This window comes from Prionailurus viverrinus, chromosome E2 (assembly GCF_022837055.1).
Source record: "Prionailurus viverrinus isolate Anna chromosome E2, UM_Priviv_1.0, whole genome shotgun sequence".
NCBI classification, from domain to species: Eukaryota; Metazoa; Chordata; class Mammalia; order Carnivora; family Felidae; genus Prionailurus; species Prionailurus viverrinus.
In genome coordinates, this window is record NC_062575.1 from 39,849,548 (window position 1) to 39,919,781 (window position 70,234).

Sequence of the window (70,234 nt, forward strand, 5' to 3'; positions counted from 1 at the left end):
CAGGCGTGAGGTGGTATCTCATTGTGGTTTTGATATTTATGTCCCTGATGATGCATGATGTGGAGCAGTTTTTCACATGTCTGTTAGCCATCTGGATGTCTTCTTTGGACAAGTGTCTATTCCAGCATGATTTTCTTTCCTACCTAGATGGCCACCAAACCCCAACTCCCAGACTGCCATTTTTCTTAAATCTAATACATTAAGCTTTTGAAACACACACAAATTCCAGTGTAATTGGAAACCATGTGAAGAACAAATGTAGGAAATACTCTACATGCTAGGAGATTCTAAATTACAGACTATATAACTATGTATTTGTTTTCACTTGTAAAATCCACATTCTTTTAGTGTACAGTTCCACGTGTTTTGGCGAATGTGTGCTGTGGAACCATTAGCACGAGCAGAATACACCAGCATTTCCATCACCCCAAAATTACCCTCATTTTGCTCCTGTGTAGTAACCCCACACTTGACCTGAAACGATGCTGGTATGTTTTCCATCTTACAGTTTCGCCTTTTCAGAATGCCATTTAAACTGGAACATGCAGTATGGAACTTCTGAGTTTGGGATTCTTCTAACTTAACGCATTTGAGCTCCATCCTTGTTACTGGGTCTGTAGTGGTTTGTTCCTTATTAGGACTGAGTTCCTTTCATTTCGCTGTATGAATATACCGCACTTTGTTCATCCATTCAGCGCTTGAAGGACATTTGGACCGTTTCCAATTTTTGGTTTTTATGAATAAAGCTGTTATATGCATTTGTGAACAGGTTTGGTGTGAACAAAAGTCTTTATTTCCCCTGAGTAAGTACAAGTGAGGTTTCTGAGCCATATGGTGAGAGTATGTTCAGCTTCTTCAGACATTGTCCAACCATTTCTCAAATGGTTGTACCATTTTGCAGTGTGTGAGAGTCTCAGTTGATCTACATCCTCACCAGCACCTGGTATTATCACTTTTTGTTTTGGTTTGGTTTCTATAGCCATTCAAATAGGTGTGCAGTGGTATCTCATTATAATTTTAATTTGCATTTCCCTAATGTCTAATGATACTGATCGTTTCCTACGTGCTTACTTGCCATCCATATATCTTCTTTGGTAAATCACCTACTGGAATATTTTGACCATTTTTAAATTGAACAGTTTATTTCCTTTTTGTTCAGTTTTGGGAATTCTTTACATATTCTGAATAAATATCTGTTTGTCAGGTATGTGATTTGCAAATATATGCCCCTAGCCTGTGGCTTTTCTTTTTCTTTTAAAAGTGTATCTCACAGAACAAAAGCTTAATTTTGATAAAGTCCAATTTTTCCTTTTTTTTCCTTTCTGGATCATGCTTTTGGTGTCTATCTAAGGACTCTTTGCTTGACCCACGCCCAAAGGTTTTTCCCAATGTTTTCTTCTAAAACTATTATACTTGGAGTCTTACATTTAGGTCACCAATCCATCGTTAGTACATTTTTGTATAAAACATGAGATCTACCTGGAGGTTCATTTTTTTACATATGGACATCTAGTTATTCCAGCACCATTTGTTAACAACACTGTCCTTCCTCATCCTCTTTATGGAGTCTAAGCAGGGAGGTTTGATGAAGCATTTTTGAAGATGCTGCTGGAGTTTGTCTCAAGAAACAGGAGTAGAACAGGAGCATCATGGAAGAGATGATGAGTTTTCTGTTTCAAGAAAACTTCCATTGGCCAACGCAATCTCGAGAAAGAAGAACAAAGCCTGGGCATCACACTCCCGCATCTCAAACTATACAAAACTATAGTCATCAAAGGAGTATGGTATTGGCATAAAAACAGACACATAGGTAGGTGGAACAGAATCAAGAGTGCAGCAATAAACCCACACATATATGACCAATTAATTTACAACAAAGGAGCTGCGAACATGCAACGAGGAAAAGACAGTCTCTTTAATAAATGACGTAGGCAAACCAGACAGCCACATGCAAAAGAATGAAGCTGGACCACTACCTTACACTATGTATAAAAATTAACTCAAAATGCCTTAAGGACTTGAACATGAGACCTAAAACCACCAAAGTCCTAGAAGGACACAGGTGCTAAGTTCCTTGACATCGGTCTTACTGATGATTTTTTGTTTCTGACACGAAAAGCAAAGGCAACAAAAGCAAAAATAAACAAGCAGGACTTATTGTGGTGATCACAATATATACAAATATGGAATCACTCTATTGTATACCTGAAATTAAACTAATGTTCAATGTCAACAATATCTCAATTAAAAATAATATTAAAATTAAAAAGTAAATAAATAAAGAGGCACCTGGGTGGCTCAGTTGGTTGAGTGTCCAACTTGAGCTCAGGTCATGATCTCACGGCTCGTGGGCTCAAGTCCTGCATTGGGCTCTGGGCTGACAGCTCAGAGCCTGGAGCCTGATTCGGATTCTGTGTCTCCCTCTCTTTCTGCCTCTCTCTCTCTCTCTCTCTCTCAAAAATAAACATTAAGAAATAAATTAATTGTTTAACATAGTGCTGGAAGTTCTAGCATCAGCAATCAGACAACAAAAGGTCAAAGGCATCAAAATTGGCAAAGATGAAGTCAAGCTTTCGCTTTTTGCAGATGACATGATATTGTACATGGAAAATCCGATGGACTCCACCAAAAGTCTGCTAGAACTGATACATGAATTCAGCAAAGTTGCAGGATACAAAATCAATGTACAGAAATCAGTTGCATTCTTATACACTAACAATGAAGCAACAGAAAGACAAATAAAGAAACTGATCCCATTCACAATTGCACCAAGAAGCATAAAATACCTAGGAATAAATCTAACCAAAGATGTAAAGGATCTGTATGCTGAAAACTATAGAAAGTTTATGAAGGTAATTGAAGAAGATTTAAAGAAATGGAAAGACATTCCCTGCTCATGGATTGGAAGAATAAATATTGTCAAAATGTCAATACTACCCAAAGCTATCTACACATTCAATGCAATCCCAATCAAAATTGCACCAGCATTCTTCTCAAAACTAGAACAAGCAATCCTAAAATTCATATGGAACCACAAAAGGCCCCGAATAGCCAAAGTAATTTTGAAGAAGAAGACCAAAGCAGGAGGCATCACAATCCCAGACTTTAGCCTCTACTACAAAGCTGTCATCATCAAGACAGCATGGTATTGGCAAAAAAACAGACACATAGACCAATGGAATAGAATAGAAACCCCAGAACTAGACCCACAAACGTATGGCCAACTCATCTTTGACAAAGCAGGAAAGAACATCCAATGGAAAAAAAGACAGTCTCTTTAACAAATGGTGCTGGGAGAACTGGACAGCAACATGCAGAAGGTTGAAACTAGACCACTTTCTCACACCATTCACAAAAATAAACTCAAAATGGATAAAGGACCTGAATGTGAGACAGGAAACCATCAAAACCTTAGAGGAGAAAGCAGGAAAAGACCTCTCTGACCTCAGCCGTAGCAATCTCTTACTCGACACATCCCCAAAGGCAAGGGAATTAAAAGCAAAAGTGAATTATTGGGACCTTATGAAGATAAAAAGCTTCTGCACAGCAAAGGAAACAACCAACAAAACTAAAAGGCAACCAACGGAATGGGAAAAGATATTTGCAAATGACATATCGGACAAAGGGCTAGTATCCAAAATCTATAAAGAGCTCACCAAACTCCACACCCGAAAAACAAATAACCCAGTGAAGAAATGGGCAGAAAACATGAATAAACACTTCTCTAAAGAAGACATCCGGATGGCCAACAGGCACATGAAAAGATGTTCAGCGTCGCTCCTTATCAGGGAAATACAAATCAAAACCACACTCAGGTATCACCTCACGCCAGTCAGAGTGGCCAAAATGAACAAATCAGGAGACTATAGATGCTGGAGAGGATGTGGAGAAACGGGAACCCTCTTGCACTGTTGGTGGGAATGCAAATTGGTGCAGCTGCTCTGGAAAGCAGTGTGGAGGTTCCTCAGAAAATTAAAAATAGACCTACCCTATGACCCAGCAATAGCACTGCTAGGAATTTATCCAAGGGATACAGGAGTACTGATGCATAGGGGCACTTGTACCCCAATGTTCATAGCAGCACTCTCAACAATAGCCAAATTATGGAAAGAGCCTAAATGTCCATCAGCTGATGAATGGATAAAGAAATTGTGGTTTATATACACAATGGAGTACTACGTGGCAATGAGAAAAAATGAAATATGGCCTTTTGTAGCAACGTGGATGGAACTGGAGAGTGTGATGCTAAGTGAAATAAGCCATACAGAGAAAGACAGATACCATATGGTTTCACTCTTATGTGGATCCTGAGAAACTTAACAGGAACCCATGGGGGAGGGGAAGGAAAAAAAAAAAAAAAAGAGGTTAGAGTGGGAGACAGCCAAAGCATAAGAAACTGTTAAAAACTGAGAACAAACTGAGGGTTGATGGGGGGTGGGAGGGAGGAGAGGGTGGGTGATGGGTATTGAGGAGGGCACCTTTTGGGATGAGCGTTGTGTGTTGTATGGAAACCAATTTGACAATAAATTTCATATTAAAAAAAAGAAATTAATTAAAAACTAAAAAAATTTTTTTTCTTAGTTTTTAATTAAAACAAGAAATAGAGGGGCACCTGGGTGGCTCAGTCGGTTGAGTGGCCTACTTCGGCTCAGGTCATGATCTCGCAGTCCGTGAGTTCGAGCCCCATGTCGGGCTCTGTGCTGACAGCTCAGAGCCTGGAGCCTGTTTCAGATTCTGTGTCTCCCTCTCTCTGACCCTCCCCCATTCATGCGCTGTCTCTCTCTGTCTCAAAAATAAATAAACGTTAAAAATAAATTAAAAATAATAATAATAATAAAACAAGAAATAGAAAACTTCCCTAAGATGTGAAGAGTGGATGAATCAAAGCTCTTCAGTCACCTCAGCAGGAAAGGAGGAGAGAGCTGAGGGTTTGGGAAACAGGGGGTAAAGGGAGGGCAGAGCAGAGGCAGGACCTCTGGAGGCTGGGGTCTCAGGTGCTGGGAGTACCACCCATACATCCTTCCAGGAAGCAGACAGGGGGGCAAGAGCAGACATGCAAGCACATGAACTGGAGAGAAGACCGGTGAAGGATAAAGAAGAGGTTTCCAGGAAAGGTGGGGAGAGCCTGTGGGCTACTCTGCCCTGGGACACCTGGAAAGAGAGGGAGTGGGAAGAGCTGGGTAGAGAGTGTCAAACCGCAGAGCAGTTCCAGGAGAGCGTGGGCCAGGCCAGTGGGGAATCTCTGAGCCAAGGCCGCCTGTGGGGAACTGAGTGTATCCCCTCTAAAATTCCTATGTGGCCACCTAATCCCAGTGGGATGGGATTTGGCCCTCCGGGAGGTACACAGGCCACAAGGGCGGGGCCCTCAGGAATGGGCTTCCGGTCCTTATGAGAAGAGGCCAGAAAGCGAGTGAGCTTTCTCTCTCTCTCGTGTGAGGACACAAGGAAAAGACCATCTACAACTTAGAAGCCTCACCAGAGGCTAACTGTGCTGGTGCCCAATCTCAGACTTCCAGCCTCCAGGAGGGTCAGAAATCAATTTTTACTGTTTAAGCTCCCCTGTCTATAACCCGTTATGTCAGCCCCAACTAAGACATTGCCCAGGGTCCCACATCTCACAGGCACGGACCAGTACGAGCACCCCGCACACACAGACATTGGCTGGGAACAGCCCACAGGAAGTAGGGCCTTGGCATGGAAGAGTGAATTGAGAAAAGCAGTCCACCTTGACCCCTCAGCATCAGATCCCACAGTGTGAGAGCTCAGTCCCGCAAGACCACCCCTCCCACTGCAGACATCAGGCACAAGTACAGGCTGTCCCCTGTGCTCCTGACTGATTGGTTAGAGATCAGAGGTTTCAATGAACCCCTCCTTGGCTTCGTTTGATTTGCTATTATAAATAACATTTTTTCTAACATTCTTACACATTTACTTTGGTGGACACATGCCCTCATTTCTCTTGGATATACACTTAGGAGCAGCATTTCTAGGCCATGGGACAGCCTATGTTGAGCTCAGTAGACTCTGCCGATGGTTTTCCAAAGTGGTTATATCAATTTATACTCCCTCCAGAACACACTTGCTCTATATCTTTGCCGACACTTGACATCATCACCATATATAATTTTAGCAATTCTGGTGGGTATCAAGTTCAGATTTTAACATTCAGTGTGCTGACCGAACGGAAAGGGCCTGTGAACCTGCAGGCAGCTAGTATGAATCCTTTGCACCTAAGGGCTGTTTGTGCCCTGCACAGGTACCACCCTCCCACCCCCCCCCCCAACACACGTGGAAGTCAGGCTCCTCGTCTTCTTCTTTGACCACTCATGGGGAGCCCTACTTACTCCAGGGATCATTGCCCTGCACTGCTTTCCACCGTTTCACCCCATATCCACCAGTGGTAATATTCCTGAATTATTGCACGCACAGTCCATGGTGTGTACTAGGTTATGATTATGATTATCATCATCAATCACCACTATTTGGATATGCACAAATGCAAAAGGTACAAAGTCTGGAAGAAATAAAAAGATGTATAAGTGATCTGTTACTGCATAACAAGTTATCTCAAAATTGGGTGGCTTGAAATAATAAACGTTTAGTATCTCATGTAGTTTCTTCGGGTCAGGAGTTGGGGAGGGGCTTCCCTGGATGGTTATGCCTCAAGGTCATTCAGAAGGTTGCAGTTAAAGTGTCATTCTAGGCTGCAGCCACCTCAGGGCTTCCCAAGGACTGGACAATCTCTCACGTGGCTGGCAAACTGGTGCTGGTGTTGGCAGGAGGGCCTCAGTCTCTCACGTCACGGCTTCTCCACATGGCTGCTTGGCCATCCTCATGACTAGGGAGAGCGAGTGATCCAAGAGAGCAAGTCACACACTGTCATTTCCACAATATCTGCTGGTTACACAGGTGCATCTTTCCAATGTGGGAGGGAACCAAACGAGGGTATAAAATGTGAGTCCCCCTCCCATGGGTCCATGCCACCCATTTGCCCTTCCAGAGGCAACCACTCTGACCAGTTTCTCGTGAATTCTGCCAGCAATAATTTTCACACACACGCAGGAGGTCTCTCTCTCTCTCTCTCTCTCTCTCTCTCACACACACACACACACACACACACTTTTTTGCACCTTACTTTTTTTGCTCAACAGATCTTGGAAATTCTTCCACATCAGGACATACGGATCTGCCTTCTTCCCTTTGCCTGTGGTAAGCCCTGCCATTGTATGGATGTGCCATAATTTATTTAACTAGCCCCCTGTTGATGGATATTTGGGCCGGCCCATTATTTCCCCACCATAAGCAAAGCTGCTATGAATAAATATGAGCATATATCCTTCTGCAAACATACAATAATGTGTAAGAATAAATTTCTGGGAGTGGATCAGCTGGACAAAAGGATCTGTGCCTTTCTCAGTGTGATAGATGTTGCCACGTTGCCCACCATGCAAGTTGGATATAACGATTTGCATTCCCGGCAGCAAAGTTATGGATTTCATGAAGCTTTAAAGGGAAATGGCCAAAAATGTGGGGCATCTCAGGCAGCTCAGCAAGTAATTCAAGTGCAATATCAGCCATCCCCATCCTTTGAAGCCTTTCCTGGCTGCCCCAGCCCCACTTCTCAGCTGGAAAGCCTCCCCTGGCCCTCCCCCACACCACATGCTGGGCCTTTGTCTCTCTCTAGCTTGCAAGTTCCTTCCCTAAAATTCCCATTCTTGCTTTAAATGCAGCAGATGAAGAGTTCTTTGCCAGTCAGGCCCCAAAGGCTGACTTTTTGGTGCCAAAACTGTGCTCCAAGCTGTGTTATCCAACTACGACAGTTCTCACCTGCGATGACCTCTGTCCTCTGCACTGGGTGAACGGTTCTTGCTCCTCACGGATAGATGTTTTCACAGGTCTGCCCCCTGCTCAGCTCTGAGTCTCCCAAGGGCAAAGGCAGTGCTGTGTCCATCTCTGGCTCCACTGCTTGGCACAGTGTCCAATGACTGTTTGATGAGTGAATAAATGACCCAGAGGTAACTTTGTCAAACTAGTGCTGTCAGAGGCCTCTTGCTTTACCCTATTCTAGAAACTAGGTGTGTCTAGATCATTCTGAATGTTGTCTTTAGATGCAGCGTTTATTTTATCCACCTGAAGCATTTTTCAAGGGATTATGTTTCTCTTCTCATTTTTCTCGTTTTCGCCTTTGGCCTGGTCAGAGCCTCATGGGGACACGCAGGATGGGAAGCAGGCACAATAATGCCCCCAAACATAAGGATGTGCAGACTTGTCAAACCTGGGCAAACACACACACAGAAAGGGATAAATATTGACGCTGCAGAGGCAGGGGTGTGGGGGAGAGGAAGCCACCGCTCTTTTGTGGTTTCAAATCCAACACTTCAGCAATCCTAAATCCAGCAATCTGGAGAGATTTTCTTGTGAAATCAGTTTCCAAACCTCTCAAGATCACCTCCGTTAAAATCAATCTCCATAACCATTCAAATAGAAATCTTTCCCAAATGTCCCACATTTCCACGGCTTTGAGACTCTGCCTTGGGTGCATTATGTGTATTACTGATAAAGGAAGCAGCATGCAGAATCATGGGAATCAAACCAATTTGAAGTCGAGTTCATGACCTGCCCATTGTAAGTAGGACAACCACTGTTTCCTTTTTCTTCTTGTTTTCTCAACTTTTGGTTTTGAATATTTTCTTTTTTTTTTTTTTAATGTTTCTTTCTTTATTTTTGAGACAGGGGGAGAGCACAAGTTGGGAGGGGCAGAGATTGAGAGAGAGAGAGAGAGAGAGAGAGGGAGAGTGAGAGGGAGACAAAGAACCCAAAGCAGACTCCAGGTTCCCAGCTGTCAGCCCAGAGCCCGATGTGAGGCTCAAACCCACGAACTGTGAGATTATGACCTGAGCTGAACAGACTGAGCCACCCAGGTGCCCCACTGGTTTGAATATTTTCAAACCATAAGAAGAAAGGTATGATGAACATCTGTAAGTCAGGGGTCAGCAAACTCCAATCTGTGGCCTGTTTTTGCATGACCTGTGAGCTTTTATATTTTTAAGTAGCTAAAAAGAAAATCAAAAAGAGAAGGGTACCTGCATGGCTCAGTAGCTTGAGCATCCACCTCAGCTCGGGTCATGATCTCCAGTTCTTGAGTTCAAGCCCCACATGGGCTCTCTACTCTCAGCACAGCGCCCGCTTCAGATCCTCTGTCTCCCTCTCTCTCTCTGCCCCTCTCCAGCTTGTGCTTGCTAGCACTCTCTCTCTCAAAAATAAACATTAAAAAAGTTTTTTTTAAAGAAAATCAAAAGGAGAATAATGTTTCATAACCTGATAGGACAGCAAACGTTAGGGTCCCTAGGTCAAGTTTGCCCACGGGCCTGAGCACCGTCCAGGGCTGCTCTCACTGTGCAACAGCAGAGCTGAACGGCAGCCAGGGATCCTGGCTCACAGAGACTAAAATATTTACTATTTGACTGTACAGAAAAAGCCTGCCGACCTCTGACTTAGAGGCCTTACCTGTTAATACTTAGCCCCATTTGCTTCCCTCTCTTGCTGCAACATTTCTGTTGGTCTTGATACTTTGCCCTAAATGCTTTGTGTCTGCCTCACTTTCTTAGGCTCAAAGTGGGGAATGACAGGTCCAGCCTAAGGACAGATAAGATAATATGAAGTATGAAGTATTTAGCACACAGTGCTTGGCACTTAGACAAACTTGAGAAGAAGATCCAAGATAAATGCCTGGTGTTTTCCACTGAGGTGATTGCCGGAACTGCTAACTTGAAAATCATAAGCCTTGGCAGTTTCCTGAAAGCCTGGTTCCTGAAGTCTAGAAGCCAGCTTTCCCTCAGAAAGGGCTTCTTACCCGAGGAGCAAAAAAAGCCTCAGGGAGACCTCATTTTTTCCACAGCTTGTGGCTTGGCTGAGTCAACTTCTGCCTTTCCCTGAGTCACGAGTTTTTCCTCGTATTTGGAGGAGCACAGCCCTCCACCCAGGTCCTCTCCACCCACAGCTGGTCCCAGTTGGGAAGGGGTGGACGACTAGCTGGTCAGAGTCTGTGCCACCTCCAGGGGATTTCCCAGAGCTCCACCCAAATCCACACAATGTCAATGCTGGAAGGAAGGACAGACCAGGAGACTGAGGCCACAGTGGGCCCTGGACCAGCACTGTGACAAGGCTAGCTGGGGTCTCCCAGCCGCAAGACCTACGGGGTGTGCCTCCTCCCTCTGGTTTTGTAGAACCAGGGAAAGGCGTCCCTTCCTGGACATGTGCTCCATGCCAGGCGCAGTGCTGGGTGCCAGGGCGCTGTCTCAAACCAGAAAGCCCTGCCTTCAAAGGCTATCCAGCTCCCTTCCCATGGCTATCTCACGCCAGGCAGGGCCTATCTTCCCCAAGAGGCCCCTCTTGCTAGGATGTGGGGGACCTGGTGCTGAAGCACCCATGGAACCTGGCCTTGAAGGTTCTGCTCGAAGTCCCCCTCCAGCACGACTACCCCCTGGCAACCAGCAGTGCATACATTTGGGATGGCATTTTCCAGTGTCTCAAAGTCCCAACTGACCTCTCTGGTTATAAGTCAGCCTCTGGTGGGTGGGCCTTGTCTCCTCCTCTGTACTGTATGGAGGCCTGGCTATACCACCAGGACTCATCAATTCAAGTGCTTATTCAACCGGAGGCACATAAATGGGTAAAGCAGGGCAAGAGGGGAACCACAGAGAGAGGTGGGGACTGTAGTGAATGGGGTCATGTACGCAATCTAAAGGGGACAGTTCCACAGTGAGATGGGGGACCAGTGTTTTCAACTCCTCTGATTTAGAAGGTCAAAATCCTGATTTTTATATGAAATCTCTCAATAGGAAATGTTGGCAATGCATTTTATAATGTTTAAGTACGTTTATGAGGCCATAGCTTCTGTCAGATGCTCAGTAAACACTGTCCTTGCTGAGGAGGTAATAGCAGAGAAGGTGATAGAGGTGGGGATGTGGGCTCTCCAAGGCCACAATCGGTGGCCCCCTCACTTGCCTACAACCTCCACCCTCTTCTTTCTCCAGGCCTCTCTGTCCCTTCTCCTCCCCTGCCTCATCCCCTTCCTTTCTTAGTCCAAGTCCTGGCCTCACTCCTCTTGGGCTTGGAGAGGCACATTCTCACCTCACAGGCTCCGCCCACACCACCCAGGAGAGCAGGTCACCAGGTCACCGCCACTCAGCTCCTGCCTCCGAGCTCCAGCCTCCAGGCAGAGGTCCACTCTGGCTCCTGCTGCTGTCTCTTGCCTCGGTCCTGGCCCGCAGATCCTGCATGGGCCTGAGCCAGCTCCTCTCCCAAGTGCCCAGGGCCTGCCCTATTTGGCAAGACAAACTGCATCTGACCCACAGACATTTACTGTGTTTCTACTAAGTGCTGAATTCTGATCTCAGCCCTGGAGACAAAGGAATGAATGAGAGGAGTATAGTCCAGCCCATGAGGCTCAGCCTAGGTGAGGGAGACCAGCCATGAACACGTAAACAAGTGATCTAATAAGATGCCTTCAGGCTGGAGAAATACTTTACAAAGTAATAAACCTGGGTGAGGTAGTTGAGGGTGATGGAGTGGAGGCAGGAAGCTGCTCTGGGTGGCCAGGGAAGCCTCTGAGGACATGGCAGTTTGAGCTGAGACTTGAATGCCAAAAATGCAGCCATGGGAAGATCTGGAGGCAAGGGAAGCGCAAAGGCCCAGAAGTGGTCTAACAGCCTTGGCGGTGGGAACAGTCTTGGGGTTTTGAGGAACAGGAAGAAGCCAGTGTGAGATGGAAGTGCAGGGAGGGTACCAGAGGAAGTCTGAGATGGACCTCCTGGAGTGGTGAAGCTGGGAATTTCAGTCCAGGGTCCTAGAAGGCACGCGATGGCCTGGGTGGGGAGGTCCCTGCTGGAAATGTTGGAGCGGGTGGTGAGTACCTGGATCCCATTAAACTGGACTCAATCAATGTATGTTTGCAAGTTTCCACTATAAAAAAAGTTTAAAATTTAAAATAGATTAAATGCTGCTGATTTTTAATATTATGATTATTAATTTCCGGTGGCTGAGAGCAGATGACTGTGTCAGCTAGCAGCAGGGAAACCAGCCAGAGGCAGCACACGGCACAATAATTCCACCGCCTCCCTTCCTCCTCCCACTGTTCGGGGGCCCGCAGCGAAGACGCGTCCACAGCGGGATGCGAGCTGCTAGGGTGCGGAGCTGCGGTGTTGCGTTCGGCAGGGGAAACTGGTGGCAGGCGACTGGGGGATTTAGACTGGAGAACCAGCCCTGAGAGATTCCGAAAAGTAATTTCCTGCAGGTCGGGCCGATTCTAACTTGGGACACCCCGCCCGCGCACACTTCCTCCGCACTTGGGCTCTGAGCTTGGGGCGTCCAGGCTCCGCCCCCGCCCGCGCGCCCGGGCTCCGATTGGCGGAATCGCGGTGGGGGGCGTGTCTGACTGGAGTGGGCTGGCCGCAGCGCAGGCCGCGGGAGGGGCAGGGGCACCCAGACCCGGAGCGGAAAGCAGCGCGGGAGAGCGGGCTCGAAGACAGGCGCTGGGCAGGGTGCAGGCGCGCGGGGACCAGACGGAGGAGGTAAGTGCCCCCGGGCTGGCCGGGGCGCGCGGAGCAGACGAGCAGTGTGCCCGCCGCCTCCAGTCTCCCCGGGCCGCCCTGTCCAGGTGGCTGCGGGGCTCTGGGCGGGAGCGCAGCCAGGGCCATCTCGGACTCTGACCCGAGCAGAGGCGCGGAGAAGGGCGCTTACTGCTGGTTGGGGGTGCTGGACGCGGGGTGGAGACTCCAGGGGCTCCAGGGAGAGAGGGGTGAGCGCAGGTAAGAGAGTTGGGCAGTCAAAGCAAGATCCCCGGGAATGCACGACGGGTGAGCGGAGGAGATCCGGAGGCGCCCCCGATCTGCCCCCTGGGCGACAGGGATCTCTGCACGCCAGTTTTCCCGTGATGGTTCTGAGAGACCTGGCCTGACGCCATCGTCGTGGTCTCACTCCTTGGTCCCGGTTTTCGGGGTCTGCACAAGTGGACCAAGACAACTGCCCCAGTGGACTGGGGAGGTGGGGATGGGGGCGGTGGCAGTGTTTTCCAAGTGGCCTAGGTCCTCTCTGGCCTCTCACTGAGGAACAATCTGAACCCCGAAGCGTTGGAATTTGTGACTTTTGGCAGGAGTTGTCAAAGGAAATGGCTGGGCTTAATCTCCCATTTCACAGAGGAAGTCACCGAGGCAGGCCCATAGAGACAGTGCCAACCTGGAATGAACTGGAATCTCTTTCCCTCTCTCTCTCCCCGAACACGGAAGAGTTAGGCAGGGGAGTGGTGTCATCAGCCCTCTTTGCAGGTGTGAAAATGAAGGTTCTAAAGGTTCCAAGGTTCAGAGTCACTCTGAAACTTAATCTCCACAGTCCAAAGAAAATATCATTTGCAATTTGAGCAAAGCTGTTATCTCACCCCAGAGGGTCAAAAGCCAGCAAGGAGGGGACGATCCTTGCTGGGGTCATTCTTGGCACACAGGTTCCACTTAGTACTGGGGCGTTCCTGGGCACATAATTTCTACTGGGGTCTGTGCTGGCCAAGCGATGACTCTAAATTCAGCCTGTGTGCCTGCACCCGTCAGCCCCAAGACAGGAGGTGAGGCAGCCCAGCTGAGCTTAAGGGACCTGCCTACACCACCCCAAGGGATCCCTGGGTTGGAGCTGGAGTGTACACAGGGGATCAGGCATTTGGAGAGGAGCCCTGCGCTCTGGACTTCAGGATTTCTGGTTCTGTCTTCAGTCAACAACAACAGCCTTCGGCAGCTCAGGGTTATTTTTGGAGCTGAGCCGTTGGGCAGTAATTTTGATGATGGAGGTGATACTTTCCCCAGTGGGGCTTTTATGAGGATTAAGTGAGATAATACTTATAATGTGCTTACTGTTGTACTTGGTGAGCTGTAAGCTCTTAGTTAATGGTGCCTCTGGTTTATTTTCCTTATTACTATTTTTTTCATGGAGAAGGGCCTCGAGGAAGCACAGGACTGGACAAGGCTGAGGGGTGGCCCCCTCTGGAAGGAGAGGACATTTGGATCATGGCACTCTCCTCAGTGTACTTGGAGAAAAACTCAGACCCTCATTTTGGCCTCTGGACCTTCAGGACTGGCCTCTGCTGGTCCCTTTGACCTTACGTCTTACCTCTCTCTCCTTCCTCTACAGCCTCCATGGGTCAGATTCTTGAGCTGTTCCCAAGGCCCAGAACATTCTTTCCTTAGCCTTTGCATGACTGACTCTTTCACAGTATTAAGGTTGGTGCCAGGTTACTTCCTCACCAGACCTTGCCTCACCCCCACCCCCACCCCTGCTGTGCCAGGCAGATCCTCTGTCTTTTTCTTCATGGCACTTAGCACTCACAGTCAGAAATTACCTGTTGATTTACTTACTAGTCTGGCTGCCCCACCAGGAAGTCTGTTACTGAAGGGCCTGTCCCTAGTTCCTTGCTGTAACCTGGTGCAAAACACAGTAGGACTGTGTCTGGCACATGGTCAGACTTACAGTAAATATTTGGAAGGTGAAATCAAGTAGGTGTGGAAGCCCAATGGGCCTGGTTGGGGCTGGCGGGAAGAGGGGCTGGTGATGAATCAGCCTGGCCCTAGTCAGAAGCCAAAGGATAGTCCAAGGGCCAGTATCCTTATTCCCCCTCTCTGTGATCTTGGCCAGGTTCCTCCCTCTCTTATAAGCAGTGTCCCCAACTGTAACTCTAACAGAAGGGTGGAGCTGGTGTCCCTCCTAGGTCCTGTTTTCCAGGGTTCCCAGGGTGGGGCCCCAGACATCTCTCTCAAATCACAAAGGCTGTTTCTGAGTGGAAGAGAGGAGAGAACAAGTTCCCTCAGGATACAGCCCCGTGTCAGGTGCATCCCTGGAGGAGTTGTATTATGCATTTGACAGTATGGGGTAGTATAGATCAGGGGTCTGCAAACTTTTTCTATAAAGGGCCAAATGTAAATATTTTAGGCTTTGCAACCAGCCTCTGTTGTCATGTTCCAATGACTTTTATTTAGAAAAGCCGGCAATGGGTCAGACTTGAGGTAGGTTTGACAGACACCTCGTCCATCATGCACAGAACCCTGGCCATCCAGCAACACTTGGAGCATGGTTCCCCAGACCCCGGTGCTCACTGAGCACCTTCAGCCCAGCTCAGGTGGTGGGATCACTTGTGTTCAAGAGGGCCATCCCAGGAGCCTGGCACCCTCCCAAACCTTCCAAAAACAAACAAACAAACAAGCAAACAACAACAACAAAACCAGGTCTATTAATTTCCCTGCTGTCAGATACTGACCAGCCCTCCAGGAATGTCCCCCCTCTGTCAGCACCCTGGGTGCTGGGTACCACAGCAGAGGCTGCACAGGCACTATCCCAGTGCCAGAGGCTGTCTGGAGGCAGGCTAGTCCCAAGAGGAATGGGGTCAGCTCTCCCCTCCCCTGTCCTAAAGGAGAGAGATTCACTTCTTTGGTGAGAACGGTAAAAAGAAGGATTCCCCATCTGCTTGGGTGAAGGGCTGCCATATTTACCAAGAAAAATGTCCAGGCCATGTCAAACCAGGGTGTGACATTACAGTTGTGGGAAGGGAGGGCAGATATGGAGAGAACCCCAGGAGAATGTTGTCTGCCCAGCCCCTCACCCAACCTGGGACCCACTATAGGCTCATGGAGGAGAAGGGCATGTGAGCCTTCTGGATGCTCCAGTCAGTGTGTGGGATCAGCTCAGGGCCCAAATCCCTTTCACACACACCCCCACACTTCCTGGGCCACATTTCCTGCCAGCAGCTGAACAGGGGCCACGAGGGCCTGGAGAGGGTCTATAGATCAATGGCTGGGGACGAGCAGTATGGGAGTCTTGCATGGGGCATCCTGGTGCCCCTACAAGGGACAAGGAGACAGAGTTGTAGGCCCTCCCCTGCCTGAACCTCTCCCCTCCCTGGGTGCTGCCCTTCACTTCCTCCATGCCTCCCACCTGGGTAGTGCCAGGTCAGAGTGGGGACCTGGGCAGGCTGGCCCCTTAGAGCTCACCAAACCCCACAGAGCCAGGTGGGGGCCATCTGCTGTCTTCTGTCCTGGCACAAAGTCTGTCTGCTTCAGCTGCCAAACGTGTTAAGCCTCAGTCTGTGGTGGTAAGATTGGGTTTTCATCCAGTTCTGCCAGGCAGCCTGACACACAGGTGTGCTTGGAGGAAACAGGTAGCACTCTTTGCTCAGGGCTCCTGGCATCTCCTGTGTCCCTGGACCCTGACGCTGTGTGGTCAGGGGAGGCCCCGCCTGGTGACCCACTGCATGCGCTGCAGGCCAGAGCTCCCAGCCAGTAAGCTCAGAGCTCCTGAAGCAGACACTGTCCTGACCTCTTTTCTTTTTGAGGACCTTACATTTAGAGAAAGGAAAAGAAGCTCGTCTTCCCACTTCTCAGAACTGGCTGGTATTGTGATTTTATCACATTGCTGCTGCTTTTTCTAAATAAAAGAAAGAAAATATCATAGATAAAGGTACAGTCCGACTTGATCCCCCCCATTCCTGGTCACATCCAGGTCACCCTTCCCCAGGCCACTTTCTGCTGACTTTGGTTTGGGTTTATCTTTTTTTTTTTTAAACCTCGACATTTTTAAGTGTACAGTTCAGTGGAATTAAGTGTATTTCCATTGTTGTGAAACATCTCCAGGATTCTTTTCATCTTGCAAAACAAACTCTACACCCATTAAATAACAACTCTGGGCAACCACTTTTCTACTTTCTGTCTCTATGAATTTTACTACTTGGAAGTGCCTCGTGTAAGTGGAGCCATGCTGTATATTTGTGACTGGCTTATTTCACTGAGCATAAATGTCTCCAAGGTTCATCCATGTTATAGCAGGATTTCCTTCCTTTCTGTGGCAGAACAGTCTTCTGTTGCACATTTTGTCCACCCATTGATGGACATTTCTACCTCTTGACTATTGTGAATACCACTCGGAGACCCTGCTTTCAGTTGTTCTGCTATACACCCAGGAATGGGATTCCTGGATCATATGGTATTTCTATTTTTAATTTCTCGAAGAACCTCAATCCTCTTTTCCTTAGTGCTCCACCAACTTATATTTCCAGCAACAGTGTGCCAGGGTTTCAACTTCTCTGCATCCTTGCCAACACTTGTTATTGCCTGGGGTTTCGGGGCTTTTTTTTTTTTAATAGAAGCCACCCTCATGAGTGTGAAGTTCCATCCTGTCCCTCTTTATTCAGAGATCTAGATCTTGAACACTTTTGAAATGCTGTGTGATGTCTGCATATATAGTGTCACACACCAGTCAGCAGGTTGCTTTTTCCACTCACCGTTTGATGTTGACCCACATAGATTGGCTGAGTCATAGTTACAGCCAACAGTATTCCCTTGTATGAGCGGACCTGGCTATTGGACCCGTTCCCCTGCTGCTGTTCCCCTGCTGCTAGACATCTCTCTTGTCTCCACTGCAGGCACTACATTCACTGCATTTGGTGGTCTCTTTCTACTGAGCTCTGAGCTCTTCCTGTGCAGCCATCATCCAGCCCATCCCAGGGTCCCAGCATGCAGCCCAAGGGCTGGAGGGTGGCCTCTGGAATTTTGCCAGGCTATCCACAGCAGGGACCCAGTAATCAGTCCTGGCAGGAGAGCCCCAGGCTGTCACCAATAATCAGCTAGGTTTGCAACACACAGCCAAGATTAGCAACCTAAAAATAGTTGTTCTTTCGTAAGGTGGTGTGGGCAGTGCTTCTCAGGATGCCTTGTGGTCTGAAGGGGGCACGTGGTATGTGACTCAGGGGGCCGAGCACCCCTCTTGTGCAGTGTGTCCGACCCCCATACGGGGCCCTGCTCTAGCTTCCCACGAGCGGTCTGACATACAGAACTGCACTGTGGTGACCCAGAAATACCACATGTGTGATCAGCTTGGCCAGGGTCATGCTGTGTGTGCCTGTACACATGGTGCTGGCAGTGACATCAGCTGTTACCTGCTTCCTCTTCAGAAGTAAGAGCTAACTCATGCACGGTGGGTGTCTGGGAGCTTCGGAAAGGTCCCTTCGTTCACTAGCGACTTACAAAACACTTAGCACTGTTCCAAGCACTGGGGATACTGTAGCAAACAAGAAAAGGCTCCTACTCTCATGCAGCTTACAACTGAGTGAGGAAAATAGAAAACACATAAGCAAGTGATAGATAGACAAGAAAATATAAAGTCCTAATAAGTCCTGTAAAAACAAAACAAAACAAAACAGGGTAACATCTTCGAGAAAGGGTCAGCAAACTTTTTCTGTAAAGGGCCAGAGAGTAAATATTTTAGGCCTTACGGCCTATAGTCTCTGTCACCACTAGTCATCCCTGCCTTTGCAGCATGAAAGCAGCCACAGACAATTGTAAATGAATGAGAGTGACCATGTTCCAATAAAACTTTATGTACAAAAACAGGCCATGGGCCAGACTTGGCCCTCAGGCCATAGTTTGCCAACCTTGTCCTGGGTCTGGGGAGAAGCTACCTGAGCTGGGGTTGTCAGAGACCCTTTCTGAAGGGAGATAAGAGCTGAGAGGTCTCAGGAGGGAGCCACAGGAGGGAGCCAGCATGGAAGAGCCTATCTCAGGCAGGCATGATAGCGCCTTGCTGCAGATTCAACGGGGTAGCTGTGTGGTGAGAAGCAGGCAGCCTCTGGCTCAGTGTGAGAGAGAAAAATGGTGGAGCTTGCTTATGGGCTGAATGTTGGAGGTACAGAAAAGAGGAAATTCAAGGATGAGTCCTAGATTTGGGTGAATGGTTCTGTTTATGGAAAAGAAGAAAAGCTGGAGGAAAAAGCTGGGTTTGTGTTGGGCATGTTGAATTCGAGGACCTTTTCTTAGATGAGCGGGTGAGAAATCACGTGAGCAGTGGACACCCACAGCTCAGAGAGAAACCAGGACCGGAGGCTTGACCTGGGGAGTCAGTAGTGTTTGGGTGGTCTTCAAAGCCATGAGTCTGGAGGATCAGGGGAGTATGGGTAGACAGAGCACAGGGGGCCTGCATGAGACCTGGGCCACTGACATTTTGTGCTTGGCAGGGGAGGACAGAGTGGGCCTCACACTCCACGGAGGAAGGCACTGTCTCCCGGGGTACAAGCTCTGGGCCCCCTACTTACTCACAGAGCCTCACTTTCCCTCCTGTCAATGTGGGATTCTACCTCCTAGGATTGGTGTGAGGATTAAATAAGATGTTCATGCTTGACGTGCAGAAAGCACTCAGCACATGGTACCTGTGATGATGGCAGTGGTGACCACTGAGCTCACAGGCTGTGTGAGTGGGTTGCAGGTCTGTGATGGTTTGGCTTGATGGATGGGGGAGTCAGTGGTGGGTTAGGTATGCAGACCCCCATGGCCTGGCACTTGGTGTCCTGGCACATGCACCTGTGCCCTTCCACCTGGGGCAGGCCCAACGTGCCAGGTCCTCGGTGCCCCTGGAAGCCCCTGATGGGAGTTGGGGCTCAACTGGGGCGGTCAGCGCTGAGACGCATTCTACCCTGTATCCCAAGGCTCCCCAGGGAATCGAGCCCCTACTGCCCACAGTGGTAGCCTGGTGCAGCCACACGTCCCAGCCCCAGCCGACTTCCTCATGCCCCTCACGGGGGAATCCCCCTTCATCTCTCCATAGCTAAGAGTTGGCTTCTGGGACACCGAGTTTGGTTGGTTGGGTGGCTGTCTAGGCCCTCTGGGTCGCAGTAGGGTAATGAGTGGCTTGTCTGGCTGGGTGGGTTCAGTGAGTTGGCGGGGTGGGCAGTGTGGTCCCACCACCACTCCCCCCCCCCCCCCCCCCATCTCCCGCTCCCTGCTTACCCCCCGGCTGTGCCGGGCAAACTGATGCCTCCCTCACCTGCTGCTCCTCCCACAGCCAGGCTGCCAGAGAAGATGGTGGATTACCTGGCCAACACGGAGATCAACAGCCAGCGCATCGCCGCGGTCGAGAGCTGCTTCGGGGCATCCGGGCAGCCCCTGGCCCTGCCAGGCCGGGTGCTGCTGGGCGAGGGCGTGCTGACCAAGGAGTGCCGCAAGAAGGCCAAACCGCGCATCTTCTTCCTCTTCAATGACATCCTGGTGTACGGCAGCATCGTGCTCAACAAGCGCAAGTACCGCAGCCAGCACATCATTCCGCTGGAGGAGGTGACGCTGGAGCCGCTGCCCGAGACCCTGCAGGCCAAGAACCGCTGGATGATCAAGACGGCCAAGAAGTCCTTCGTGGTGTCGGCCGCCTCCACCACGGAGCGCCAGGAGTGGATCAGCCACATCGAGGAGTGCGTGCGGCGGCAGCTGCTGGCCACGGGCCGCCAGCCCAGCACGGAGCACGCGGCGCCCTGGATCCCCGACAAGGCCACGGACATCTGCATGCGCTGCACGCAGACGCGCTTCTCGGCCCTCACGCGGCGCCACCACTGCCGCAAGTGCGGCTTCGTGGTCTGTGCCGAGTGCTCCCGAGAGCGCTTCCTCCTGCCGCGCCTGTCGCCCAAGCCCCTGCGCGTCTGCAGCCTCTGCTACCGCGAGCTGGCCGCCCAGAAGCGGAAGGAGGAGGAGGAGGAGGAGCAGAGCGTGGGGTCCCCCCAGCAGCCGGCCTACCTGGCCGGGGCCATCTGCGGAGCATCCAGCGGGGACGATGATGACTCTGACGAGGACAAGGAGGGCAGTGGGGACGGCGACTGGCCCAGCCACGTGGAGTTCTACGCCTCCGGTGTCTCCTGGTCGTCCTTCCACAGCTGACCCGAATCTGCAGCTGTGCGGGAGGGCCTCCCGGGTCCCTTCTGCATCCAGTCAAACTCCATTGCCCGTGCTCCTGAGAGAACAGAGTTCCCAGACTGCCCAGCAGCCCCCAGGACCCTGCCCCGTGGGTGGCAGGCGCAGTGGGAATGGCTTTCTCTCTCGGCCCCCAGTGCCTTTGGGCTGGACGTTGGCAGCCTTCTGCTCCACTTCAGGTAATTCTCTTTCCAGTTAGCAAACCCAAACACTTCGGCCTCTTGGGAACAAATTTATTTCTCAGCCCTATGAGCTGTAGCCCCAGATGACCCCTTGAACTAGACAACCCCGGGTACCTGTCAGGACCAGAGGGAAGGTAGGACTGGAGCGAGGTCCCCTGTTCTCTGAGGACGTGCACCACAGCACCTGGCCCTGGGACAAGCACACCCCCAGGGAAGACTGGGAGCCCTAGAAACCACGGTCTGCCCGTGCACCTTGCTGAGGCCCACTGGCCTGGGTGGCTGGCCCTTGTCAGGCCAGGCATGTGGGCTCACCTTGAGCCAGGCAAGAGAGCCATGCTCCGAGTACCCACCAGGCTTGGTGCAGCCTGACTCCTGGGGTCCAGGGCAGTCTGCCCAGGCCTCTGGCCCCATCTCACCTCTGTCCAGCTGTCCAAGAGTCTGATGCCCTCAGTCCAGCCCTCCTCTCTCCCTGTGGCTGGGGAAGGCAGCATTTTCTGTTAGGACTCTTCACTGCAAGTGACAGAAACCCTACCCAGACTGATTTAACAATAAAAAGAATGTTTGTGGACTTGTGTGGTCAAAAAGTTCAGGAGGATTTTGCTTCAGACATGGCTCGTGAGGGGCTGAAACCATGCTGGTGGCAAATGTCAACAATTGTGTACCACGCTGGGTGTTCCTGGGAACACTGGCAGCATAGTGGGGTCAGACATTCACACCACGTGGATGTGTTTGTTCTTGGCTGGTTCCCAAGGAAACCTTGCCATCCATCTGGGTACTCTAACCATGGCCCAGCACCTGTAGCCCTGCTCACTTGGTGTGAGTCATCTAAGTGGATGGACAGCGAGTAAACATGGAGCCACTTGTCCAGCTCTGCCTGGGCCTTCCAGGCTCAAAGCTCTCCCATGCAGCCTCCTGCCTGGCCTACTCCTGGGGGTCGTGTCACTGAGTGGGAGAACCCCAAGTGCAGCGACTGGCCTTGCTCAGAGCGAGTGTGTTGGGACTGGAGCTTGAAGGCCAGCCTCCTGATGCCTGGCCTGCAGCTGGCCATAGGGTCATGGGTCCTTTGATGGTCTCCTGCATTTGTTTCTGCCCTGTGGCAGAAGAGGGGAAGATCACTGTCAGCTAGAAGTAGTGACTCTGGGGGAAGGAAAGCATCCCCTAGCCCTCATGGCACAGTGGGCTCTGGCCAGGATCGGAGGTCTCAACCCCATTATCTGGGCTCCAGGCCCTAGGTGAAGAATTGCCCTCTGCCAGTTCTCAAATCCTCACGTGCAAATAGAATCCTGAGGGTCTGGTTAGAATGCCACCTCTGATTTGTCAGGTCGCTGGATCCCAGGGACGGCAAGCCTCCAGTCCAGTGAAGGAGGATAGAAGAGGTAAAGTGTGAGGCACCGGGGCCTGCCTATGGCCTTTCTGTGCAGGCAGAGGGAGCAGGTGGGAGAGGGTGAGAGGTACTTCTGAGAACGTGTTGGTTTTCAAGCCCTTGGTCTTCCTGAGCCACCCAAACTGGTCCAGGTTGGTTCTGCCTGGGCGGAGGGCTCAGGGCAGGACACATCACAGGATGAGAGACAACTTCCTGAAGACAGATCAGATACCCTCTCACAGCCAGGCCAGGCAGCCCCATCCCTTCACCCCAGAGCTGGTGCTGGGGCGGGGAGTGCCCAGCTCCAGCCACTGGCCTCTCCATCATAGCCGCACTCTCCTGGAGCCTCCCTTGCCTGGTAGAGGGGAGTAGAAGCAGCAGGGGCAGCATTCACTTGGACAGGAAGGATGCCTGCAATGGATCCTGGGCACTGCCAGCCTTCTCTACAGGTGCCTGACACGGGGGCACAGAGCACAAGACCCAGGCATGCAGGGCAGGTAACCAAGGTCCATGCCTTCCTCACCAGGGCTGGGCAAGTGGTGCCTTGTCCCTCAACCTGGGACCCTTAGACCTGCTCTCCTTGTACCTCCCCCCACCCAGGACTGGGAGAGGGTGGCTGCTTCCTTGAGCCCCAAGGTGTTAGGTACAGCCTGTAAGGACCCAAGGGCTCGAGTGGCCAGCAACCTTTGGAGGGCTTTCATTCATGCAGATTCATTGCTCTGTGCCATGCCAGGTGCTGAGGACACAGCTGTGAGTAACACAAGGTCCCCACTCTTAAGGTTTCTCCTCTGGCGGAGGAGACAGGCACAGAAGCTGGTGCTGTAGGTCCTAGTATGTGCTGTGATGGGACAGGGACTGAGGTATGACATAGTGGGCAGGTGGAGGGCAGCACGCCACAGAGGCAAGCTCCCTGTGATTGGTGAGAGAGTCAGCAATGCCATCTGGGAAGATGGTGTTCCAGTCAGAGGGAATGACAAGTGCAAAGGCCCTGAGGAGGAGAGGAGTCCATGTGTTCTGGATCAGCATGGCTGGATTGAGGCCAGAGAGGTGGCAGGACCAGCTCGGATGTGCCGAGAGCCACTGGAACCTTCAGCAGGGCAGCACGTCTGCTCTCGGCTTTCAAGAGCTTGCCCTGACAGCTGTGTGCAGATGGCTGAGGCAGAGAGAGGGGCTGTACAGCCCCCCAGACCCCTAGGATCCCTGAGACAAGGAACTAGGTTCCACTGAGGCTTCATCTGCCTGTGGTGTTGGGTGGCAGACAGCTGGCCTTGGCTGTCTCCATCTCTTCCTAAAGAGCCGGCCCCTCCCCTGTTCTACAAGATGTTCTGGATGACTGCAGATGGTGCATCAGGAAGCTAAATAAATGCCATGGGCTGAACTTTGCCCTGGGCCAGTGAGGTCCAGTGATGACCAGTGCCCCTGGCCACTAAAGCACAAAGGGGAATGTGTTGGGAGGAAGCAGGGCCTCTCAGAAAAGAAGATCTGGGCCCAAGAAGAGAAGGGGATGCCTCAAGAGACCCCATCTCTCACTCTTTTACGTCTGCTCCCCTCCAGAGACAACCTTGTCAGCCTGGCTTGGGTCAAGGGTCAGGCCAGGCCCTGCCTCCAGCCACCCCCGCCCCAGGCTGTTCTGAAAAGGGGCTTGCTGTCCACCAGGCTGCTGGGTTCTGCGTTCTCTCACCTGCCTCCCCAACAGGTGCGGTCCTGAAAAGCTCTGGAGTTGCCCCAAGCCAAGGCCACACAACTGACCCTCGCCCTTGGCTACCACTCCACCCCCACACATGCAGGAGGTCAGGAGTCCTCAGGCTGAATCGATGCCTCTGCTCTTCACAATGTTCCCTTTCCCCAGAATGAAGCTTGAGGTCTGGCTGCAGGACTGGGTCTGCTGGGCCTACGTCCCAGCCTTCCCTCTCTCCTGGGGCTTCACTTACAAGGCCTGGCAAGGGCACGGGAACCGGCTGTCCTGCCAGCCAAGTGCTCCCGTCTACCGCCTGGGAATCCTTCCTCCCAGCTGCGCGTGGACTCGGAGTGCCTGCCAGAGGCTGATCGTTCAGCCCGGGGAGGGGCCTCTCTTGCCCCTCCTCCTGGGAGATGGAGATGGGCCAGGGGAGGTTCTGAGGACCAGGCCCATGCCTATGAGGGGCACTGGAGCCCCCCACCACCTCAGCATTGCCTGAAGCGCCCTTGTGGCATCAGCCCTGACAGAAGTCGCTTCAGGTGGAAAGTGGAGTCTCAGCAGTGACCTCATGGCATTTGGGGACTGACTCTAAAGGAGTTTGACCTGCCCCTGGGCAGGGATGCGGCGCTCCCGAAGGACTCTGAGGATACTGAGGGAGGCCTCTGCGGGCAGTAAGTCAGTGACCCCTCCCTGGAAGTTTTGACTATTGGGATTTTTAGGTGCTGAGTCTTCTTAAATAGGGCCCACCTGCATGGGTACTGGGCACAATTGCCAGAAGCAGGGAGTCAGGCAGGGGTTTGACAAGACCGGAGGAATCTTATCCCTCCTTGATGATGGTGGGGGCAGTGGTACTGGTGCTGGTGGTGACAGCACGTGCCACTTTCTGAGAGCCATCTCTCAGTAAGCCATCTATCAGAATCAGTCTCAGGAAGGCAGAGCCAGGTTACATAAGGCCATCCTGAGTCTGAAGGGGATGTGGCCTGAGTCCTGAGAGAAGGATAGACAAAGCCAGGAGCCAGAGCTCCCAGAACAGCTGTGTGATCAGGGAGGGCTTCCTGGAGAAGGAGGTGTTTGGTTGAGCCTCAAGGAAGTCATGACTTTATCAGAAAGGATGGTAATCTCCATTAGGACTGGAACTCTGGGTCGTTTTATTAACTGCCCTCCTGTCCCTGGCACTGAACATTTGTTGGTTAAATAAATGAATCAAGTAAGAAATGGGGTTGAAGGTGGGGCAGAAGGGATGATAATGAAATGCTCATTGAGCCTCACCTCTGGAGCCTCCACTCAAGGTTCTGGATGAGAATTGTTGGCCATGGCTTCTTTCTGGAGGGTTGGGGACCAGCACTTCCCCCCAAACACTGACCTTTGCCCTGTCAGTGGGGGCAGGAAGTTCCTTTCCACACCTTTCCAGGCAGAGCTTTCTGCAGACGTGATGTTAAGACCAGTTTGCAGGGGGACATCATTCAGTCTGGCATCAGAGGATTTCAGCTGGCCGGGCCTCTCCCCTGCCTCAGCCTGTTCTTGAGGACTCAGCTAGAAAGAGGATGCAGGGGACATCAGGGCCACTGCTGGACTCGGCTACTGGGCAGACTAGGAGTGACTGCAAGGCTGACCCAGTTCTCAGCCAGGATCCTGGAGCTCGTAGGCCATTCTTGCAAACTGAGGCAGCCACTTCTGCTGGCCTGCCTCTGACCTGGCCTTGCAGGAAGTAACCCTCCTGAGGGCTGTGGGCAGGGGAGAGGCTGCCTCTGAGTCGGGCTTTTCACACCTGGCACCAGCAGGCTCTGGGCTGTCTTCCTGCCTGTTTCTGCACCCAGGCTCCCATGTCTGAGGGGAGGGAGCCCACGAAGGAGCCCACCCCCTCGACGCGTATGCTCTGCCTTAGCCCTGAGCAAGTTCAGAGACCTGTGCCGGGATTTCAGATGTTGGGGCTGGGTCCACAAGCCACAGGAGGAATTCTGTGTCACCAAACCCAACAAAGCCAGGCCCCAGGCTTCTCTTCTCTGACTTTGCCGACTCTGAACCCAGCATCTGCCTTTGTCCGTGAATTTGGGCCTCCCTGTGGACCCCAGTGCTGCTGCCACCTCTGCTCTGCAGCCTTCCTGGTTGTCCCAGGGCAGCATTGACTGTCCCATCCGCACTCCCAGAGCACCTACAGCCTCTGCTGTGGCTCCCACCCTCCACCTGTCACGAGGTGTCTGAGTAGGCCTGTGCCCACCAAAGCTGGCCTTGGAGTCCAGGCTGCTTGAGGGCAGGGGGACCACTCATTCACCATTCACCTACAGCCCTCACATTCTCGGCAGAGTTCTGCAGATGCCTTTCTTTGAAGGTGGCCTTGAGACTTTCCCTAGCTCATGGAGGATGATGGCAAGATGCTGGGGTCACTGGGGCCTCAGAGCCCCTGTGTCCCAAACTGATTCCACCGGCTTCCCCTAACCAGCTAATCCTGTCTCCACTGGTGCCCGCACCCAGGCCTTTGAGACAGACACTGGGGGGTCTCCTGACCCTTCCCTTTCCTGTCCCCCCACTCTTGTACCTTTCCAGGCAAGCCGGGCCCAAACTGAGGGAGGCTGTGGTGCACGGGGGGCACCGAAGGAGCTCCTTTAGGGCCCTGGGGGGAGTAGTTCAGGCAAGACCACAGAGGGGCATGGGCCAGACCCCACAAGATAGTCTTTAAACCAGCAGAGAGGGAGCCCTGTGCACACACGTGCACACACACACACCTTCCACCCCTCTCAGTCTCCCTCCTAGTTTCCCAGACTCCCCATGTCAAAGCCTCAGACTAGCTTTTGGAGCAGTGTGCAAGGGAGGAATAGGGAGTAAGGACGGTTGTGGGGAGGGTGTCCCACAAGGAGAGTGAAAACCCAGGGAGGCTCTCAGGAGCAGCTCATGTTTCCTTCACTGTTTGGGCAGGGAATCTGAGGCCCCAGGGGCAGGTGCACCCCTGACATGAGTCAGAGTCAGTGCCAGATGAGAGGCTGTGGCCAGAGCATTGTCCCATGTCCCTCCCAGAGTCCTGTCTCCTGCCAGCTCTCTTCACCACCACAGAGCCCAGCTCTGACTGAAATGTTCCAATGCAGAAAACAGAAAGGCAGGCGGGCAGGCAGGGAGGGAGAGAAGAGGGGTGGGGGAAGACCAAGCCAGATATTTCTGGGCAAAAACAAGGGGAAATTTCAATCCCTGGAGTGTCACTTCAGGGGGTCCGGCCAAATGTTTTGACCCCAAAGAACAGACTTTCCGGAGAATGGTTTCTGCCCACTGTGGCTCCAAGTTGGGAGGGAGAGGAGTCGGGTGCCCAAAGCCATGCTGGTGCTGCCCATTCTTTCTTTGCACAGCTGGGCTTAACAGGACCCCTGGGTGCCCACAGCAACACCCAGGGCTGTAGAAACCCAGGGTTCCAGGATTCTGGAACCACACACACACACACACACCCCACAAGTTTTCCTTTGTGTGTACAAAAGGAAACTTTATGCAGTTTGCAAATTGCCAACATTCTTAAAATGCCAAAATGCCTTCCTTTGTATTCCAACCAAGCCTCCTGGGGTCCCCACCCCCACCCAGGAAGTAGATGAACCCTCTCAGCCTTGGCCCAAGCCAGCCACTTGCTAATCTCTTTCCCCAGGCTTGGGCTGGAGCTGGTCTAAAAGAGTGGAGTCAAGGCAAAGGAGCTCAGTGAGAGGGAGTGTGGGTGGGGGCTGGGATGCAGTCATCACCCCCAAGACAGGCCCAGGCTCCCCACATCTTCTGTTCTGCACTTGTGTCCTCACCTTGAAACACTGGCCTGCTCACAGCTCCTTGCCCCCTGCTGCTGCAGTGGGTTCATGGGGTGGTGGGCACCCATGGCTCACCTGTGCACACGTTTCTCCTTCAGGTGCTCACACTCTGGTGTTCCCTGGAGTGAAGTAATACAATTGTATATATTGGTCTCTACTCCCAATTCCTGGCACAGAGCTCCTGAATACCTTGGAATTTCCCAGGTGACAGGAGTGCCTTATGTCCTAATGCAGTACTTAGTGGACAAGACCAAGCCATGATTAGAAGCTTGGAACTTTCGGTCCCACTCCTCATTCTCCAGGAAGGGGAGAAGGACCAGAAACTGAGTTAATGATCAGTCACGATGATGGTTCCATAAAACACCCGGAAGTATGGGTTCAGAGAGACTCTGGGCTGGTGAACACGTAGAACTGCTGGAAAGGAGGTGCGCTGGGGAAGGGGGAAGGTCCACACCCCTTACCACGTACTTGCCCTACACATCTCTTCACCTGGCTGGTCATCTGTGTCCTTTATCATATCCTTTATAGTAAACCAGTAAATGTTTTTCACCGAGTCCTGTGAGCTGTTTTGGCAAATTATCAAACCCAAGGAGGGGGGTCATGGGAACCCTGACCCAGTTGACACCCTGGGACTTGTGATCGGCGTCGGAAGTGGGGGCAGTCTTGTCTGTGGCATTTGCACTAACTCCAGGGGGACAAGGTCAGAACTGAATTGAATTGTAGGACACCCAGCTGGTTGTGGGGAATCGCTCAGTGTGGGGGAGAATCCCCACATGTGCTGTCAGAAGTGTTGTGAGTGTGATAGGGCCATGAGAATAAAGGCAGTCACAGGCGTGTTTCTCACACACCCCTGGGGAAGCCTTCTTCCTTACTTTTGGCCACGGGCTTTAGTACAGCTGAGCCATCCACATCCTGGCTCTAGGAGTGGGCACAGGACCCAGGTCTGGACAACCAGCACAATTGGGAAGCCTAAGGGGACATACTGAGGGCTGTGAGGGTCCATATCCATGTCTCCCACCTGCACAGAGAAGAGTGACCCTGAGTCACGTGGCAGGGAGTGGCAGCCCAGCTCTCAGGAGGGCCCAGGGAAAGGGAATGGGGCCCATATTCATCCCACAATGAGGCTGTGGCAAAGACAGTGTGCAGATTTCAATTCAATTAGGGAGAAACCCACCCAATGATGAACAGCTCCGAGATATGAAAACAGAGCATTCAAAAGCACAATGGACACAGTGATTGTTTCCTTTATTCAAGTCACAGACAAAGCGACATCTCACTCAGGCAGCCTCAATGTCTCACAAGCTGATTATCACATGAGTCAAAACTCTGAGGAACAAACATAATTCAGATGCAAACCTGATTTGGGGAAACAAAGCCCGTCCAGTCCCCGTCAAGTTAGGACAACAATGACGCAGAGACACTGAGCTCAGCAAGGATGTACTTTCTGAGAGTACCATCTCCTCCACTGTTCGGTCCAGGGTATGTTGAACATCGATCTCCTCTCCAAAGGTCAAGGAGTAAGCAGTTAGGAAAATCGATATGTCTTCAGAGCAGTACAAGGAGGAAATTAGCATGGGGCGGGACATGAAGTTCAGAAGTGGGGGCAGTTGGCCACCTGGGGTACCCGCTGGGACATTTGGGTTTTTTATCGAAGTCTAAGCGATATCCAGTAAAGTGCGCAGATTTTAAGTGTTCAGCTCAGACTACACACACACACACACACACACACACACACACGGGTGGCCCACACGAGCAGCACCAAGGTCAAGATACAGAGCATCTCCAGCACCCAGAAGCCTCCCTCAGATTCTTCCAAGAGTCCCTGCCTCCGAGGGATTGGTGTTCACGTAAGTTTTCCCCTGTTTTTTTTTTAAACTTCATATAGATAGAATCATAGTCTAAGTTTTTGTTGTTGTTGTTCAGACTTCTTTGCTCAAATTCTGTCTGTAGGACTCTCCATGTTGTGGTAAGCATCTGTCTGTACTTGGTGTTTTGCATTGTGGTGGAATATTCTATCTGGTGGGCCCTCCACAACCGTATGTCCTCTCTACTGTGGATGGGCGTTTGGGTTGTTTACAGTTCCAGGTCGTCACGAAAAAAGGGGCCATGCCCATTCCGTAGATGTCTTTGGTGGACGAAGCTCTCATTTCTGTCAAGGGTATGATTGGGGTGGCAGTGCTGGGCCACGGGACATACGTACGTGCAGCTTTAGCACATGCTGCCCGGCTGTCCCCTGCAGTGGTTGAGCTGGTTTGCACCCCCCAGATGTGGGCTGCAGATGCTCCACACCTCACCAGCCTCACCAGCACTGCATTCTGTAGGGCTCTCTCACTGCAGCGACTCTGGGGAGTCACCTGGAATGCAGCCTGACTCCGGAGCTCACCTCAGCGGGCTCGTGGGATGTGGCCTTTCCTTGTGCTCAAGAGAAGCCGGTGTGGGCGACTGAGGTGGTGCTGGTGTTGGGCCTGCACGTGAGATGGAAAATGAAACCCCAAGAAAGCCCATCAGTGTTATTTTTATTCATTCATTCAACAAGAGCCCCTTGAGTACCTATAGCACTGGGGATACAGCTGTGGAGCTGTATCCTTCCACTTGCAGAGCTCACACTCGTGTAGAGAGACAGACCACAAGCACAACTGGAAAATATATTATACTCTTTCATACCTCTGGGGTCTTTTCCAGCACTAGGAATATTCCCAACCAAGAGGGGTGCACTATGGAGGTACTCGGCCTGCCCCTTGTTAGTTCAGCTCTGTTGACGAGCCTTTTTTCATTTGGTTTCTGAAGAGATAATCTCAACACCCTTCTCCTTGAGGTAGATCCTGTAATAATGGAATATCTGAGAAGGGTTGAGTGTACAGATAACAACACAGAGAGGGGGACGGTGAGAGCTGGGTGGCTACAATTTCAGATCGAGTGGCCAGACAAGGCGTCACTGAAAAGGTGTACTTGGGTCAAGACCTGAAGGAAGTGAGGCAGATATTTGGGAGAAGAACATCCCGGGCAGAGGAAGCAACAAGTGCAAACGCCCTGGGGTGGAGATGTCCCCAGGCTGGTGGAGGAGCACGGAGGAGGCCTGTGTGGCTGGCAGAGCGAGAGAAGGGGAGAGCTGCTGGAGATGTCCAAAGCTGGGGAGACGGAGCAGGGCCCTGGAGGCATCGTAAGGACTTTGGCTTTGCATGGAGCGACATAACAGGAGTCATGGGAGGTGTTTCAGCAGAGAAGCACACCTGACTCACCTTTTAGCAGGACCACTGGCTGCCACGGACTGGACTCACGGGGGCCAGGAGGGCAACCTGGGAGCCGCTAAGGAGGTGGGAGGTGATGATGGCTGGCACCAGGCTCCGTGCAGAGATGCTAAGACATTAAATACTGATATATTTGCAGGTGGGACCAACAGAATCTGCCAGTGCATTGGATACAGGGTGTGAGAGAAAGAGGTCAGTGCAGCTGCAAGCGTGAAGCTCCTGGTTTGTGAGACAGAGAAGGCTGCGGGCCAGCCACCAACCAGTGGTGGTTGTCTGTCGTGGTTTCTGAGCGGAGAGTGTGGGTATCAGGAGCTCAGTTTCGGCATGTAAAGTTGGAGACTGAATGCAAAGTTTTACGGGAAGGACTAGAGCGCAGGCAAGAGTCCGGGCTGACAAACGCTGTTGCACACATGGACAACCCCACAGGACAGACCGGAGGCTAGAGCCGCGGAGGTGGAGGTGGAGATTGGGGAGCAGTCGGCCAGGCTGGAGGAGGGCCTGGAGAGCGCGGCAGCCGGCAGGGGGCCCAGCCGTGCCAGACGCTGCCCACGGGGGTCATCGGGTGGCATGAGGACCAAGAGCCAGCCTGTGTTCAGTAACGTGGATGTCACGTGAAGTGGTCGCCTACAATGTGGCTGCTGTGACAGGAGAACATTTAGTGGGGTGGTAGGAGCAGAGGCCCGCTGGAAAGCACCCGGAGAACAGAGCCAAACTGGTGAAGTCATCTGAAGAATTCCGTTGCAAAGGGGAAGAGAAACGCCGCAGTGGCTAGAGATGGAAGAGGTGCTTTATGTATGTGTATATATATATATATATATGTTCATGTTTATTCATTTTTGAGAGATAGAGCGCAAGTGGAGGAGGGGCAGAGAGAGAGAGGGGGAGACACAGAATCCGAAGCAGGCTCCAGGCTCCGAGCTGTTGGCACAGGGCCTGACGCGGGGCTCGAACCCACAAACTGTGAGATCATGACCTGAGCCGAATTTGGTCGCTTAACCGACTGAGCCACCCAGCCGCTCCCAGAGGTGCTTTTTAAACAGCTTTATCGGGATATAATTCACATCCCATAAAATCTCTCTGCCCTTTAAAGTTTGCCGTTCAGTGATTGCTAGTATATTCACAAGATTGTGCACCCGTTCCCACTATCTAATTCCAGGAGATTTTCACCACACCAGAGTGGAACCCCACACCCACGAGTGCTCACTGCCCGTTCTCCCCTCCCCCGGCCCCTAACAACCACCCATTTGCCTTCAGTCTCTATTCTGGACATTCCACACAAGTGGAATCGTACAATATGTGGTCTTTTGCAACTGGCTTCTCCCACTTCGCATCTTCCCACGTTCATCCCTGTTGTAGCATGTATCGGTATAAAATTCCTTTTTATTGCTGAATAACATCCCATCCCATGTTTCAGACAATGTACATACCGCATTTTGTGTATCCATTCATCAGCTGACAGACATCTAGGTTGTTAACCCTTTTTGATTCTTATGAAAAATGCTGCTAATGGACATTCACATACAGGTTTTTGTGTGGACATGTTTTCAGTTCTCTGGGGTATATACCTACGAGTAGAATTGCTGGGTCATATGGTAACTCTATGTTTAATATTTTGGGGAACTGCCAAACTGTTGTCCAAAGTGGCTGCACCATTTTATGTTCCCACCAGCAATATATAAATGTTCCAATTTCTTCCCGATCTCATCAACACTTGTTATTGCCTTTTTTATTTTAGTCATCAGAGTAGGGGAGAAGTGGCATCTCATTGTTGTTTTGATGACTAATGATGTTGAGCACCTTCTCATGTGCTTATTGGCTATCTGGATATCTTTTTTGGAGAAATGTCTATTCAAATCTTTTGCACATTTTTTAATTGGGTTGTTTGTCTCTTTGTTTTCGAGTTCCAAGAGCTCTTTATATATTCTAGATACTAGTCCCTTATCAGATACATGATTTGTAATTATTTTCTCCCATCCTGTGTTATTTTTTTTCACTTTCTTGATGGTGTCCTTTGAAATACAAAAGTTTTTAATCTTGATGAATTCCCATTTATCAATTTCTTTTTGTCATTTGTTGTTTTTGTGTCATGTCTAAGAAACCATTGACTCATACAAGATCATAAAGAGTTATTCCCATGTTTTTATTTAAGAAATGATCTATTTTGAGTTAATTTTTTATATGGTATCAGATGGGGGATTGCCCACCTTCATTTTTTATACAGTTGTCCCAGAACCATCTGTTGAAAAGACAGTTATTCCCCATGGAATTGTCCTGGTACCCTTGTTGAAATTTTTGTTGTTTTTTAGTATGGAAGAAATGCATGTGTACATGCTTATGGGCAAAACCCTGCACAGAGTGGGAAATGGTGATGAAGGGGAAGGAGAAGAAAGACTGGAGCAGCAGCCTCCAGAGGGAGAGGGGTGCCCAGAGGAGGGGCTGGCGCAAGTCAAGGGCAAGGAGATGTGTGGGCAATGAACGTTCTCTCCCCAACACTTCCCTTTGTGTAGTGAAACAGGCACCATGTCACACTGCAGAGAAGGCAGAGGGGGAGGGGTGGGAGCTGGGAGAAGAGGTTAGCAGGAGCGGAAGTGGGCCACCTCCCTGAGCTTAGCGATGATGAACCAAAAGTAAGACCAGTCTGTGTTCAGGTGTTCTTTAGGCAGGTGTGGGGGCAAGGGTTGGGAGGGGTGTGGGAAGAGTGGAGGGATCCAAGGCCTCTGAGGGCTGCCTGTACCAGGGTGGAAGGACAAGTCTGGTTCTTTTTTTTTTTTTTTTAAGTTTTATTTATTTATTTTGAGAGAAAGTGAGCAGACGGCAGAGGGCAAGAGAGAGAATCCAAAGAGAATCCAAAGCAGTGCAGAGCCTGATGTGGGGCTTGATCCCACACCCATGAGATCATGATCTGAGCCAACATTGAGAATTGCACGCTTAAGTGACTGAGCCACCCAGGTGCCCCTGGACAAGGCTGGTTGTTAGTGGCTGCAGCAAGCAGCCCTCTTGCTGAGGATGGTCAGGTTCATCCAGGGAGAAGGTCTTTAGCCACACACCAGACCAGCTTGTTATCCCAAGATACAGAGAGAAAATGCCCTTGCCCCTAAATCTAATTAGAGAGGGTGAGGAGGGAGTTACCAGCAAATCCTCAACCTTCCAGTGCCCCATCTGTCTCAGTGGCCTTGGGCTGCCACAACAAAGTAGCAAAGACTGGGTACTCATCAACAATGGGCTTGTACTTAATGTAAACAATGGACATTTATTGCTCACTGTCCAGAAGCTGGAAGCCCAAGATGACAGTGCCAGTGTGGCTGCATTCTGGTGAGAACTCTTGGCTTGCAGACAGCTGTCTTTCCACTGTTTCTTCACAGAGAGATAGTGAGTGAGGTCTCTGATGTCTCTTCTCATAAGGGCACTAATCCCATCATGGGTGTCCCGGCCATGGTCTCATCTAACCCTGATTACCTCCCAAAGGCCCCACCTCTAAATGCTATCACATTGGGGGTTAGGGCTCCAGCCTATGAATTTGGGGAGCACACAATTCAGCCCACAACACCATCCAACCTGCTCTTGACCTCTAACAAGGACCTCAAACAAGCCCAGATCCTGAACTTCAGAACAGAGAAGGGACAGAAAGAGGTTCCCGGCCCTTTGCAGGGAGATGTCCATGTCACTGGCGACCCAAGTGGCAAAGAAAAATCTTTCGTCGTTACATTTTCTATTATGTATTTTAGAGAGTTGTGATGCCTGATACAGTAGCCACTGGCCACATGTGGCTTGACATGTGGCTAGTCAGAAAGGAAATGTGCTATAAGTATAAAAACTATACACCAGGTTTCAAAGACTTAATATTTTAAAGGAAGGAAAATATCTCAATAATCATTTATATCAATTACAAGTTGATAATATTTGGTCTATTTGGTTAAGTTACATTATTAAGTGAATTTCATCTGTTTCTTCTTGCTTTTTAGAAATGTGGCTCACATTTGTGGCTTGTGTTAGATTCTGTTGGCGAGACACTAGAGAGAAGACCCCACATCCAAAATGGTTCCCGGCATGGCTGACCTTCCTGCCAGAGTCCGTGGGTACAAGTCCCACGTGCCTGGGGTGGAGCTCAAGGAGTTCATGTTACAGTGGGGCCATGCCTCTGAGGAGGTAGGGCCCCCGGAGCACGCTCGTGAAGACTCAGCCTCGAGTCCAGCCCAGGAGGCAGCCCCAGGGAGCTGGGGACCAGGCTGGTCTTTGTGTGGTTTAGGGACAGGTAAAGCACTCACACTTTGTAACACTAGAATGCCCGTGGGCACAAGATGCCCACAGCGCAGGGCCTCTTGTCTGCTGCACACTGCTTCTTCTGAACCATGCCCTCACCGCTTTGGAAGCCTGGAGGGTCACCAGCACCCATTAGAATTTGTCTTTTTCTTTATTCCCCCCAAGCATGGAAGGGTGAAACGGCTGTAAGGTAAACAATGTGTATGGAGAAGTTCTAGCGAATTTCATATACCCATCCCCATTTACTACTTATTAAAATTGGCTATTAGTATTCCATTATATTGCCCACATATGCAGTTTGACTATGTCCCTGTTGCTCAGCACTGGGGCTGGTTCCCTTTTCTCCTGTTGCCATAAACAGCAGTGCTATGAATATCTTTATCCTTTTTCCATTTGAATTATTTTATTGTAATGTTTTCCCTGAAGTGAAATTTGTTGGCTGGAAAGTGTATACAATTTTATGGTTCCTGTGACTTTTTTTCTTCAAATCACTCTCCCAAAAGACTGTATCACCAAGTATTTCCTCCAGCACTCTGTGTGTGTGTGTGTGTGTGTGTGTGTGTGTGTGTGTGTCTTCCTGCAGCCCTGCCAGTTCTGGGTTTGATCATTTGTATTTATTTTTACCAATTAATTGTTATGTAACAGAAGCTATTATCCTGGCATTTGCTTTGCAAATGAGAATGAGTGAAGTCCTTCCCTTAAAACTCATACAAATTAAGTAAGTAGCCATCACCTCTGTAGTTTAAAGAAACACTTTTCAGCTCCTTCTGTGTGCCAGCACTTTGGATACCCACAGCTCCCCTGAGGCTACAACCCAGCTGGCTGGCTCGAGCTTCACCTCCTGACCCACCGTTATCAAATAGTCCAAGAAGCCTCCTCCGGTTAATAAAGCCATTTACCTCCTCCCAACAAACTGAAAACGCATCAGTCAGCCCCCTTTCCCTGTGTGGTTTAGATGAATCCTGGCATTTCTTAATTGCCATATGTTGATTGTTCAGGATTGAGACACATTCTGGTTTCTATGCAAAAAGATTGCAGGAGACATGGCTGATGTTCTGTTCATGGCTTATTAAAACCTCAGGAAGACCCTAACCGCCCTCCCAAGGGGAACTCAATAACAGGCATCCTGGTGGAGCCACGTCCTGGCCGGTCAGGTAACCCAAGAAGGCTGGGAGGGAAACTGACAGAGGATGTGCATATTTGACCACTAGATGGCACCTCTCAATAACTAATGGGGAGAGAATTGCTTCCTTCCAAACCTCCAGCCCCATTCCTGACAGCCTCCCCACCATGCATTGCAACACACCCCAGTCGTGTTTACTTCCAAGCCAGACATCTCAAAAAAAATAAATAAAATAAAAAAACCAGAAAAATAAAAAAGTTCATTCTAGCTAAAAATACACCATCTGCCTGTGAAAAATCTTGCCCGGCGCTGTCATGTCAACACCCAAAGCAGGTTAATAACCGGCCCAGAACAGATGGTTTCTTTTTATAATTACTGGGTCCCCCCCACCACCAGCAAGGCTTCTTCCTCAGCTGCCTCCTTACCCTGCTGGCAGCCCCCTAGTGTTTCCTGGCCACCCCGCTGCCACCGCCCAGCCAGCTACTGCCCTGCCAGCCACAGGGGGCCAGCCCATTGCCAGCCCTCTGCTCAGGCTGTAGGACCCGGGGGCTTTCAACACCACCTGGGAAGACGGCCATCAGGAGGTCACCCCAGCCTTGTCAACCCCACTATCAAAGAAAAACTAATCAAGCCAAGATGTCAGTAATCACTCAACAAATAAAGTTTAAGACACTTATCATCCTATTTCTGGGTGAGGATACAGTGAGATGTGCACCCCCAAACCCTGTTGTGGGGAAAGCAGATTATTAACACTGACTATCTAGAAAGAATTTTGACAGAATATAACAGCTTTAAAAAATATTGCATACTGGGGTGCCTGGGTGGTTCAGTCTGTTGAGTGTCTGACTTTGGCTCAGGTCATGATATCACGGTCCATGAGTTCGAGCCCCGCGTCGGGCTGTGTGCTGAAAGCTCGGAGCCTGGAGCCTGCTTCAGATTCTGTGTCTCCCTCTCTCTCTGCCCCTCCCCTGCTAGTACTCTGTCTCCGTCTCTCTGTCTCAAAAATAAATAAAATTTAAAACGTAAAAAAATATATTGCATACTTAAAATTGTTTTTTTGGAGAGACAGAGAGAGAGTGTGGATGAACAAGCAGGGGAGGGGCAGAGAGAGAGAGAGAGAAAGAAAGAGAGAGAGAGAGAGAGAGAGAGAGAGAGAGAGAGAGAATCCCAAGCAGGCTCCACGCTCCGCGCAGAGCCAGATGCAGAGCTCAGTCCCACAACCCTAGGATCACAACCTGAGCCAAAATCAAGAGTTGGACACTCAACTGCCAGAGCCACTTAGGCGCCCCTATTGCATACTTTTTAATACACTAATTTCACTTTGAGGAATATATCTGAAAGACTATCGTAATGTAAAATATGAAACGAATGTTAACACAAAAATGTTCACTGCAGCAATGGAAACCATACCAGGGATATGGTTAAGTGTGATGGAATGTTATATAGCCATTACATATTTACAAGGAATTTTAAATTATATCACAAATGTTACTTAATGTTAATTGGTAAAAGTGTTCAAAGAGGCCTTAACAGTAAGAACGCAAATATGGTGGAAATATGCACAGATAGCATTAAAAGGTTTGCATGAAACACACCAAATTTGTTAAGGGTGATATTCTGAGGGGTGCCTGGGTGGCTCAGTCAGTTGAGTGTCTGAATTTTTTTTTTAATGTTTATTTATTTTTGCAGGAGAGAGAGACAGAGCGTGAGCAGGGGAGGGTCAGAGAGAGAGGGAGACACAGAATCTGAAGCAGCTCCAGGCTCTAAACCATCAGCACAGAGCCCAACACGAGGCTCAAACTCACAGGCTGTGAGATCATGACCTGAGCTGAAGTCGAACGCTTAACTGGCCACCTAGGCGCCCCATGAGCATCTGACTCTTAATTTTAGCTCAGGTCATGATCTCATGGGTTCCTGCGATTGAGCCCCGTATCAGGCTCTGTGCTGACACCTCAGAGCCTGCTTGGGACTCTCTCTCTCTCTCTCTCTCTCTCTCTCAAAATAAACAAACATTAAAAAACAAAGAGTGATAATCTAGGCGGTAAAACATCATCCTTTTCTGGATTTTTCTAAGCTTTCATCAGCAAACACTAACAAATAAAAGGAAATGAATGGTTTTCAAAGACTGTTTAAAAACAGAGTTAAGGAATACTCTGGGGAGAGGACTGGAATAGGGGTCCCTGCAAGAGGAAGGCTTGCTTTTACATTTGTACTGTCTGACGTCTTCTGTTTTGTACCAGGCTGGTGTTACCTATTGAAAAATAAATAAATGAAGATTTTTTCATAGAAGACACAGAAATAAGAATACTAACACCATAGGAGCCAAAAGGAAATCCTGAAGGGAAAGTGCTTTTACTTCCTATGGAAGACAGGACTCAAGGTCTGGTCTGCCCTCTTGGGCCCAAAGTCCAGTATGGGTCACTCCAGGACCCGGCTAGTCAAGGGTGACTTCATTCAGCAAGGCCTGCTCCATCTGACCCATAATTCGTCACCCAACACTTGGGCCAGTGTTTTTCCAAGGAATCAAGGCAGGCAGGCCAGAGGGGCACTTCAGTGGACATCAGTATAGGGCTTCTTACCTAGGACCCCTGTGTCCCCTGGGCCTGGGAGAGTCAGGCCCACCCAAAACATAAGTAATGCATGGGTGAGCCTTCCCCCAACTTCCCAATCACCCTCTATGAGTTAGAAGAACCATCCAAATGGCGCCCTACCTGCACCCCATTAACTCAAACAGCACATCAATGACCAGTGGCTTAATCAGTTCCAGGGGTGTGGCCTGTGCCAGGGCACCTAACTCGTATTAGCTGAGGCCAGCTAAAGAGCACCTTTTCTGTGAGATAAAGGCTCAATCCTTCCTTAATCAGCGTGGGTTCTAATTCACCCTGAAGTTTCCTTTACACCAATGGAAGAGCTGGAACACTGGTTCTCCTTAGCAGGAGGGCCTCCTCCGTACCCCCAGGGAGGCCCGTGCCGTTTCCCATCAGAAAGAGCCCCAAGTTGCTGTCCTGCCCAGGGCCTGGAGACCTAAGGGGCATTCTGCAGGTGCCAGGGGAGTAGGGGAGGCTCAGGGCAGGGTGCACACATAGCAGCACAGGGAGGCTGAAGCAGGAAACCTGGAAAACTGGGTCTCAGGCACTGGACTTGGGAGGCTTCTGTCATCCTTTAGAGCCACAAATCCAGCATTCTCTTGCACTCCAGGTGTACAACTCTGGGTGTTAGAAATGCTTTACACAAAATATGTGAGAAGAGGCCTGTTCAGAAAACATTTATTGCAATTTGATAACACCTAGTCAAGTTACGGTTCCGAAAACAAAGTGAATATAGTATTAAGGGAGAATTTAGGGTGGACGCATTTCCTAGATTCTATCAATTCAGAAAGAGCAACACTTTTTACTGAAAGTACTTAATTTGAAAAGCAAACCTCAAGAACTACCACGACTTTTCAGATGGGGAGAGTAAGCCCCTGGGACGGTGAGAGCCCAGGTATGCCACGTGGGAGAAGGGCTGGGGGCCTTGATGTTGTGGCTTCACTCAACATGCCGACCGCCCCTCCATGGAAGGGACACTTGGAAGTCACTGGCCAGGGAAGGGGCACGTGAGGGAAATGTGATTCCCTCATGGGCCAGCTCCCAGGTCCTGAGACCCAGGGCCCCAGGGTAGAAACAGGTCCCGTAACAGGTGCTTAGGACAGGCGTCCTCTAACAGGTGCTTAGGACAGGACTCCTTCACAGGTGGGGAGGTGGAACACAAGGGCCTTCCGCCACACTGCCTTGTGAGTAACAGTGGACCTGGAAAGCTGTCACTGATGTCGCTCTTCACCAGCCCTCCAGCCACAGGGTGGTCAGTGCATATTAGTGCACACGACCCCAAAACACGACGTCTTCGTAAATAATCTCCAGAGCATGATACCGCGCCGCAGTAACCTCTCCAGCAGCTTTCATTCCACGCAAGGTAACACACTGATGATGTGGGGCTTTCCCAAACCCCCTGTCCCCTTCTGTGGGTCTGAATCACGTACACGAGACCCCTGCGTCCCAGGAGGAACGACCTAGTCATCGTACTGAACTTCGGCCTGGAGCTCCTTGGTGACATAGTTCACCAGCATCGCCAGCAGCTGCTGCTGCAGGGCCTCACTGCCCATGACCAGCGTGGTCAGCTGCACGGCGTCCATCCACTCCAGGTGCCTGACGATGGCGGTGGCTTGATTAAAGAGCTTTTGCTGCTCAGCGGGTGGCAGCTCCATTAGGATCTGAGGAATTGGCTTAAACTGTCCGCTTGTCATCCATGCACCTAATAGACCCCCGACGGCCCCCCCTAGAAAACAAGGGAAGGCTTAATTAGTTGGGCCGTAATCGTAAATGACGGTCTCAGGTTTTTGCAGAGAGCACGTCCACCACCATGACGAGTAGGCACATTCAGGGAAGGCCAGAACGGGCTCGGCTCTGTGCCCGCTCTACCCCACAGTGCGGGGGGCAGAGGTTTATGTGGTCTTCAGTCCATTTGGGTCCATATAATTGACACCCAAGCATGCCCTTCCTTAAGCTCTGCACGAAGCGTCTCCCACCTCATAGCTGTGCTAACTACAATCTTTTCCAGGGGCCGAAGGCCCCATGCTTCCCACAAAAATCTCTCTCATCTGAAAGGAGAGAGCTGGGATCAAGTGCATTTTCAAGGAGAATTATCTCAGTGGTGAGGCAGAGTTTTCTCCATTGAGTGTCTAATATGCTCTTTGCCCCTGAACTTTGGAAATTTCTAGTGAAATCATGTGCTTAAAGGACCCTAGGGACAGATAAGGAGACCTTTACTCTTGAAACAACTATTTTTAATGCAACCCCTTCAGAGTTGTATGATGATAAATATCAGATTTAACTTACTCAACTATTTCTTTTTCAGCAGCCCCAAAAGGGCATAATCAGTGTTTTTAAATGTAAATTTATGATCAAATTTAAGGCGCACGATTTGGGGACTTGATGTCCTTATGTCAATGGAAAGTCCTGTCTAATCAAGTGGGATGCAGGTTTGTTACAGAAAGGCACCCTGGGGCAGAGGTCTCAAACCCTAGTGCCTTCAGGGGCCAGGCAGGGAGCTGAGAGGAATGAGGAAGGCTGGGTGAGCCTGTGGGTGACAGGGAGCTGTTTCCCTGTCTAAATGGGCCGTGGTTACCCCTTGCCAACCCATTGGTACTGCACAGAATGCTAGATTTGTATCTTCAAAAGGTCCCATGATTTTCAAATATCAATGATCAGGTATTTAAAATATGCAGCCCAGCTAGCTGGACATGACAACTCTCTTCCAACGAGTAGAGCAGAGCATGGAAATGGGAAACGGTAACTTCACAGTGGAGAAACCTGGCAAATACCACCTTAACCAGGTGAGCAAGGTGGGTGTCACCAGGGAGGCCCTGTGAGTGTCACGTGTCCCTGAAATGACACTATGAAATAGGCACACCACCTCCTTCCATGGTCCATAACCCCAGGCTAATCACGAGAAAGTCATCAGGCAGACCCAAACAGAGAGGCATTCTACAAATACCTGACCAATATTCCTCAAAGCTACCCAGGCTGTGAAAGACAAGCAAAGTCTGAGAAACTGTCACAGACCAGGGGAGACTAAGGAGACATGAGGATTAAATGCAGTGTGATATCTTGAGCTGGATTTGGGGACAGGAAAAGTTCATTAATGCAAAAACTGCCAAAATCCAAATAAAGTCTGGAGAATAGCTAATAGTCAGGTATCAGTGTTGGCTTCTTAGTTTTGACAAACGTATCATTGTAATCCAAGACGTTAACGTTAGGGGAACAGAAACTGGGTGAGGGATATACAGGAATTCTCTGCATGGTCCTGCCAACTTCTCTGTACGTCTACTACTGCTCCCAAATAAGAGGTTTATCTGAAAGAATACAGCCCCGGGCCAGGGAGGACCCATATGTAGGCTGGACCCTACACACACGCCGTAAACCTGCACCCTCTCAAGAAGCACACCCTCCCCTGAGACAGAGACCAGGCCAACATCGAGTCCTGGAGCCTCAGCACTGCCCCTGGGCAGGCTCCCCTTCTGCTCCTAAGGCAGGGAGGATTCTGAGGAGGGAAAATCAGTAATTTACAAGTTTTACTGAACTTTTCCCCATGACACCCGTGAAGTGCTTAGAGTCGACAAGAGTTGCACACATCTGCACTAAACCTTTATGAGAACATCAATATTTGATTTAGAGCAGCACTTAATGCAAAAAGTCGCCAGGAATATCGACCAGCAAATTACTAACTCTTTGGAGAAGAGAAAATTCCTTTGTTTTCTGGGTAAAATGATACTCCCGCCCACGAGCAGGGGCTGCAAGTAGCAAATCCCCCGGGTTCTCTTTGCAGACATCCTGTTCTCCACCAGCTTTTACATAATCCAAATAAAATATATGCTCCCACAATGGCATCTGAGAACAGCTATATGATAAACGATCCTATCAAGACCGCCCCTGAGTGCACTCGATGGGGTGGGACAAAGATACAGAATGTCGCTGAGGAAAGAGGCAATGGCCTGGTCTCCGCCCTCACTGGCTGCTTCTTGGATGGTGAGAAGCTGAAGTCAGGACTCACTAATTCAATTTGGAAAGGGAAATGTACATGTGGAAGGTCTAGGGCCACCCACATGCTGATTTACTCCCCAGTGTGATCTCAGCTTCATGAAATGTCCTCGGATATGCCCATCCTGCTATAGAAAGGCAGAACAGAGCAGGAAGCCATGCTGGGGAGCTGGGAAACAGAAGCCAACCTGGCAGACACAGTCACCTCTCCAGCCTATACTCGTGTACAGACAGGATTTCCACCAGACTCTGAGCTCTCCGATGTCCCCAGCACAGCCTCCCCAGCACAAGGCAGGCATTCAGTTAAGTATTCACTGAGCCCAATGCAGCAGACCATGTCTTTAGCCAATGCCCCTATGTTTCAGGGTCCATCTGAGGCACCTCAAGGGAGGCATAATCCAGCCCCTCCTCAAGTCAGGCCCACACAGCAGCCAGCTCACTAATGCCACCCTAGCCCACGGTTCAGGCCACACAGGAATTCTTCCTTCCTATTCCTAAGCCAAAGGAAGCAACCTCATCCTATCTCCAAGGAATGATGGGAAAATCAGCCAAACCTCCATTCATTGCCAGAAACTGGCTCTCAAATAGAAGCAGGTGGCAAAAGAAAGGGGCAGGGATGGCCACTCTAGCATAGTTTATTGCTGTTTCTGCATTAGATTGTTTGCTTTCAGAATGGGGCAGTCTCTCTGAATGGGCTTATGTAAAATGGCCAGACAGCATGTGCTCCTAGCAGGTGCTCAGCAAATCCCAGCCTCCTCCCTGGTTCCCTTCTGCAGTGATATGCAATGGTGACGGGGTTAGGAGACTATCCAAGGGACCCAGGACACCCCGATATCCTCGGACTCTAGGACACACTCCTGTGGGGAGAGGCATCCCCCAGGTCTGCATGACACATGCCATTTCCAAGAACACCCTGCACTTCTGACACATTCACACTCAGAAGCTGCGTTTTCAATAGGATACATTATGTACACAGAGATCATTTCACAGAAGCAACTTGACTGAACATCTCACACAGGACAGAGACCTTTATGAGGTCTCCGTGGTCTCAAAGGCCTTTTTCACAACACCCACCAGGCTGGCTGCCCCTGCAAGGGATTCACACTTACCAACAGCTAGTCCGGGTGGGCCTCCAACCAGGCCCCCGACGAAGGCCACGGCCCCTGTGACCAGGGCGCCCCTCCCAGAGTGCTTGACGGCCGCCTTCATTTTCCTCTCCTCGGAAATGGAGCAGAGCAGCTTCATGATGTCTCCTACCACGACGGGCATCTCGGCAAGCCTCAAAGGAAGCATTTCAGAGGGAGACTTTCAATGGGTGTCAGTGTATTTCCACCCAAATGTTACTCTCCCTAGAGTTTTGAGGAAGAGTCCTCATTTTTCAGTAGAGAACAGTAGCTCCACCATATGCACGACCGACAGCACTCCATCACGTGAAAAATTGTCACAGACAAAGCAGGGTAGCATTTAGTTAACAAGCAAACAGAATCAGCAGTGGTGAAAGGTCTTCTTTTCTCTCTGCTTAACTTCTGACTTAGGACAGATTAAGGAGCAACCCCAACTGCAGGCTCTACCGGTTCACCACAAGTGAGGCAAGACTGACCTCTCTTGCATCAGCGACTGTCCTGCTGGCTCAGGCATCCCCAGTGTGCAAAGCCTGGCAGGGTGCAGAAAGTCCTGGCCTCGAGTCGTCTTTTGTGTGACAGTGCAACTGAGCTCATGCCAAGCCAGTAAAGGGGAAAGCATTGGGCTGTGAGACCACACCGGCCTTGTGCCCACACTTGCCCGCTGCATGACCCTGAGCAGACCGTCACATTCAAACCACCTACAAGCTGGATTCTTGAAAGGTATAAGTAGAATGGATGCAAAGTGGCCAGTGTGAGTCTGGAATACTGCAGGCCCTCAGACATGATGGCTCTAAATGGACATTCTGGGGGTGCCTGGGTGGCTCAGTTGGTTAAGCGTCTGACTTGGGCTCAGGTCATGATCTCATGGTTTGTGAGTTCGAGCCCCACATCGGGCTCTGTGCTGACAGCTCAGAGCCTGGAGCCTGCTTCCGATTCTGTGTCTCCCTCTCTCTCTGCCCCTCCCCCACTTGTGCTGTGCCTCTCTCTCTCTCTCTCTCTCTTAAAAATAAATAAAATGTAAAAAATAAACAAATGGACATTCTGTTACTGACACACACCACTCCTAGACCCAATCTGGTTCTGCATGTGGGGTATCAAAGACAGAGACAGGATGACATGGTAATATGAAACAATCGGAGAATAAAATAAACCAAAGAATTCCAGGGGGTTGCATATGTTTGGACAGAGACAGATGGGCCTTTGGAACAATGACCTTAGAAAACTTCTCTGAGGTCAGGAAATTGTTTGCCATACTGGGGGAAACTGGCAGGCAGGCAGGGCAAGGGCAGGGTGGGCTCTGACCCAGGGTGGGCGTGAATGGAGAGCCACTACACTGATGGGCCACCTGCCTGGGCTGGGGGCTAAAATCAAAGCGGCCCGAGCTGGTGCTTCTCCTTCCTGCTTCAGCTGAACGCAAGACTCAGTGGGCACTTCCTTTCCATCACTCCCGTTTTCACTCAGAGCTGACACATTTGCTAAAGGAATGTTGCTAAAGACCCTGTTGCTCAATATATTTTGGTTACATCTTCTTTTTGACCCAAGGATAATCCAGAACCAGCCTCTAGTGTAAAATTACCCTCCCAACCCTGGGAGAGCAATTTGAGCCCTTAGAACGAAGTCTGTGGGCCTGCTGGATCACCACAGTCATGTTTCAGAACTTCTGTGCAGTCCCCAGAGAGGTAAGAAGTCTCCTGTGCTCTGGTCCCTGCAATATTCTTGAGATCAGTGATTCTCCTCAGTGCACAGGAACCACTGACGACCTTCCTAAGTACAGCCAGTAGGAGTGGGCTGAGATTGTGTATTTCAAACAAGCCTCCAGCTGGCCTTCTAACCCCACTTTGGACAGCAAGACCCTAAGAGAGCGTGACCCGGGACATCTGACATCTCTTACTTAGTCCTCAAGTTCAGAAACTGCAAACAAGCATCCCCCGAATGGGTCTGTTTGACCAAGTGGGGTATAGAGGCAATGAGGGGCAGGCCCTGAAGGGCCGCCCGAGGGACTGGAGGAGAAGTCAGGATGCCTGTTCCTGCTTTGGCTGCATGTGTCCTGGACCCATCAAGGCACCTCCCAGCTTCCAGGCACCTTTGCTCACTACTGGCAGCCTCTCACAGTGTACATGCTGCCTTCTCCTCCCTGGAAGGCAGCCCACTTGAGGGTCAAGACTTGTCCACTCACAAGTGTCACAAGAGTAAAATAGCATTACAAGAGCTAAGGGACTGCACACAGCAGAAGTCACTAAAGCATGAGGGGATGGAGGGTGGGACTTGATTCACCCAGTAGCCATGGTCCTGTGAAGCTATGAACACAAAATGAGTTTTATTTCAAATGCTCATTTATTTCAAATATTGATAACCAAAGGCATTTAATTTCATGGTCAAGCCTTTCAAAAAGCTAAAAACCCTCCTGTAGAACGTCTAATCATTGTATACTTTATATCTGATTTATATCTAGCTTTTTATCAGTCAATTATGCTGGGGAAAGGGAGACAAAGCTCCCGTCCTAGGAAAGCCCCTCTGGAAGCTGCAGTGAGCTTCCCATTTCCGGGCACATGAAGACCCCACGGGTGGTCTGCAAGGCTGGCCTCCTGGCCAGTGCACTCTGCCCAGACACCACTCCTAAAACAGGTTTTCTGCAGCATTATGATCTGCACTCTCGAAACCGTTTCTGCACAGCAAGAAAACGCATGTAAAGGAGGCAGGAAACAGCCACATCATGCTCTATTGTCCATCAAAAAAACCCTAGCTTCCGACCTGCTCTGATTGACTTTATATAAACCCACAGGGGCTCATAAGGCATCATTGTGCAAGTGCTGTTCTCAACCTCCACTTTGCCCAGGCAGACCAGCACAAGGCACAGGCCCAGGGCTCTGCAGAACTGGAGGACCAGCAGGTGTCACGGTGTGTGGGAGGGCAGGGGAAGAAGTGGCCCAACTCTGGCTGGGCTCAATAGCTCTACACCACAGAAAGCAGTGGCACTGTGGCTGCCTCAATCCAAGAGAAAGCTGGCTTAATTTCCTTGCAGGAATCATTTTAGAAGCTAGAGCATCAATAGACTCTTGTGGAAGAAAGGTTTGTAACCCCATCTCCTGAGTCCTTGCTAAAAAGCTCAGCCTCCTGACTTCTTCAGGCTTGCCAGATTGAGGGAGGAAGCAGTCCTGCTCCTTCTCCCACTCCAAGCTTGCCTTTGTCTGTAAGCAACAGGGACGCGAGGAAGGAGGGAGGAGGGAGGAAGAGTACTCTGATGGGGACAGACCTCAGAGGGTGGGAATGGGGCCTCCCCTCCCATATCACACCTATTTCAGAATCAGATTTGTCCACAAAACAGGTTCTGGTCACAGAAAGCCCATCTGCCAGCCACAGGGAAGGCAAATGCCAACTTGCAGCCCTGGTTTTCTCCACGCACCAGGCTGGTCTGCTGATTACAGCAAGGTTCTGGGAAAGAGGGAGATGAGCCCATCCCTGAGACTGCAGCGCGGCTTTTTGAGACGGACCAGATTGTGAGACAGGAGAGAGAGGAGGGCTTCAGCGCTAACACAGACCTCCATGCACCCTGTTTAAAAAACAAAAAACAAAAAATTAGAAAAGCAAGCCCCTAAGGACTCAAACAGAGATCTTGCTCACCTGCAATCTTCAGTACTTTCTACTCGTCTGTTGGAAGTCATCAACTTCCACTGTATGCACTGGCTCCTGTAAACCTGGTCTTCCCACCTCTGTATGCCCTGGGGCCAGGGTTACTCCTGGATCCCACCAGCATTGTCAGATTAGCTCACAGACTTTTTTTAATTTTTTTTTAACGTTTATTTATTTTTGAGACAGAGAGAGACAGAGCATGAACGGGGGAGGGTCAGAGAGAGGGAGACACAGAATCCGAAACAGGCTCCAGGCTCTGAGCTGTCAGCACAGAGCCTGACGTGGGGCTTGAACCCACGAAACGCGAGGTCGTGACCTGAGCCGAAGTCGGCCGCTTAACCGACTGAGCCACCCAGGCACCCCGCCATAGACTTTTTAAAAACTCAGCTGGTTGCCAGTATTAAGAGATCTGATTTCACATACATCTGATTTCAAATTTCTCCTAAAAAATAGAAAGAGCAGGGCGCCTGGGGGGCTGGGTGGGCAAGCGTCCAGCTCTTGACTTCGGCTGGGGTCATGATCTGGCGGTTCCTGAGTTCCAGCCCCCAATGGGGCTTCACACTGTCAGTGCGGAGCCTGCTTGGGATTCTCTGACGCGCCCTTTCCCTCTTCCCCTCCACCGCTCACGCTCTTTCTCTCTCAAAATAAATAAATAAACTTAAAAAAAAAAAAAGAAAGAAAAACAAACATCAAAAGAGCAAGCCGTCCTGGCCTATCTTCTTGTACCAAGGAGGTCAGAGCAAAGCAGGTACTGCCTTCTCTCTGTCACAGGCCTGGGCAGAGTGACCTTACCTACCTACCTACCTACCTGGCCCATGAACAGGCCGCTGTGCAGCCTCTCAAAGTCTGTTTCCTTTTTTCAAGGCTAAAGAAGCCACCTGTCCTCACCAAACTAATTCGCCCCTCCTAAATCATTGACATCCATTCGGGTCATCTCTAAACGGTCCCCATAGGGCGAGTCCAGGCGTGCTGACTCACCCGGTATCCTAACTAGGACTCCGTCCTGACCGCCCCCCCCCGCCCACGCACCTGGGACACTGAGGAGGGTGATACCCACCCACCGGGTTACTGAGGAGGACACATACACGTGGGTAACTGAGGAGGTCACACAAAAACCCGGGTCACTGCGTGGTGCACCGCTGCGTACGAGCCCCCCCCCCCCCCCCCCCCCCAGTCTGGCAGCCCGGGTTCTAAACCCAGCTCTGCTGCTACTGCTTACTTCTGATGTGACGTCAGCCTCTCCGTGCCTCAGTGTCTTCATATGGAAAATGAATACCCTAGCAACGTGACAGGCTAGGCCCGGCAGCCCGCAGGCCTCCCGGCCCCACCTCCTGGGCGCCCGGCCTCACCCCGCGCGACGCCGGCGCACGGAGGCCCTTCCCCCCGCTGGGAGGCGGCCGGCCGCCCGCGTCGCCGCCGGGAGCCCCAGACCCGCGCGACCCGAGTCCCGCGCCGCCGAGCGTCCCCCGGCACCCGCGGCGGCCCCGGCTCCGCCCTCCCGCCTTCCGGCTCTACCGCACGGGGGGCCTTCCGGCCGCCACTCACCCCGGCGCCGCGTAGCGCCGCGCTCCCGCAGCCGGCCGGGCCCAGGCTCGCCGCGGAGCCCGAGGGCGCAGGCGGCGCCCCTCCTCCTCCTCCTCCGGGCCCAGGCCTCCGTCAGGCTGGGCCGTGCAGGCTGAAGTCACCGTGGTCCCCAAGCTGCGCTCCAGCGCGTCCATCCCCTGTCCTCTACCCCAGCCCGCACACGTTTTAGATGCGCTTGGCACCTTGCAACTCCCTCAAGCCCGGAAAGGCCTCCTGGGATCCTCTTTCCCTTTGACCTTTGATTCGGGATCTCTGACCCTCAGGCCTAGGGACTATCCTCCCTCCCCTCAGCGATCATGGGAACCACGGGAAGCCCAGCAACCACGGGAAGCCAAAGGTACTAAATTAATGTTCGGTGAATGTATGGGCCAAAGTCCAACATAAGCTGGAGGCCGGTGCTGGCACCAGACGCCTCTGGGTCTGGGGGGTTGAAAGGCTAAGCGCTGGCTTTACTCCCAGGGTTCCAAGGGAAGGGGGACGTCCAGCTTCCAGGACAAAGCTGAGGTTGGGGAGACTGTTGGGAGGGGGCAGAGGTGGGGAGGGGGTGCAGGGGATACTTTCGAGAGAGTATCGAGGAGATTCCCCCCACCCCCTCCCCCACCCCCGTCCTCCTACACACGGGCTCACAAGGGCTGGCCTTGAACCATTTCAAATCTGAAAAAGGCTCTGGTGGCTTTCCGTGGACTGTACCACTTAATCCTGGCAGTAGTCCTGTCACCTAGGCATGGTTGCCACTGCCATATTACAGATAGGAGAAGCTGGGTGTGGAGAGGTCGGTCTGCCCAAGGCCACCCAGGTAGGGCGTGTCAGGGTTCAGACTCTAACCTGGGTCCACCTGGCTGGAAGACCTTGCTGAACCCAGCACTTAGCCTGGCTTTCCAGGGTACTGTAGACACCCGGAGGATGGGCCTCTTTTACACCACCAGTCATCTTGTTTCCTTTTCTTCTTTTTCCTCTTCTGAGTGGGAAAGTACACACATATGTATATACCACATATATACACGCATATATACACATATAAATACCATGTATGTACACACACAGATATAAACACATATGCATATATATATATATATATATATACCATATATTTAAACAGACATATATACTATAGTATATACATGTCCCAATAAGGTGTTTAAAAAAAAAGGTATATATATTTGCTGACTTAAAAAAGCTGTACGTATTAAGGTATATAAGCCAATGAGTTGGGGAATAAGCATATACCTGTGAGACCATCATCACAATCTATACCATAAACATATCAATCACTTCAGAAGTTTTTTCCCACTCTCTTTATTATTACTATTATCGTGTGTGTGTGTGTGTGTGTGTGTGTGAGAGAGAGAGAGAGAGAGAGAGAGAGAGAGAGAGAGTTGAGAACACTTAATGTAAGATTTACCCTCTTTAGTATACATTTAGTGTATGATACAATATTATCAGCTGTAGGCAGTATGCTGCATGGATTCCTAGCATGTATTTATCTTGCAGAATTGAAACTTTGTACTCTATAACTATCATCTATCATCATTTTTGTTACTTCCATTTCCCTTCTGTCCTCCTGTGAGAAAGGGCCTTGAGCATTAACCAGGGTTCCCTGGCCACAGTGAATAACCCCATCCATTTCTGAGTATGAGCTTTTGTTGAGTTTGGGTGACATTCAACAATGAAAGTTAACTGAGGCTAAGAATAGCTCAATCATCTCCAGGCCCTGACCTGGGGGAGATTCTCTAGTTTCTCTGCAGGCAGCTCCCTCTGGTGGCTCATTAAAGAATTGGGCTGCTGACTCCTTCCCCAGAGGTGGTAAGGGGAGTACTGGTAGGCAGGAAAGATGCTGGAAGGGAAAGAAACTTCAAGGTCAGGACCCTCTTGAGAAGAGAAGGTGAACTGTAAGAAGTCCCGCAAACTTTGCACCTATCGGCAACCTGGCACCTTCATTCTGATATGAGTGGGTGCACACACAGAAGCCCATAAATGTAACAGATGATTCCACAGTCTCATAGTGTCATCTGGGCCTCCTGTAGAGTCGGTCCTGTGAAGGAGGTGCACAGCAGGGTCGCCATCATGGTGACTGTGCCCTGTCCCAGCACACAGATAGTGCTCTCATAATGCTTACAGTCCTAAGATCTGGCTGGGTGACCTTGGGAAAGTCATTCAACTTCTCTATGCCTCAGTTTCCTCATTTGGGAAATGACAACAATGATAGTCCCTGTCCCATAGGATACTACTGAAGAGTAAAGGAGGAAATGTATAGGGATCAAGATTATTCTCGTGAAAAACATCTCCAGAGTCCCAAATGTGAGCCTCATGTGCCTAGAGAGGCAGGAAATCTGATTCCACCCCATGCCTTCGCAATCCACCATTTTCCAGAAGGGTGCAAGAATCCCAAAGCATGCTGGTCTGCATTCATAAAGCCGGCTTCAGACTATGATCCACACATTCACCAAATGTTAACTTAGCATCTTTGGCTCCCCAAGGTTGCTGGGCTGTCTCCATGACCACTGAGGGGAGGGAGAAATGTCCCTAGGCCAGAGAGTCAGAGATCCTGAATCAGGGGCCAAAGGGAGACACGATCCCCAGGAGGACTCTCTGGGCTTGAGGAAGGTGCAAGGTGCAAGGTCCATCTAAAATGAGGTAGAGGGCAGGGGATGGGTGTGAAGGAGTGCAGCCTGAGGGCCATGGGGCCCCCTGAAGTCAGCACCTTTCCCCCCACCCCAACTTTTCTAGAGTTCGAGTTAGCCAGCTCCCACCTTTTATGGCTTTTTCAGGATAAAAAAAAACCCAGACCCAGAGCTGGACAATTCCATATACAGGTCACACACACATAAACCCCTGCAACCTCTTAATCAAAGCATATGAGTAAACTTGATGTCATTTTGAACACTAAAATCTTACAGTGTTCTTTTTGGTTTTTATTCATTTTTAATTTTTATTTCTCATGTTTTTTAAGTGATCTCTACACCCAACATGGAGCTTGAACTCAACCCCGAGATCAAGAGTCACATGTTCTACCAACTGAGCCTTCTTTCTATTTTAGATTACCTCTAAGGAGGTGCCATAGTCTTGTGTTTAGGGATTCCCAGGGATCTTGATCCAGACTCGCAACCGTAGAGCCAGGGTTTTGGGTCAGGAGGGATTCCAACCCCATATGGTGGGCCTAGGACACCCTTCCTTCCTTGGCCCTTGGGATGGAGGGGGTATCCCTTGCCCCCAGCCTTCTCCCTAAGATGCAAGCCATTCCTTTCATATGGGAAATATTCATCACACTGCTGTAGCAGGTAGGGCCCTATAACAAAGCACCACAAAGTGGGTGTCTTAAAACAGAAATTTATTGTCTCCGTTTCGGAGAGCAGTCCAACGTGTGGGCAGGTCCAAGCTCCCTCTGAAGTCTGTGGGGGACATCACTCCTGGCCTCTTCCCAGCTTCTGGTGTGGCTGTCAGCCCTCGGCATTCGTGCGTTTGCAGCTGTGCCCTGCATCTGTCATCACGTGGCATTCTCCCTGTGTGTCTGTGCCTGTGCCCCAACTTCCCTCTTCATATTGGATTAAAGGCCCACCCTAAAGATCTCATCTGAACTTGATGACATCTTCAAAGACTCTATTTTCAAATAAGGTCACATTTACAAGTTTCGGGGGTAGGACTACAAAGTCTTTGGGGTGACACAATTCAACGCAAAACACCAGGTATTCAACAAATGGCAGCCGTGATGATAAGCATCTGAGTACACACATGGTACATGCTGGCACAATGAAAGTAGGAGCCTCGGCCCATGCCTTGTATCACAGTTGTTGTGTGCAGAGGGACCATCAAGCTGCCTGTCTTTGGTCTTGGGGGAGCTTAATTCTGAAAGGACTGTTGTGGGCAAGGTGGTTTGGGGGCTGGTAATGGAGCTGGTCCAGAGCTTCATCACTGTGCCTCTAAATAATTAATTCATCTTCTTCCTTGGTGTTTACATCCTTCAGATATCTGTAGATGGCTATCATGTCCCTTCAGTCATCACTCAGCACCTGTCTACTTATTTGCCATGGTGCTATGTGTTGTTGTTGTTGCTTGTTGTTGTTGTTGTTGTTATTTCCTCCCTGCACACTCCCTTGGTCCCTCAGCCACCATCATGGTTCTGTGAATTTCCTCCAGTTTCCAGCCCTGCAAGTGCCAGGTTACGGGGAGGGAGCATCAGAAGTCAGTAGTCAGGTGACAAGGGATGGATCACAGGCCCTCTGGCCTCCTTACTCCTCTGTAATTTTTGTCAGTTTCCCCAAAGCCACATCAAATAAATAGGCAAGCTAAGGAAAAACAGTGTGCTTACGGTGCAAATGCAGTTTCCAGACAAATCCCCTGCCCCTGCTCCCATCCAGACAGTTCCCAGGTTCCTCAGCTACTAAATGAGAAGAATCCTTGCTCTCAACACTGAAGGGCTGCTGTGAGGACTTCAGGAGGAACAGAGCCAAGAGCCCCCGTGTCAACCACAAGGCTGGGAGAGCCGCAGTGCCAGCAATGCCTTCAAAAAACGATTGGATCTCTGCAGAATGTTCCAGGGGTCCGCTGCTCTAGAAGCTAGAAATTCTAAGTTAGAATTTACAAAATGAACTTGATAGAACTGAGATTCACCCTAAAATCTGTCTGTGGAAAGAATAGAGAGATGCCCTACTTCAAAATCTACCATCGGATTTTAGTTTTCCAAATAAAGTGTGGAACTCAGAGCCGGGTGGGCCCTTGGAGACATGTTACAGATGGCCCTGAGGGGGCTTTGGAAGGTTATGCTGCTATAAAAGATTTGAAAAAAAAAAAAAAGGCCACGTTGCCTTCTATTTCAGATCTCACTGAAGAGTTCTCTGTACCTGGAAGACTTATTTTCAGTGTGAGAAGAGTGATTTTCAATGGTTCTGTTGAACATGCAATTCTCATGCAAGTATTTCTATAATTATCCTGTTTCAGTTATAATACAGTTTCCGGAACAATAGGACTTTTATTGTATTGCCATATCTGTTATAATAGATGTTTTATTACAGAAAATGATGGTAGAGTCACTATTATGAGTCTGAAGTTTTTATTTCAAATTGCTCATAGGATGGAAATTCTTTCTCCCAAGTAGTTTTTACTTTAATGCCGCTTTAGTTGTTTTTTGGGTTTTGTTTTAAACGTTGATGTGTTTGGGCTTTTGTTCTGTGGCAGAATGTGGATGGTTTGGAGGGTTTGGGGAGGTTGTTTTGCTGCAGTACAGACTGTGACTAAGTGACCCCTGGCGTTTGTGTGTCTGTTGTCAGTTTCTGGTACTCAGAGTTTCTTCAACATGTCAGATACATTGTCGTATCCACACATGCTTTAGTCTGCTCAGACTGCCGTAACAAGTCACCGAAGACTGGAAGACTTACACGACATGCCCCACAGTTCTGGAGCCTGTGAGCCCAAGATCAGGGTGCTGGGAAGGCAGGTTTCATTCAGAGATCTTTTGGTTTGCAGGCCTTCCACCTTGGCGATGGCCTCTTCTTTGTGCTTGTGGTAGGGAGCGGGGATCCAAGTCTCTGGTGTCTCTTCTTATGAGAACACTAATCCTATCACATCAGGGCTCCACCCTTAAGACCTCACTGAACCTTAATTACCTCTTTATAGGCTCCTCCCCAAAGACAGTCACACTGGGGTTTCAGGCTTCAACATGAATTGGGGGTGGGGGCGGGGGCGGGGGTAGGCACACCATTCAGTGCCTAGCACTGATTTTTTTATTGCTGCTGAAGAAATACCTAGAGCCCTTGAATTAAATGAACCCAATAAACAATAGTTTGAGAAGGAGTAAATAATGTTAGAATACAATAGAGACCTTGAAGCTTCAAGCACAGTTCAGTTAAGTAATATCCTATTTCAGATGGCAGCCCAGAGGGGAGAAGAGCGGAGGGGAGGGGGAGGCAGGACTTTTTCCTGGTTACTTCACTGGCCTCAGACTCCCAGCTGTTGGAGGCCAGGCCGGGATCTGGAAGCATGTTCATTGATTCCACCACAATGATCTTAGCTGCCAGGAAGTCACAGCCTCCAGGAAAAGGATGGTCCTCAAATCTTGGACATTAAATCTAACTTTAAGCCCAGTGGACCTCTCCACAATGAAAGGATTTAAGGACCATGAAAAGTTCCCAAATACCTACCCACAGCACTCCAGCCCTGTGAGAACCAGCTCTGAGACTAGCCACCATTTCCACACGTCCCTGGTGAAACACACTCTCAGCTTAGAGTCCAGAACTACTGATGTGGGGGACATCTCCTGGGCCCTGGGAAAAGTGGAGGCCCCCCAGTCACAGCCTTTAGAGAGAGTTCAAAGCTTCTAGGCACCCTGGTCTCCAGATGATTTCTTAGGCTCCCCAAGAAATAGAGAGGGGAAAGGACTCTCCATGGTTACACTGTTAGTCACAGAATCAGCACAAAACCCCAAACTTCCTGGCCTCTAGGCCTCTGTTCGCAGGGCAGGGACAGGATGGAGGCTACTGCTGTGGAAGGTGCTGAGTGCCTTGGAAGGCAGAGAGAGGCTGAGGGGGGTAAAACAGAGAAGTTATGAATATGGAGAAAGTCAGAGAGGAGAATGGCCCTGGAATTCTCCAACACGAAAATAATCCCATAGCTGGAGCTCCCAAAAGAGGGGTGCCTTGGAATTCACAGCAGCATTGGCACTACCTGGGGTCTCAGCTTCTCCCTATTCCCATTCCTAACCCACAGCTGGCCATCCACTGCAAAATTTCAGTTGCCTTGGGGGAGCATGTGACTGACTTCAGGATGGAAACCAGTGGAAAAAGGATCCCATTGGCATACATTCCTTTCCGCAAGCCGCTTCTCTGCTATGAAAGCAGATACCCTCTGATCCCATGGATGCTTATCCACTGGAGGGGGGTGAGGGAGGAGGAGCGCAGTTAATGATGTTCTGTTCACCTCAGTACTCAGGCCCTGATAACGGGGACTTCTGGGTGAAGGTCGGGGGAGATAAACCTGTATCATCTCTGGCAATTTCCGTGGGTCAGGAATTCAGTGATGCGGAGAGGACACCCAGTACCCCCCCAATAGCCCTTTCTACCAGGGGCCCCCTCCTTTGGCCACCTCCCAGCTTCCAGCAGGTGTCCGGGCTTAAGTACTTGCTGCCCCTCCCTTGGTCGAAATCCTTACTGCAGAATTTTCTTTTTCAGTCGCCATCAGCTTTGCTAGCGGAGCCCCAGGCAGGAGCCAGCCCAGGTCGGTGGGCAGCAGGGCCTGCGGCACACCAGGCCAGTCCTGGGGATCAGAGGCCCGCGCACGGTGGCCGCTCTGCCAGAGCCGGCAGCGTGGAGAGTGATCTGAGCGAGCCAAGGGATTGCTCTCAAGTAAGCTCCTCAAAATAACTCCAGGAACCTCAGAGATTACAGCGCCCACACAATGGGAGCAAAGAGGCTTCCAATAATGCGGCAATCAGGGGAAGGCCACGGCGCAGGGAGAGCAGAGAGCGCAGAGACCTCAGCGGAGACCCCTGCTCCGCAGTCCCGGGGGCCAGGCTTTCGGGAACCCCTGCTCGGGCAGCCCCGGAGGCCAGGCTTGCGCGGCGGCCGCGTTGCTTCACCCGGAAAACAAAGGCCCTGGGCCCATCTGCTCCGGGCGGGGGAGGGAGTCCCAGTCGCTAGCACCGCCAGCAAAACGAGCGAGACAAAGGGCGCAACCCCGCCGGTGTGCATGGGCAAGTAATTAAGGGCTAGTGGAATGTCGTGTGTGGATTTGCAACGAATGTGACCGGCCCCCGATGCCCCTTGTTTTCACCGGGCTGCTTTCTGCTAAGTTTAAGTAATTTGCATTTCATTTCAATAAAAATGAATAATGGCCGAATTTGGGGTTTATTTACATAGCATGAAGTCTTCCTTTCCTTTATTATTGAGATAATTCAGCCCCGAGCAGGACGCACAGTGTGCAAAGGAAAGGTCTCCTCCCAGCCAGATCCCAGCTTCGCTTCCTCTGAGCCAGATAGCCAACTCTTGCTGTCCACCTTGGTTGTGGGAATAAACTAGACGGCCAAGGCTCTCACTTTGTTAGCCTGCTTTTCTTGCAGTGAAAGCTCCAGAATCTATGTAGGAGGGGCTCAGGGGTAGCAATGTCCTGGCAAGGAGCTGGAGGTTAAGGGGCATCTCTCAAGTTGCAATTGCAAAGTAAGCACACCCCTAAGGTTGCAACTTTTAACAATGTAACATTTTCTGAAGCTCCTTTTCTAAAATGTGTATCAGACCAAGGAAATGTCAGCAGTTGCATTAAGGAACAGCTCCAACTTCGCCTTGTCTGTGATTATTGCTGCATAACAGGTTACTTCAAAACTTAGTGGCCTCAGACAACAGTGAAGGTCTAATACATCTCACGGTTTCTGTGGGTCAAGAATTTGGACATGCTTTGGTTGGGCAGTTCTAGCCTGGGCTCTGTCCTGAGACTGCAGTCATTTGAAGGCTTGACTGGGGCTGGAGGATGGGCTTCCACCAGAACACACTTACATGGCTCTCGGCAAGGGGGCCTCAGTTCCTTGACACCTCGGCTGCTCCACAGGGCTGCCTGAGCATCCTCACCGCTAAGCAGTGGACTTCTTCCAGAGCAAATGATCCAAGACGCGAAGCAGGAGCCACCTATCTTTATGATCTAGCTTTGGTCACTTCCTCAATTTCCTGTGCGTGGGTGCAGCCCAGCATTTGTCAGCACGGCAGGGAGCTCCACAAAGGTGTGACTACAATACATGAGGGTCATTGAGAACTGTCTTGGAGACCGGTTATCACAAATGGTTACCATTAATATTATTTGGCAGGGTTTTTTTTAAGGTCGGGAGGAGAGTACCACATGGCTAAAGCCACCATTTCTTATGTTCTTTCTAGTCAATGCAAATTCAGTGGCCAGTTACTGTTAATGGTATCCCATGTTGCAGCCAAACCAACCATCTGCCAACATGGACTCAGTGCTCTGTCAGTGCCAGCCCCCTTTCCAGATGGGGGAATAGAGCAGTACTCAAGAGAGATGCGATTCTTCATCATGGGTCCCTGAGGTCCTGGAGAGGGAAGACACAAGGAGACAAATGGATGGCACTTAGTGTTGCGATGCTATAGAGGGGACTGTAGGTAGTGCTGTCAGTTAGGGGATCCAGGAAGGACACCAAGGCCTGAGCTAGGGGAGTCTGTCCACCTTGGTCGGGAATCAGAAATCTGCAATGACCCATGCTTTGGAATGAGGTGGCTGCAAGCCAAACCTTTCAGTAGAAAAACAGCCTGGATCAGATAGACTCTTGAGAGCATGGGGCACCCCTCATTTGCCTGACGCTCTCCCTCCTGGAATGTGAGATCCACAGGAGAGGAAATTACTATGCCTTATTTACCCCTGTTTCTTCGCCACCTAAAAGATGACTAGTATGTACTTGGCATTCACTAGTGATTATCACTAATAATTATTGTTTAGGGGCGCCTGGGTGGCTTAGTCAGTTAAGCTCAAGTCATGGTCTCGCGGTCCGTGAGTTCAAGCCCCTCATCAGGCTCTGTGCTGACAGTTCAGAGCCTGGAGCCTGCTTCGCATTTTGTGTCTCTGCCCCTCCCTCACTCATACTCTGTCTCACTCTCTCAAAAATAAACATTAAAGAAAATTTTTTAAAATAATTATTATTTAATAATTATCAGCCTTGTTGGTGTCTCCAAGTATTTCAGGTTTAATGGAAGTCATTATTCATGTTAATAAACAAAAGTTATTGAAGTTCTCAGTCCACTTACAGTGGAATGTCAACACAGAATCCTAAAGATTGCCAGAGAGGGGTGGGGAAAACAGAGGGGGAGCCCCAGGAGCCTGTGTCTTCCTGGTTCCTCTTTCAGCCCTCTGTCTCAGCTTCTGCTTCAGAAGACTCTCTCTACTCAGCCTGCCTGGCCTGAATGAACGGGAACTTCAGATCTTCCCAGGACCTTCTCAAAGCATCTCCAACACAAAATGTTGGTGTCCCAGACTTTAAGGTTTATAGTAACCAGAGAGGGATAGATGTGACAGCATCAGCCATCAAATAGCCTGAGAGAGAATACCGAGACACCCCAGTTCTTGAAAGTTTCTGGGGCCCACCCAGGATCTCCCCATCTTGCTGCCCTCTTCCCGATGGACCGGCCTCAGTGTGTTCCCACTCTCTTCCTGGACTACCCTGTCCATAGCCATGTAGATCCATGCCATGTATCAGCAGTTGGGGGTCTAAAGCTCCAAACTAACACCTTGCCTTTCACGTGGTCACATTTTTAGTATTGCTGCCTACCTTTCTTCTAAGTGAAGCACAGCTGTTATACGTAACAGTTTATTGTATTCCCATAATGAAATATGCAACACCCCCTTCCTCTTACAAGTCACAAGTGTCCTAGTCAATTTTTATGGGTTTTTAAATGGCAATTTTTAAATTCTAGCTATACATAAATATGCATACATGCCCACAAGACCCCTGATCTGATTAAAACAAAGAAAATATCATCTTGAGAAAACTGACAAATCTTGAGTACTTTTTAAAAAGGTCTTTTGGTGTATTATATAAACACCATCACTTTGCAGAACAATTTGCTGTCCATACAGTGATTTTAGGGTTTTTTTTTTTAAGATTGTCTATTATCAAAAGACTGTTTATCAGAGAGGTAGCACAATTGAATGAATCCCAGCCATTTTGTGGACAGGTGGACTGAGCGAGAAGTTCAGAGGGCATTCTGGAATGATTTGCAACGTCTCAAACAGAAATATAACATCTTTCATCCTCTGCAGAGTCTGGAGCTAAATTCACACCTTTTTTTTTCTTCCCATCACTTAAAATCAAATTCTCGCCCTTAATACTTCCTTTCAGAACTGCACCAAAAATGATAATGTCTTCTCATGCATACGAATTACCCAAAGTGTATGAGAATCAGCCCCACTGGAGTGTGCTGAAGTCTTAACCCAACTAAATTTAAAGCTGCTAAGCCTCGATTAAGGCAAAGTTGTCTTTTTATTTTATAAGACATTTAGGACAGTTCACATCACCCTGCACTGATGCACTAAAATAGATTGTGGGCAAACTATAAAGAGAGCATATGCTCCCCATATCTGTTCTGGAGCCAGGTTGGATGATGAATTCTGATTTGGGATTGAAGCAAACAGTGGCATCTGTCTCCCCTGCACACACCTGTTTGGACACGGGTTTAACACCCTCATTCACTGTTCATCTGTGGAAAGGTGGTACATTTTCAACGGATATCTCATGCTCTACAGACCACATGGACACGCAACAGTTATTTGCTGGAGGAACAAACTCCTTGGAGAAACAGCAATAAAAGAAGTCTCTCCTGCAACAAATTTCCACTAATCATAGTTTTCGTGGAAGCCAAATTTTAGGCTTCACAGCTAAGCTCAGAACATGAATTGAAGATACCACGAGGGGGAGCTAGAGATCAGGAAATCCAGAAACCATTGGTGCTGCAGACCGCTCAAGAAGCTCCGGACTTTAATCCAATGGACGAAGCCTTTCACTTGTGGGAACTGTGACAGCAACAACGACTTATATCTTCACCATTTTGCTACGATGGAGTTATTCTCTATATGCCCATTTTGATAAATTTGCACACCTTGTGATTACATAGAATTTCCTGACTGGCTGCAGGCTACAGAACCCAGGTCTGTGTGATAAACAAGCATCTTAAGTACTTTGTGTTCATATCCTTTTTAGCCTGACACAGACAGAAATTCCACTTGTCTACTTTAGTGCTTTTCCAGGGGAAGTTGGAATTGGGAGACACTGTCTTAACCTAGGTCCTTCCCTAAAAGCAGAGCCTGAGAAAAGTCCTGAAACAAGGATGGCTTCTTTGAGAAGCTATCCCAGGAATGGGGAGAAGGAAGGGGAGAAAATGGCAAAAGGGGAGGAGAGAAAGTGGATGCAAGGATGCATTATCAAGGCTGGCGGGTCATTGCTGTAGGCAGCCAGGGCTCAGCCCTGTGCAGACTTCTGAGCAGGCCTCCCAGAATTCTCTGCCTCCCCCCACCTCCCAGACCCCATCCCCCGCCCAGGGTTCCTATGAATGTTAATCTCCTGCACTTCCAGGCTGATGTGTATCGTGTATGGTGCATGCTGAAAGGGCTCTTTCTGCCATCCCATGCCACGGCATTAGAGAAACCCTGGGGCCACAAGCAAAAAACGCACTTAAGGCAAGGTGCGATCAGGGCAAGGTAAGCTGAGGCTTGCGTGAAATCGTTCACCACAACCACAGCTGGCTGCAGAGTTGAGGCCAAGGGGATATGGGACAGGCAGTGCATAAGGCATGTCTGATACAGTCCACCCTTGTCCCCCTCAGGTCCACTCACACCCGCATTAAATCCAATCTGTCGCCACATCCTCAAGGCAGAGACCAGCCGAAATCCTTCCTGTAGATGGCCCTGGAGCCACAGTTGATATTCATCATCTCGCATACTAATACCAACCATTCTAGATTTCCGCTCTCTTGGCCAGCACTTGAACTTGTCTAAATTATATGCCAGGCGAGGTGACCAGACCTCCACCCCGGAGCATCCTAAATCCTTAGTTGCTCTTTTTAGCCCATGGTTGCTACAATTGCCCATTTATCTTTACTGCGGGACACACATTCACCAAGAGGTGCCTATGTGAATCCCCTGAGATGAGACATACCTGGCCCTCCCTCACTGTGAAGCAACACCTCTGTCCTTCATGATAATCAGGACTTGACTTCCCATCCATCATAATCACTACCTTTTATTGTTGTGGTGGTAAATACAGCACAACATTTGCTTTTTTTGAGAGAGAGAGTGCACATGCACAACAGGGACAGAAGGAGAAAGAGACTCTTAAGCAGGTTCCACTCCCAGCGAGAAGCCCTACACGGGGCTGGATCCCACGACCCTGGTATCGTGACCTGAGCCATAATCAAGAGTCAGATGCTGAACCAAGCCACCCATGTGCCCCCCAAACTTATTTTTAAGTATACAATTCAGTGGTATTATGTTCACAATATTGTACAACCATCACTACTCTCTATTTCCAGAGCTTTTTTTTTTTTTTTTAAATCGCCCAAACAGAAACCCTGTACCCATTAAGCAATAATTCCTTATTCCCCCTCTCCCAGCCCCTGGTAGCCTAATCTACTTCCTGGTTTACTTTACTCAGCATAGTGCTTTCAAGGTTCATCTATGTGGTAGCATGTATTAGAATTTCATTCCCTTTATGGTTGCATAATATCCCATTGTATGTCTGCCCTACATTTTGTTTATTCATGTATCTGTTGAAGGACCCTTCTGTTGTTCCCACCTTTTGGCTATTGTGAATTGTGCTGCAGAGAACATTGGCTTCCAAGTATTTGTTTGAGTCCCTGTTTTCAGTTCTTTTGGATATATACCTGGGAATGGAATCGCTGGTGACTCTAATTTTAATTTTTTGAGGAACCACCATACTGCTGTTTCCCACAGCCGCTGTGTCATTCTACATTCCCACCACAAGGGGTCTAATGTCTCCACATCCTCACCAACACTTGTTCTTTTCTAGTAGCGTTTCCAATGGGGGTCAAGCAGTATCTTGTTATGGTTTGCATTTCTTTCATGACTGGTGGTGTTGGACAACTTTCGTGTGCTTTTTGGGCATTTGTAGGTCTCATTTAGAGACATATCTATTAAGTTCTTTGCCTGTTTTTCAACTGAGTTGTTTGTCTTTCTGTTGTTGAGTTGTAGGGGTTCTTTATATACAGTTGACTCTTGAGAACACAGTTTTGGGGCTTCCTGGGTAGCTCAGTCCATTAAGCGCTGGAGTCTTGGTTTTGGCTCAGGTCATGCTCTCACTGTTTGTGAGGTCAAGCCCTGTGTTGGGCTCTGCACTGACAGTGCAGAGCCTACTTGGGATCTTCACTCTCCCTCTCTCTGCCCCTCCCCCCACTCATGTATACACGCTTTCCCTGAAAATAAATAAACTTGAAAAAAAAGCAAAGAAAACACACTTTTGAACTGTGTGGGTCCACTTCCATGTGGATTTTTTTGTTTTTGATAAATACAGTACAGTACTATGAATGTAGTTTCTCTTCCTTATAACTTTCTTTTTTTTTTTTTTTAATTTTTTTTTTCAACGTTTATTTATTTTTGGGACAGAGAGAGACAGAGCATGAACGGGGGATGGGCAGAGAGAGAGGGAGACACAGAATCGGAAACAGGCTCCAGGCTCTGAGCCATCAGCCCAGAGCCTGACGCGGGGCTTGAACTCATGGACCGCGAGATCGTGACCTGGCTGAAGTCGGACGCTTAGCCGACTGCGCCACCCAGGCGCCCCCCTTATAACTTTCTTAATATTGTTTTCTTTTCTCTAGCCTACTTTATTGTAAGAACATAGTATATAATATATATATATAACATACAATTTATGTGTTAATTGACTGTATATGTTATTGGTAAGGCTTCCCGTCAACAGTAGGCTACTAGTAGTTAAGTTCTGGGGGAGTCACAAATTATACATGGATTTTCCACTGTGTGGAGATCAGCACCACAAGTCCTGCATTGTTCAAGAGTCAACTATATTCTGGATATTAAACCCTTATTAGATGTATGATTTGCAAATATCTTTTCCATTCCCTAGATTATTTTTTCACTTTCTTGAGAATGTCCTTTGATGCACACGTTTTAAATTTTGATGAAGTCCGATTTATTTTTCCTTGTGCTGCTCATGGCTTTGGTGTCATAATCTAAGAACCCATTGCCATATCCAAGGTCATGAAGATTTACCCCTATGTTTTCTTTTGAGACATTTGTGGTTTTAGCTCTTACATGCAGGTCATTGATCAATTTTGAGTTGATTTTTATGAATGGTGTGAGGTAGAGGGTCCCTCTTCAGTTTTTTGCATGTGGAAATCTAGTTGTCCTAGCTTCTGCCTGCCCACCCCTTTTGTTTTTGCCTCTGGCCCACTTACATGAGAAACCCAGGGTGACCAGGTGGTGGTTATGCTTTAAATTCAGTGACATTTGCAATGTCCCCTAGTGGGAGAGACTGCCCTCCACTCCCTCTTCCCTCACCAAGAACCAAGACTGCTTATTTGCCAGAGCACAACCCAAGGTTGTGGGGACAAGAAGCACAAATTTCTCAAGTCAGTCACTGAGAGTGATGGTAAGAGAAGCCACTCTAACCCCCACCCCTTGGTTCCCGACTCATGGATTTCAGCTATTGGGAACATAGGACCAACATGGAGTTTAGCACATATGCTAAAGGATAGCACCCCACCTACACAGGGTGCTGTCCCAGGTTTTCCCCTTCACAGCCTTGCAATAGGCCATTCTGACTTTCTATTAGGCCAACTGTTTCTGGATGAATCTTTTGGTCATGAGTCCATTGTCTACTCCCATTACTATAAAACAGATCCCTAGGCTTGAGGCAATGTTTGAATCCCATGCCAATAAGCCAGGCATCTGTAAGTCCTTGGATGGTTATGCTAGTGAAGGCACTATGGCAGGGAAGGAAATCCATATCTAGAATAAGTGTTGACTCTGGCAAGGACTAATCACTGTCTCCCCTAGGGCAGAAAGTATCTGACATAATTAACTTCTTACCAGTGTCCTGGTCTCCTTAACAAATCGTGTCATATTGAGCACCCAGTATTGGTTTATGTTGCTGACAGGTAAGAGGAAACACATGATGTTGGGCCCACATATAGCCTGATCTTTGCCACCATTGCCATGCCATTCATGAAATTATTTATTGTCCAAACAGTGGGTTGGCTGATAATGGATCCATAGAGTGAATCATCTTATCTACCTAGATGCTGAGTGCTTCCTCTGCACAAGATGCTCTCTGGGATGGGTGGAGCCTTAAAATAAGGCCAAAGATTGGTACACTGGTGCCCATTTCCATAGATTAGTATCACTGATTTTTCCTTTTGCCTCAAGCTCCAATATAGCCCAGCACAGTACTGTTACTGATCCTCTGTTTATTTCAAATTTTGGTATTTTGGGAGGCGCCTAGGTGGCTCAGTCAGTTAAGTGTCCCACTCTCAGTTTCAGCTCAGGTCATGATCTTATAGTCATGAGATCGAGCCCCTCATTGGGCTCTGCCCTGGGTATGGATCTTGCTTAAGATTTTCTCTCTCATCCTCTCCCTCTGTTCCTCCTGTGCTCGCTCAAGCGTATGTGCTCTTTCTCTCCCTCTGTCTCCCCCCCCCCCCAAAAAAAAAGGTTTTTGGTATTTTACTCATCATGGATTTTTTTTACATTAATTTTGACCCTTTAAATATTATAGTTAACATTTTTCTTCACTATCAATACATTTTTCACACAAAGTGAGGGCTATCCTTGTCCCAGCCTGAGGGCAATAGTTTTTTACTTAACATCCACATGTTGAACCAGTCTGTCTGTAAGCCAGATCCAAGTTTTCTCCTCCTGAGTCAGGGGGACATAGGCACATATGTTCTTACTTTATTGTAAGAACATAGTATATAATATATATAACATACAAATTATGTGTTAATCAACTATATATGTCATTCGTAAGGCTTCCTACCACCCCACCATAAGCCCAGAAGGTCATATCTTAGTCCTTTTGGGCTGCTATAACAGAACATAAGGAACCAGGGAGCTTATAAACAATAAACATCTATTTCTCACAGTTCTGGAGTCTGGGAAGTCCAAGATCATGGCACCAGCAGGTTCGGTGTCCTGTGACCGTCTTCTTCTGGGTTGTAGAGTGCCAACTTCTCCCTGTGTCCTTACGTGGTAGAAAGGGCTAGGGAGCTCTCTGGGGTCTCAAAATAAGAGGACTAGTCCCACTTATGAGGGCTGTATCCTCATGGCCTCCCAAAGTCCCCATTACTAATACCACCACGTTTAGTGTTAGGAATTCAGTGTATGAACTTGGAGGGAACACAAGCATTCAGACCATAACTGGCTCTAAGTGTGAGCTAAAGGAGAAGTGTCATTGCATCAGAGACAGATGATCTAAGGGTCTAAGCCACCTGTTCACATAATTTACATGTTTCTATTGAACTTCCTTGAGTGGACCTGATCCTGAATACACAATTTTCATTGCATGATGGATCACTATTGTGCCCTTCCAATCAATGACTTGTTGAGTCTGACAATGCCCAACTCATTATGGTTAGTCCAGCAGCACAGTCACTGCTCTCTGATTAGTAGGCACCAAGTCTCTACCAGACCCAGTTGCACAACAGGAGCTGGTTCTTAAAGTATGAGTAGTTCTTTGCAGCAGAAGGAATGGTCTTACTCCAGAATGCTGAAGGTCTACACTGTGACTCTCCCACTGGGGCTTGCCAGAGACTCAACATGGAACCCTTCTCCATCATAGAGGATACTGAGTCTATCACCATTGGTTCCTCCAGTCATACAACCTGAGCAGAAGAGCAAATTGCTATAGAGCCCTCTCTTGCTCTGGACTCCCTCAAAACTGGTAGTCTTCCAAGTCATCTGAGTAATGAATCTGGAGAAATATTACCAAGTGTGCTGTTCCTAGAGTCCCAGAGGTAAACCAAGTACTGTGCTACTTTCTTAGTAAGAGATGATACAACAATCCTGCCATGTCCCAGGCCAGTGAGACCTCTAAAAAACCTCATCAACATGGCATCCCCTGAATATTTCTAGGGTTCCCTTTCTACCCTTGGCATGCAAGTGTTTTCTTACTAGGACATCCAATGCTTGCCACTTGCTGTTTACCAGGTCCATTTGGCCTAATGTTATAACAGAGCACCATTGTACTTTTCAGACTGTATTGTGACAGAGGGTACTGAGGTGCTATCTTATTCATGACATTTAGATTCTTAGTTTAATAAAGTCATTTTTAAGCATCTATGTAGGATTTCTTTCTGGTGTCCAGCCCCTGCATAGTCCCTGGCACATGGCAAGGGGTCAGTAAAGGTTGGTTGGTTGGTTGGTTGGATGGGAGAATACATGAATGGATTTCCATCTCCTTGGAACTTCTCCCAAGACATCAGCCAAGTTGCCTGTGTGAAGTAGGTTCTCACAGGGTCAAAAGAACAACTTATGGTGAAATTTGAACAATATCTGTAGATTAGACAACACTATTATATCAGTGGTTATTTCCTGATTTTGATAATTAAACTGTGGTTATATAAAACAATGTTTTTGTTTTTAGAAAATATACACAGAAATACTTAAGAAAAAAAGGGAAGTGCATCTGCAACTTATTCCCAAGTGTTTCAGGAAAGAAATTATACATCTATATTTCTACCTGTCAATTAAGAAAATGATAAGACAAAGTATAGTAACATGAAACATTTGGAGAATCTGAGGGATAGATATACAGGACTCTTCTTTCTATTTCTGCAACTTTTATGTAAGGTTGAGATCATCTCAAAACAAAAGTTAGAAATAAATACATTAATAATTATAATTACCAATCTTATCAGTCATGAATTATCAGTTTCATTAAAATCAAAAACTAAAACAAACAATACATTCGACTCCTTAGGACATCTTTATGCTCTTAGAACAAAAAGCCCCAAACAGAATCCACTTAAAATGGGTACAAATATGATTTGGTTATTGTCTACAAAATTGAACCTATCAACTATTGACAAGAAGTTTATTTTCAATATTTTACTAAACTAAATTCTAGGTTATTATGACCGCTATGCTCTAAATCTTAGGACAAAGGATGGATTGACTATTTTTTTATTTATAGCTTTTATATTTTATTTTATTTATTTCATAACATTTCATTTATAACTTTGATATTATTTATGACTGTCTTATTTTTAGGGGGAGAGTGGTTTTCTGCCAAAAGTACATGACATGCTCTGGCATCCTTTACTTACAACTTCCACAGGGTGATCACAAAAATATCATTCTTCTAAAACCATGTGAGGCTCCAAGTATTTGATATTCGAATCATCCTCCTTTGAACTCCTATCACGTCAACATTTTTGTCGATTTTCTTTCTTTTGATCCTTATCTGATCTAACTTGGCCAGAGGCGCAGGGCTTTCCACATGATCCCAGAAACTCTCCAACACTATTTTCATCAATTTCATGAAATCCTTGGTCTCTGTCAGGATTTTCAACCCCACTTCATAGACGATTTGCATCCCATCTCCGTTTTATTGATGGAAGTTTAAAACATGCTAGAGTCAGACCAAGATGCTGCCACGCTGGGCAGGGAGAAATTCTGGTGTCGGCAAGAAAACGAAGTTTGAGTGATTTGTGTGTATGTGGAGTCTGAGGGTTTCTGCTTCCCTTGCACTGTGTCACCGTGGCTACGGGACTAAGGAGGCCCCTGCACGCTCTCCGAGCTGCCTGAGCCACGGGGTTGTGGAGCAGCAGAGACTTTTCTTCTGAGGAATTTCTAGGAAGCTTGCCATTCACCAGGTTTCCTAATTCTAGCAATCAGGGACCCTGTGAGGTCTGCTGGAGGAGAGAGAGAGGGAGAGAGAGACATTTGTGAAAGACCAGCAGCTTCTCTGATTAAATGGTTCTAACCATGTACTCAAAATCCTCCTACCTGGTTCCTGGTAGTTCCTCAATCCTTAACAGTCAAAACAATGCATGTTAAGGAGCACCTGGGTGTCTCGGTTAAGCGTCCTACTCTTGATCTCGGCTCCGGTTATGATCTCACAGGTCATGAGTTTGAGCCCCACGTGATTCTGCTTGTGATTCTCTCTCTCCCTCTCTCTCTTCTCTCTCTCTCTCTCAAGTAATTAAACATTTAAAAACATGAGTGTTAAGTGAAGGTTGGGGTCTTTCAAAAAGTGATTTTTAAAAGGGAGGTAAAGGAGGGATTACTAGATGGAGCACAGGGGATTTTGAGGACAGTAGACATGCCTTGTGTGACACCATAATAGAGGCAGGTCCTTATACACTTGTCAGAACCTACTGAGTGTGCAGCACCCAGAGTGAGCCAGAAACTATGATGATGTGTCAATGCAGGTTCATTACTAGTAACAAATGCACCACTCTGGTGGGGGGTGTTGATAAGGAGGGAGGCTGTGCAAGTGTTGGGATGGGGGGGGGTGGGGGTGGGGTAAATGGGAAACCTCTGCACCTTCATTCACTTTTGTCGTAAACCTAAAACTGCTCTAAACAAATAAGTCTCAGGGCCCCTGGGTGGCTCAGTCGGTTGAGCATCTGACTCTCGATCTCGGCTCAGGTCATGATCTACTGCTTGTGAGTTTGAGCCCCGTGTCTGGCTCTGTGCTGACAGCATGGAGCCTGCTTGGGATTCTCTCTCTTCCCCTCTCTCTGCCCCTCCCTTGTTTGTGTGTGCCTGCACATGTGCACTCTCTCTGTCTCAAAATAAGTAAACTTAAAAAAAAATAAGGCTTAAGAAAATGGAATATTTCTTTTTAAGCTGAATCAGTACTTGAAATTGGAGACAGTAATCGTGGCCACCATTTCCTGTGATTTTGCCAGCTCTGGGCTGTGAGCTTTATGTCTATGGGCACTTCTCTGTGGCACTGCATTTCACTGATGGAAGAAGTAAAATGACTGCATTTTACCAAGTACGGCCTTCAGCCCCTTGATGCTGAACTTCCCTTTCCCACCTGCTGGGGGTTCTTTACAGGGGATAGTATGTTGGCATCACCTTGGCCCACTGTAGGGGGACCTACAGACCCCCTCTGAGGGGCAATCCAGGGTCCCTTCAGCCCCACCAATGGCTGCCTTCTTATCTACACCTCCATCCCAGGCCCCCTGCCCCTCCCCATCCTCCATGTTCCTTTTCCTGGAGCCTAGCCACCTGCTGAGGTCGTCACTCTGAGAGGACTGCGGGGAACTGAGGTAGTCACAGGCCCCCATCTTTCTTCCCACACCCACTCCATGGTAGTCCCTGCCAGCTTCTGTGCTCAGGACACTCTGGTGTCCTCCACCTTTTGACCCAAGATTGCACCCATGGCTGTGTCCTCTTGGCTCCTCCCCGGGTGGCTTCCTCTGCTGCGCCTGCAGGTTCTGAGCTCAGCGCACCTAGGTGGGATTGGGGTGCTTGCTCC

At 49.3% G+C, this 70,234-nt stretch overlaps 2 protein-coding genes and 1 long non-coding RNA gene across 12 annotated transcripts; 1 reads left to right on the top strand and 2 right to left on the bottom strand.

The window, feature by feature from the left end:
- Window positions 1-6,295: 6,295 nt before the first annotated feature.
- On the bottom strand, window positions 6,296-9,409 carry LOC125153204 (uncharacterized). 2 transcript variants are annotated; one of them, XR_007147433.1, is made up of 3 exons: window positions 9,319-9,409; window positions 7,828-8,275; window positions 6,296-6,838 (listed from the first exon to the last, which is right to left on the bottom strand). It is a non-coding gene; the product is annotated as an uncharacterized LOC125153204 (long non-coding RNA). The 2 variants fall into 2 exon arrangements; XR_007147432.1 differs by lacking the exon at window positions 9,319-9,409 and adding an exon at window positions 9,084-9,141.
- Window positions 9,410-12,456: 3,047 nt separating this feature from the next.
- On the top strand, window positions 12,457-37,268 carry PLEKHF1 (pleckstrin homology and FYVE domain containing 1). 3 transcript variants are annotated; one of them, XR_007147438.1, is made up of 4 exons: window positions 12,457-12,572; window positions 19,864-20,935; window positions 31,140-31,792; window positions 34,963-37,268. XR_007147438.1 is itself a non-coding variant. In XM_047836130.1 (2 exons), the coding sequence occupies exon 2, from the start codon at window positions 19,881-19,883 to the stop codon at window positions 20,721-20,723; it is 843 nt and encodes a 280-aa protein (XP_047692086.1). In that variant the 5' UTR covers window positions 12,457-12,572; window positions 19,864-19,880; the 3' UTR covers window positions 20,724-21,507. The 3 variants fall into 3 exon arrangements, 1 of the variants encoding a protein (XP_047692086.1); XR_007147437.1 differs by lacking the exon at window positions 31,140-31,792; XM_047836130.1 differs by lacking the exons at window positions 31,140-31,792; window positions 34,963-37,268 and having other exon boundaries at window positions 19,864-21,507.
- A 2,365-nt stretch (window positions 37,269-39,633) lies between these two features.
- On the bottom strand, window positions 39,634-49,496 carry CE2H19orf12 (chromosome E2 C19orf12 homolog). 7 transcript variants are annotated; one of them, XM_047836610.1, is made up of 4 exons: window positions 49,258-49,368; window positions 47,376-47,632; window positions 44,068-44,237; window positions 39,634-40,697 (listed from the first exon to the last, which is right to left on the bottom strand). In XM_047836610.1, exons 3-4 carry the CDS (start codon window positions 44,225-44,227, stop codon window positions 40,432-40,434), a joined length of 426 nt encoding a protein of 141 aa, XP_047692566.1. In that variant the 5' UTR covers window positions 44,228-44,237; window positions 47,376-47,632; window positions 49,258-49,368; the 3' UTR covers window positions 39,634-40,431. The 7 variants fall into 7 exon arrangements, with proteins under 7 accessions (XP_047692566.1, XP_047692562.1, XP_047692567.1 ...); XM_047836606.1 differs by lacking the exon at window positions 49,258-49,368 and adding an exon at window positions 48,932-49,166 and having other exon boundaries at window positions 47,574-47,632; XM_047836611.1 differs by lacking the exon at window positions 49,258-49,368 and adding an exon at window positions 48,932-49,166 and having other exon boundaries at window positions 47,486-47,632.
- Window positions 49,497-70,234: the final 20,738 nt, after the last annotated feature.

What these genes read in the sequence shown, in the direction of transcription:
- CE2H19orf12 (XM_047836605.1), bottom strand. Translation starts at nt 49,430, where the DNA reads ATGGACGCGCTGGAGCGCAGCTTGGGGACCACGGTGACTTCAGCCTGC. An exon ending in CGGCGCTACGCGGCGCCGGG is followed by an intron (nt 44,238 to 49,257) that starts GTGAGTGGCGGC and finishes GCTTCCTTTGAG; the next exon opens with GCTTGCCGAGATGCCCGTCG. An exon ending in CCCACCCGGACTAGCTGTTG is followed by an intron (nt 40,698 to 44,067) that starts GTAAGTGTGAAT and finishes CTTGTTTTCTAG; the next exon opens with GGGGGGCCGTCGGGGGTCTA.
- PLEKHF1 (XM_047836130.1), top strand. Translation starts at nt 19,881, where the DNA reads ATGGTGGATTACCTGGCCAACACGGAGATCAACAGCCAGCGCATCGCC.